Source organism: Cebus imitator, unplaced genomic scaffold, assembly GCF_001604975.1.
Source record: "Cebus imitator isolate Cc_AM_T3 unplaced genomic scaffold, Cebus_imitator-1.0 Scaffold373, whole genome shotgun sequence".
NCBI classification, from domain to species: Eukaryota; Metazoa; Chordata; class Mammalia; order Primates; family Cebidae; genus Cebus; species Cebus imitator.
Window position 1 is genome coordinate 1,888,433 of NW_016107688.1, and position 72,089 is coordinate 1,960,521.

Here is a 72,089-nt window from a genome sequence, read left to right on the forward strand (position 1 = left end):
ACAGCCACAGGAGGGTGGAAGTCTGGGTTTCCTGTTTAGCCTTTACTAACATGGGTGGTGCTGAGGCCTCAGTTTTTGCTTATTTGGTTTTGTTTATTTGTTGTTTGCTTTTTTGTGATGTTTCACTGGAGTAGAATAGTGATTGCCTAAAGTTTTTCCATCTAGAGGCTGCCCCTTTCTTTGTCCTTTGACTAGACAGAGTAAGATCCTACTGAGGCTTCTTTTGTCTGGGTCTTAGGTTTCTGGGTTGCTGACTACTTCAGCGCCATGTCTGAAAAATCGCAGGGAACTCACTATTGTGTCATTCCCATGTCTTGAGATCCATAGCTAGCCTGTCCTCTTGTCCCTAAACAGAATCTGGTGTTTACTTAGCATATAATATCCGTGGTTTTTAGTTGTATTTAGCAGGATGAATAGGAAATGTACACCTATTTCAAATTTCTGGGAGTGGACTTGTTAATGACTTTTATCACCAGGATTTTAATTAGGGTCAGCATCCTAAAGCAGGAAGTACTGGTTTCAGCCCGTGGAGGCCATAGAGAAGACCATTCTAATGAGTTTCTAAACCCAGGAGACTGCTACTCCCTTCTGGTAACACCATGTCCATTGGGACATACTAGGATATGTCTCACATGCAAGTGCATGATCTTATTTTCATGCATATAGTTTGTGAAGTATAAACCAATTTTCCCCTACTTTTTAAAAACTGTTTACTCTCCCTCATTAAGAACACTAAATATAAGGTCTCTAATAGTCCAAGAAGGATTGCAGCACCTATAAGACTAGAAGATTTGAGAATACATATGGATCTTGACATGTTCACCCTTATCCATAGAAAAGTTAGTTAAAAACAGAAGTAAAACACTTCCTGGTTGGGGGAAGCAAAAAGGAACTTGAATAGGAGCTTAAGCAATGCTGGCAAATGTTTAATAATCAACTCTCAGGGGGTGGCAGGGAGGCAATTTGTAGTGTTTTTAATTCTGTGGTATAAATACACTCATCATGGCTGATTTCAAGCCACCAACATGCCAGCACTCAATGTGAAGTTGGGAAGAGATGCTAACAATTGGCTTTTACAAGTCAGGCTGTGCCAGCTCCTCTGCACCACTACAAGTGACTGTGACTGATGAAATTCTTTGAGAAGGAGGCTTCCTGCCCACCTCATTCCACTGTTCAGCTCCTAGGGGAATTGTCAGTAGAACTTCTACTAAATTTGGGTACCTGGGGGTAAGATAGACCAAGCCTGTTCTACTACTGGACAATCGACAATCAAACTTGTTTCTAGGCCTTCTGGGAATTCTATTCTATGACCATCATGACATGGGAGAAGTAAAAGTGGCTGTGGGTCAGTGTCAGAGAGGCCTAAGGAACTTTCACCAAGTCTCTTACAGGAACAGAGGAGAGAGGCTATGATTTCCTTATGTTCCTGAGAAAGGCAAAGCATTTGGCTGAATGCAAAAGCCAGATCAGAGTAACTTCCCTGTCATAGAGGAAACATGAGAGCAGAATTCAGCATGAGTTTTGTATATGAAAATCAAGTGTATTCATTGGTTTCTAAATGAATGTTCACGTAGAAGTCAAGCAGCACAAAGAACAAGATATAACAACTGAAAATCCCGCTGAAAACCAGCTCAGGGGTGATCATGACCAACAAAAAAATTCTGTGTCTTTACTTGCAGTGTGATTGTAACTTTCAGAAAATCACACATCAGTAAAATGCAGATAATGATGTTACCTGCTTTTACTAGCGTGCAGGAATGCTTAAGTATATAGTTCCTAAAACACAGTAAGATTTGAAAAATATGTTATATATATGTATTTAAAAGGACTTAACTATGTCTTGCAACTGTACTTTATTATATAATAACTTGCTTTTAGGTATGTCATTCTGCCTTCAGAAAGGAAGAGGAGGAAGTATTTTCAAGGGCAGTCATTGCTTTTTTTTACTCTAGACCCCTAGAGATTCAGACCAGGAACCCTGTTAGGATGAGGGCTTTTAAGGAGGCAGGAAGAGAGAAGCTGTAACTTGAAAACAAATGAATCCAAAAGAGTTATACTCCACCTGTTCATAAGCTACACTGGATAGAAGGTAATTTTTAAAAATATTTCATTCTTCCTTTCATTAAATTGTAGTGTCCTTAAGTAAATCCGTTAGCTTGTTTGGGACTAGAGACTATTGTGCTTTTATTGATATTAATGACAATTTATAAAATGCATACAATATATGTGAGACATATATGTCTAGACAGTGTGATGCTCTTGTACACAGAGACTTAAAGCATGTGGGTGGGCAGGGGTGCATGCTGGAGAAAGCTGGGCCAGGGAAGGTTGGTTGTAAGGGAGATATAAGGTCTATTTCAAGTTCTATGACGGTGGTGTTTGTATTTAGTGGGAATTGAGAATAAATTATGTTTTGTTAAAGAAGTGAAATAGATTTAACGTTTTAGTGCATTCGTTGGTGGATGGGTGTCAAGGAAACCTTGCTGGATGGTATTTTGCATACTTTGATAGTTCTCTGCAGTTCACTACTGTCCTCGAAACCAATCATTTCTTTAAACTGTAGAAAACATGATTCATTTAAAGAAAAACATACTGTTGCTTCAGGGCCTTCAATGATGTGTACAAAATACAAATGCAACAATTAAATTATATTAAATTAAATTAACTCTGGCAGCTGTAATTTTCCTTAAAAAGCACAGCAGAATATTCGCCATGAGAGAAGGCCATGTGAAGCCTATTATTGTTTTTACAAAGGTGTCAGTTATTTAATCTTTTGGTTCTCAAAATAATTAGGTTGCTCAAATACACTTTTTTATAATTTAAATATTTCAAATTAAATACATCTATTTGGTACAGCTATAAACTTTTTCTACTTGACATTGTCTGTCTATATTAATAACTTGTCTATTTCAACTGAGTCATTAGAAAACATCAACATGTTAGAAGCACATGACAATAATCTAGTAACTACCAAAATAAACTACTGCAAAACAAATTGTCACCATATAACAGTGATTACAGCTTGTTTAAAATATGTAATTCCATACTTTCATTTTAACCTAATATTCATATAATATTATGTGTTTCTTGCAGTGTGGAACTACTTCATTTTCTGCACCTAGCAATACTTGACATATTATATTTGTAGTTTGGGTTGAATTGAATGAACACATGGTGCTTGAGATGGTGATTTCTCAGTTTTAGTTCTTACCCTTCAGTTCAAGTATCATATTCAGGCATAACATTCTTAGGATTATTCTACTTTTTTGCATGTATATTTTTTGTCTGAATTTCTGAATTTGATTTTAGACCACCAGTAGAAGATGTAATTAACATCAAAAATTAAGGATTATCTAGAAGTATCAAAATTATATTTGGGGATGATTGGAAACAATTCTGGCTGCTATATTCAGCAAATATCTTCATTTTGTTCATCAGTTTCAATACGAATAATCATATTGAAAATTGGGGTTAGGCAACCTGGGTTATGGTCCTGATTCTGACACTAGCTTGCTTTATAAACTTGGGAAATTCACTTAATTTATTTTTGTTTTGTTTTACTTACACATAAAGTATAGATATTATGACTATCTGATGTAATTTAGTTGTGAGGTTCTAAAATGAAATATGTGTAAATACTTTAAATATTTTAAAGGGGGAAACATTATATAAATGTTAGCAGTTTTCATTTTCAAGTGTATATATATAAATTGAGAAATAAAACACGATTAACTTTTTAAATTTGAAACATTAAAGTCATTTTCTTATGTAAATGTTGTCTAAAACATGATTTCATGCACACAATATGCACACAATATTTAGTATCTATTATATAAAGTATCAATGCTCTGTTTTCTTAAAAAGCAAGTTTTACCAGATATCCTAACTGAGGCAGGCATTTGCTGTTCCCATACCCTTGCAGAAGTGAGAACTCATTAGTTTCATTAGTCTTCCAAACAAGCAGTCCTTCGATCACAAGGAATCTTGTAGGTTTTCACAGATCTCTGAGCAAGTTTTCTCACCCCTTTCCATTGCCTTAAAACCATTTGGAATAGAGTTTAGTCTTGTGTGGAGACAACTATTAGTAATTTTTTCTTTTCATGCGTGTGTGTGTGTGTGTATGTGCACATGTGTATGTTTTTGTATGGGTCAGAAAGAGAGAGCAAGAAAGAGAATCGTTGATTTTTAAGTCATCACTTTATATATTTTCTCTATTATGCATTTGAATTTTTGGTGTGTTGTTTAAAATGGAATTTTGATCATCCCAGTTATAGGGGCAAAGTATATTTTAAAGGTAGTCTAGGATTATACTTTTAATACTGGCTAGTGATTTGGGCCTGTCTCTAGGCTAAAACTCTGAAGGGCTTTCTGCAGATTTCTCCATTGTCCCATATGTCATTATGCTTTACTGCAATGCCTAAGGGAGAACAATAGCTTTCCATTTTTCTGACATATATTGTTATTTTATTTTATTTTTTTGGTGACTGAGCCATGAGCAGATCTTTGCTAATTGAGAGAAGAAAGACAATGTGCTCAGGGTAATTTTCATAGAGCTAAGAGAATTTTCTGAAGACAGAGCTCAAATTGTACAGGCTTTCAAAACAAACACTGGATGTGGTCTGGTTCATGGAATGTATTGATTTGATAAGGGATGTTTTTAGGAAAAAATCAAATCTAGAAGCTATTGTTATATTGAGAATCTCTTTTAAGCAGCGAAAAAGAGAATTGGAGTCAAAGCTTTGGTCTAGGGCCCAGGCCAGCCACTTTAGCTGTGCTCGCTTTTCACTCTGAGACCTCTCTGATTAATTTTTACAAATATAAAGGGAAATCTTTGCTATGTATAAGCGTGTAAAACTGTGATGATCAGATCACCTGAAAGTGGTTTTATTTAACAACATTAACCTGAGAGAGGGAATTTGGGAGAAGTTCTAGCCAGCCCTTAGTCTTGGCCTGAGGGGCTGAGGAGGGAGTTGAGTGTTTCTTTCATAGACCTGTTTGGGATCTCAGATCCTCACTTGACTGACAAGAAACACATGCACCTGGGGCACACATAACCCACAAATCCTGGAAGCAGGGAATCTCATTTGGGCTGGAATCATGTAGAGCAGTGGTTCTTGGACTTTGTCATCTGTAAGAATCTCCTAAAAACCTTGCTATAACATATATTCCTAAGCTCCGTTCCCAGAGATTCAGTGGTAAGTTTAACGTCCATGAAATCTCATTTCTAACACACTTATAGTGATGCCAGGGCTACTGGCCTGAAAATCACTCTTTAAGAGACTCCCTGTCCCAGAAATAGTGAGCACATGACTTCAATGTGCCCAGAGTCTCGGGAATCTTCTTTCTCACATGGAGAAAAGCTTTTTCCCTAAAGAAAGGAAAGGATGAACGAAATAAGAGAAGCAGCAAGTATTCTTTTCCAGGTCCTGCCGTAGGCACCTTAGTGTCCCTTAGTCTATGATCTGTAAAGAGCCCTGTGAGGAAGGAAGCGCTATCTTAGTTCATTCAAGTAGCTGTGACAAAAATACCATAAACCGATAAACAACACAGATTTGTTTCTCACTGTTCTGAAGCCTGGAAGTCCAAGATCAGGGTGCTGGGAGATTGGGTGGCTGGTGAGGGCCCACATTCTATTTCACAGAGCAGAGCCTTCTCATTGTGTCCTCACATGGCAGAAAGGATGGGAGCTCCCTTGGACTCTGTTATAAAGGCACTGGTCCCCTCCTTGAGTGCTCTGCCTCCATGACCTAATCATTGCCGGAAGGCCCCACCTCCTGACATCATCACAATGGTAACTGGGTTTCACCATGAGAATTTTGGGGGGACATAAACATTCAGACCATAGCAAATACTATCTTGGTATTGTCAGAATAGGAAACTGAGCCGTGGAGAGAGAAAGTAAACTCTATCCATGTAACACATCAATAAAACAGACATGGAGTTCAAACTGAAGATCTGAATCCATTTCACACTCCTTCTCTAGAATCCTTGTATTACATTAAAGGAAAAAGTCAGGCTGGGAGTGGTGGCTCATGCCTGTAATCCCAGGACTTTCGGAGGTTGAGGCAGGTGGATCAGCTGAGATCTGGAGTTCCAGACCAGCCTAGTCAACATGGTGAAACCCTGTCTCTACTAAAAATACAAAAAATTCGCTGGGCATGGTGCTAGATGCCTGTAATCCCAGCTACTAAAGCGGCTGAGGCAGGAGAATTGCTTGAACCCAGGAAACAGAGGTTGCAGTGAGCCGAGATCAAGCCATTGCACTACAGCTTGGGCAAAAAGAGTGAAACTCTATCTCAAAAAAAAAAAAAAATCAGTAAATAAAATGTGTTAATAATATTTATCTCATTCATTAGCAGAATTCGGATTTGAGCAGATTCATAGAAGTTACATGAATAGCCTGTGGTGAATGGTGCGGCCGGTGCTCACAAGTCTTCTTTCATGGAGAATTGGTTCTCCTTTTCCTGTCATCATTCCCTCCTTCTGTCCCAGTGGTCAGCACCTCCCTCGCTTGGTCTGTCTAACAGTCTTCTCTCTAATGATGTCTCTTAGCTACTTTGACTCGAAGGTAACAGCCACTCTTTACAGTGAGGTCCACAGACCAGCAGCTTCATCATCATCATCGTCATGTGAGGAATGCAGAACTTCAGCCCCCACCTCAGACCTACTATGGAATCAGAATCTTCACCTTATTAAGATCCCCAGGTGGCCGGGCACCATGGGTCACCCCTGTAATCCCAGCACTTTGCAAGGTTGAGGCTGAGGTCAGAAGTCGGAGACCAGCCTGGCCAACATGGTGAAACCTCGTTTCTTCTTTTTTTTTTTTTTGAGACGGAGTTTCGCTCTTGTTACCCAGGCTGGAGTGCAATGGCGCGATCTCGGCTCACCGCAACCTCCACCTCCTGGGTTCAGGCAATTCTCCTGCCTCAGCCTCCTGAGTAGCTGGGATTATAGGCACACACCACCATGCCCAGCTAATTTTTTGTATTTTTAGTAGAGACGGGGTTTCACCATGTTGACCAGGATGGTCTCGATCTGTTGACCTCATGATCCACCCGCCTCGGCCTCCCAAAGTGCTGGGATTACAGGCTTGAGCCACCGCGCCCGGCCCGTTTCTTCTAAAAATACAAAAATTAGCTGGATATGGAGGTGCATTCTTGTAATCCCAGCTACTTGGGAGGCTGATACAGGAGAGCTGCTTGGACCTGGGAAGCAGAGGTTGCAGAGAGCCAAGATCATTTTATTGCACTCCAGACCAGCCTAGGTGACAGAGTGAGACCCCTGTCTCAAAAAAAAAAAAAAAAGAAAAAAAAAAATCCCTAGGCAATTCATATGCACATGGAAGTTTGAGGAAAACTGGAGAAAAAATGACGAGAAAAAAAAAAAAAAGAGTTGAGAATCTCTTATACCACTCCACAAGATTGTTTCTGTTTTTCTGGCCTTGCTGTCTTCTGTATTTCAGCTTGTAGGTTCCTTGATGACAGGGACTCTATTCATATCATTCAATGGCATTTCTAACACAGCCTGACATCTAGAAAATGAGAAATGACTAGAATGTTGAATACATGATTCCCAAATCATTATATCAGGTTCAGATTTTTCAGAGCCCCAGAATTATGACTTTTATTTGGGCATTTCCCAATTTTTAAAAATAAGAACCTCTAATTAATCATGTGCAAATCGATTTCTCACTTATATCTGCTGCACCTCTAGTTTTCCTTCTTCGTGAGGATGGTACCCTATTTTCCCAGTCACGCAATAACTACATCCACATATTCTACATACATGCATACAGAATCCATCCCATCCTTTGTACCAGCATCGCTGCCCCCTGTATTGTTTATTTCTTGACTGATTTATTTTAATGGTTTTCTTTCTTGCCATCTTGTCTATTGTGTTACATCTCATGTATCTATTCTTTATACTGCCTCCAAAGTGATTACCCCAAATCTAAACCTGATCAAGCCACCTTTTCTTCTTCTTGTTTTTTTTCCCCCCTAAATAGCTTCTGGTGCCCTTCAGGATAAAATTTAATCTCTGTAGAGGATTTTCCAAGGTGCTTTGTTATCTGCTTTTTGTCTGCTCTCTACTTTCCCAAGTTAGCTCTCTCCTGGCCAGGTGCTCCATCACTATAATCCTGCCTCACTCTATGACTTGCTATATAGTAAGTGCAATTTGCTGTCTCTTGCATTCAGAATTGGTTAATCTTTTGCAATCCTTTCAATACTTGCTTAACTTGAAAACCTTCACTCTTCCTTCAGGACTTGGGGCAATGTCTTTGCTATTAAAAATCCTTGGATGGTTCTGGTCTAAATTAGGTACCTCTTCCACCTGTTGTCACTGATCTTGTGCAAATCTCCATCATAGTACTTACCAGGCTGCATCACAACTTTGTTTATGTATCAGGTCCAGAGACTTTATCTTACCTCTACATAACAAGAGACTGGTTTAGAACAAATCCACCAACTTTTATCTTTATATCTCTATAACATATTGTGGCCTAGAAATCATTATAGATCTCGATTACAAATATTCTGAATTGATGAATGTATAATTTGGAGGCAGGAATTTTCAAGCAGTGGCTTAGAGGAAAATTGAAGATTATAAATGTCTCTGGAGAGCAAGGATTATGTCTTGTTTACCAGTGAGCTCTCAGAGCTTATCACAGTATTTGAAATACAATATGTACTCTGTAAATATTTGTTGAAGAAGCAAAGGGATAGATGGAAAAATGGATGAATAGATGTGGTCAACAAAATATTGCTATAAAACTTTGATTATCTGCTTGATGAAGGCATTCTCACCACTGCTTCACTTCTCCTGCTTTTATCTACTTCTCCCTGCAACTGGATATGGTGACAGTTAGACCTGTAGGCCCAGGACTGTGCTCGTCCTGAGCTAGGTACGACAGGGACAGGAGTTATATCAGTACCCTCAGTCTTATCCTTCTGGGATTCAGTTTTGTTGATTACCAAGGTCTGGTGCATCAGCAATAAGTTCTGTGACTATGTGTCAGCAACTTATTAATAACAGCCTTGGGTGAGCAAGGCACTTTTGGCAGAGTTATTTCATCATCCCTCCTATCAGTTTCAATTTTCTCTGCTATATGCCAGTACTTCCCATTCCCCAGACATGACTTCCTCCATGGACAGCTTGTAGGCATCATTTTGTGCCCTTCAAATATCACACTCTGCTACCTGCCCTGTTCCTGAATTATTAGAATTACTACGCAACCATTTCTGATGCTGAATCTATATCTCTCTGTTTTCACCTCCCTCCAACCCTACATTTCATCAGGTGAGATACAGGAATGATGGTGGTTTTTAAATTTTTAATTCATTGATGCAAATCTGGTTGTCTTTGGGGTAATCCTAGTAAACGATTTTATCCATCAGATAAACTATTACGCTAAGTACCCGTGTAAACATATTTTCCTAGATACATTTTTACATAGACATTGCTGATATTCTCCTACATAATTATCAATACTTTCATATTGTTCAAATTTTGGAGGCTGTCTTATACATCACCCTCAGAATGAAATAAATATCCATGAGTTTACACTGATGTAAATAATTAAATAAATAAATGAATAAAAGGAAAGCTCTTTTTCTTTTATAAAAAAGGTAATTGCATTATATTAAGGTGAAACCATTTTCTTCAGAGAAAATGATTTCTTTGTTTTTTAAAAAAAGAAGAAAGGAAGAGAGATTTTTTTAACAGAAAAATTGCAATTAATAAATGTAGAAGAAATGAGGGAAGTTGAAAATCACCAATACGCAACCATTGCAATAATAATTGTAGGCAAGCTACACTGATGGATGCTAAAATTAATACGCAGAAGTTTGAGGAGAAAAACAGCATTTGAATAACTTCAAAGTATCTCCATAAAGATCTTTATTATGTACAATAGGAAAAATAGTCACTCTACTGTGGAGAAACCTGGCAGACACTATCTTGACAAATGATTAAGGTTAACATTATTCCTTGATGTGCCCTTCACTGGGAAGGTCACATTATTTCTGTGGTATTACTGCCCAAAAGTGCATAATGTCTTAAGGTAATTGTGAGATAACACCAGAAGGTAAAAGAAAACCACTGGATGTCAGTCTACAAAATACCCAAGTGATACTCTTCAAAAGTGTATCTGATCATGAGAAACAACAAGACTGTCACAGACCAGCAAAGAAAGACAAGGAGTTGTCACGAATTGGAGAAGATTCATAAAGCACAACTTAGTGCAGAAAAAAAGAACATAAAGGGACAAACTTGAAAAAAATGTAATACTTTAGAGTTTCATTAATAACATTATACCCATTTAATTTCTAAGTTTTAATAAACATACCATGATTATGCAAGATGCTAACATTAGGAGAAGCAAGGTGAAAGAGAGGTGAAAATTCACTGCATTTTTTCTACAATTTTCTGTAAGTCTATATTTATTACAAAATCATGTTCTTAGGTTAAAAGGCTATAAATGGTTTAGAGCGTAGTCTGCTTGGCCGGGCGCAGTGGCTTATGCCTGTAATCCCAGCACTTTGGGAGGCCAAGGCAAGTGGAACATTTGAGGTTAGGGGTTCAAGATCACACTGGTCAACATAGTGAAACCCTGTCTCCACTAAAAAAAAAAAAAAAAAAAAAATTAGCTGAGCATGGTGGCACGTGCCTGCAATCCCAGCTACTCAGGAGGCAGCGGCAGGAGAATTGCTTGAACCTGGTAGGTGGAGGTTGCAAGTGAGCCCAGATTGTGCCATTGTTCTCCAGCCTCAGTGACAGAGTAAAACTCCATCTCAAAAAAGAAAAATAAAAAAAAAGAAACAAAGAAAAGAAAAGGGTTGCCATACTGTAAATGCTTAATAAAGTCTCACAGCTCATCTGCCCAGACTGCCTGGACAGGCCACACTGAGTGCCTGCATGAACTCCTAGGCTGCACACAACTGTACTTTGGTCACATCTGACTTTCGTGAAACAAACCCCACTTCACCAACATGTAGGCCTCTCTAGATAAGCCCCAGAAAAACTGGGCTCTACTCCTCTGTCCCTAATCATGTCAGGGAATAAAACTAGAAATCCTTATTTCTTGCCTTGTCTGTCCAATGTCTACCTTAAGAGACTGCTTGGCTTCCTCCGAATGTCAGAGAGAATTCTAGCAAGATTGCGTGGAGATAGTCAAGAAGGACTCACACATGGGGGACCATATTTAGCTAATCTTCCAGAGCTCTTGGATGGCATCACTGCCTCGATAGATAAGAAAAAATGTTTTCAAGGAGCATTTGACAAGGTTTCACATCGAAGATTTATATCTAAAGCAGACTAAGGGAATGGGAGGTAAAATAGCATATTGTAGCAGAAAACTAATTTAAGAGTAGTAGACAAAAAGCCGTCATATATGGCAAGCTCAGCTTCCAAGGAGGTAGGAAATTAAATGCTTTCCAGAGCTCCCGGAATAAGACCTACATATTTTGGGACATGTGCAGAGAAGAAAAGATCATTGAATTTGCTGGTGATACTAAAATTGAAGTCTTAGCAAATAATAAGGTGCAATATTATTAGATTGAAAAGGCTTTGAATTGTGGGTGATTAAGGCAGAGGATGCCAAATGCAGTTCAGGTAAAAAGATACAAACTAATAAGTGCAGGATCAAGGAGCCAATTATGCAGAACATACATCCAGAAAAGGATTTGAAGGGTATTGTGGGAAAATCTGCAAAACCATCAGCATAGAGTACAACTGCATTAGGAAAAGCAACCTGGATTTACTAGGTTATCTCATCAAAGGGGAAGAAGATGAGAAGAGAGAGTGATACTATACCTTGTAAGGCATTAACTTGATTCCTATTTTGAATACACTGTCCACTGCTGGACTAAAAACAGAAAAAAAAAAGACTTAGTTTGGGGATGGGGAATACAGTAAAGAGAAATATTTAATTGGGAAACTATTTCCATTTTAGCCTCAATGGGAAATAGAGGATTTCACAGCAGAGGTTTTAAAAATTGGTTGTTCTCAGGAAAATTTTTGAAATGTGAAAAATGGTGAACAAATTATTCTTTAGATGCAGGCATTGTTCTAACGATAGGCTCAAATATTCTTTGAAGGACTCAACTAAAAGTTTACTCTACTACCGATGTGTTAGTAAGTGCATATAAAGGCAAAATTCAGCCCCAGGGTTAATACAGGGGAACTGGAGCAGAACTATTTAATGCTACATGCAAGGAAAAATAAACACCAGGAAAAGCTGGGGAAGTAGAAGTGCAAATGAATTGAATAGACACTTAAACTTATTTTTGGTGAAGAAGGTATTTAAAAATCACTGTTAAAAAAAAATCACAGGGAAGAGCAAGTGAGAACCAATTTTAAATGACCAGTTTTGACAAGCAAAATTCTCCTAATTGCAAAACCTTCACATATAAGCTGGAATGTACTTATGTAAACAAGCCTTGAAGTTTTCCACTTATTTATATTTGTGTGCATTGGTGATCTGATTCTGCCACAGGGAATGTGGATCCATTTTAATATAAGCGCAGTGTATGCCAATTTCACAAGGCTCAAGCTAACATTCTGATTAACATGGTCCGCCGGATTCAGTAGGTATGAGGAAAGCAAGGACTTCTGGCTGCAGCCATTGGCACACAGAGTAAAGTTAAAGCAGAGGTGATTTCACTGATCATGTAGGATTTAAAAGTAATTTTTATCTAAAATATGTGGATGAGAAAAGTAAAATATTGAGACTTGTTTACTCTTTGATACTGTTATGTGGTTATCTCAGTTCTCCACTTTGCTTTGCATAGTAAAGTATCACAAACATTTCTTGCTGGAAGGGACCTTAAGAATCACCCAGTACAATCCTCTTAAATTACAGATAAGGCAAATGAGAAACAGAGGGATTAAGAAATTTACCAAAACTTTAAACGGTGGTTAGAACGAAGCCCCAAACTAGATTCTTTATTTCTAATTTAGCATTTTAACATTCAAAATTGTGGTATCCTAAATGTATAAAACGAGTTGCCAGGATTATGCTGTTATTGCTGCAATTATATTTTATTTGCATCTTTTTAAATATTTTCATTTTTAAATTTATATTTTCATTTTTCAGAGAGGAAAATCTAGAATTTCTTGCAGGTTGGCAGTGTAGGAGCCAATTGGGCAGCAATACAAAGGTCAAGAAGTCCACATCATCTCCAGGACAGGAAGAGTGATCCCTGACAATTAGCTGGGAGAAGATGTACCAGTACTGGAGAAGGCACCGTCCCTCATGCACAGAGACATGCCACAGGTCACACAACACTGGCGGGAGTCCAAACCACTTTGTGCCTAGTAGCAACTTTACTGCGACCTACTATAACTTGGGCAAGTTAAGTCTTCCTGGATTTTGTTTCTCTTTAAATGAGAGGATAAGATTAGGCGGGCTACAAATTTCCTAAAGATTTAAGATTCTAGCATATAGTTACAGTAGGGATGCCCACACAGTAAGCAGAGAATGAGGGGGCAGAGAGTGACATTGGTGTGTGGTCAAATTTACATTTGAATGTTCTTTAGAGGGGGGCATCCATTGAAAATCATCATACAAATTCTCAATAAATTCAGCACTGCTAGTTTTTTTCATTCTGAAACAGACTGTATTTGGGGAGGGAGGAGGGTGAGCATCACATAAAAGAGATATTTTGCATTTAGGAGCAATGATATATATATATAAAATAAGTGCTACAGCATTAAAACATAATCACACTTAGTGTTGAAAGATGCTTACCTTATGAGAAAAAAATCCATGCTCCTGACATCAGCTGAAGGAGCATCTCTCACAAGACCCGGGAAGTGGAAGTATGGATCCAATGTTATTACAGCAAGTGAAACCACCTTGCATAGATTAAAACATGTGTGCAACTCCTCATTAGAACAGATTTTTAAAAAAATTATTTCTCAAGGGTTTCCTCCTTTGACCTAATGGGTTTACCCTACTGCTCACCTATTAACTGTCAATCTCCTGCCAAAAAGTCTCTAATCTTGTTAAAAATCTTTAAAGTATTAATATCAAAATATCATATGTGGATTTACATAATTACTCTTCCAACAGAAAGACTCTGTACTTATAGAAATCTTCATACATATTATTTGTTATACATGCCAGGAGAACTTAGTTTGTACTAATTCTGTTTGTACTGTTCCATTATTCAGATAACACTGGGTTATACAGTTAAAGCAGGATAAGAGGAGTGGAATTTTGCAAATGGCATTTTATTTTTGGTACTGGAGTATGAGCAGCCACAGCCTAGTCTTAACTTCAAACTTCACACTGTATCGTAAGGTAGTCTTTGGAGTTGAGATTGCCTGCAGGGTCTGTTTTCTGAGTGTGCTTTGAGAGTATAGTGATATAATATTAAATTATTTTGTACCAGAAATGTATAGACATTTTAGGGTATGTCTACCACCAGGCAAGTGACAGTGGGAACCACAATTTATTCTACAATAGTTTAGAAGGTTGATAAAGCATTTTCATAAAACGTTTGATTCTTTGTGCTTTCCAAACACAGTAAGCAAAAATTAAATAATGTAGTAGGGACCCAAAGAAACAGCTTTAATTGCACACACCCCCCGCCCCATTTCAGGAGTTCTTAGAAGACAAACCTTTCAGAACTAGTTTCTACTAATGACAGTGTAATTGCTGATATGTAGTCTCCTTTACTTTCTTGCTATTTTTTCTTGTAATTTATTTGTAAAAGGTGATGTTTCGATATTTCCTGAGGGATTGTTCCTCATTTATGTGTGGCTCGATTTGTATTGTAAAGCTTATGCTAGAAAAATACATTTGGTGGATTTAATCAAATAGTATTTAAAACAAGAAAAATCAGAAGTATTTTGGATATATGGTTATAAAGAAATCTTTCTGGTATTTAAATATGGCATTTAATATTTCTGGTAATTTTCTATACCAAAAGAATGGATTCATGGATACTTTGTGAAAAAGTAGATATTTATAAAACACTTAAATTTCTAAATTTTAGTTTTAATTAAATATAATGAATACACACCCTAATATTTGAATAATTGTACATGGATGTTTCCTTACTGTATTTTCATGTTGAACGTTAATGTGTAAGAATGAATTTCATGATCTTCAATAATATTTAACTGTAATACAAACCAGAACCCTTTGCCACCATTAAACCTTAGAAAAATGCAAACATCTATGAAATTCTTATATTAAAGATAATACAGTGTACATATTTTTTATTGCTTTACATACTGATATGATGATTTCCAAGACTATCAGTTGCGGAAATCCATTCAAAACTAACTTATCAAATCAATGCTAAAATTAGCCAGAATGTGAGCTTTAAATGAACAGTATAAATTGAACCCACAATTTGTTTTAAAATATGCATTTGGGATATAAAATAGGCACCCAATTATTAATAATGTTCAAACTGGTAAAAAAAGAAAAGCAATAATAAAACTTCCTGCCAGAAACTTTTTACTTACCTAGGCACCCTCACCCCGTTCACTCAATATTATTTTTACTAGAAACAACCCTACCAAATATAACCCACAAGAAAAATAATAGTTTTGCTTCACTTGCTTTGCCTACAGTGCCAGGGGGATAGATTTAATGATCTTATAGGTCTTTTCAATCTCTCTAATATTTGTGAAATGGCAACCGTCAATGTTGAACAAGAAATTGCTGAAATAGCACAACTTTTTGAAATGGATAATATCTCATAGGACAAGAGCCCAGAAATGGAAAGAACAACCATAAACCTCACTGAACTTCATCTCAACAGGATGCCAACTTTACTCTTCAGCTAATAAAAACAACCAACTTTAAAAATGCTATCTGTCAGTGACTCAAAATCAGCCATTTTGAAAATCTCAGCACAGACTACCGCATATGCGAAAGAGTAAGTGCTCCAAGTGTGTTTATTTTCCATTTTGACTTTGGCTATTGCCTGACCAGTTGGTTTCTAGTCATGTCAGCTTAAGAAGTAGGATCAACTAAGCAGATTAGATTTTATTAAGTTTAGTGTTGAATATTAATTAGACTATGCCTATTTGTTTTTTAATAAAATTATATTCATTTTGATAACATGAAATAGATCTCTATAGAGACAAGAAATATAAGGTTCTTTCACATTTTTCTGGTTAACTGTGCAATTAAAAGCACTCACTTTTTTATTTTCCAACATAGAGTCTGGATTTCTAAATATTATTAAAATTTGACAATTGCTTTTAAAAATGTTGAGGCTGGAGCATAAAGGAAGAGATCCTTGAGAGAAAGAATGCACAGAGAAATGAGTCCAAGTCACTTTTACATTCCCCCTCGGCATTTGACAGTATTTTGTTCCCAATTATTCAGGTTTTTTAAAATTCCTTTTATTGATATATAATAATTTACATGTTTCAGGGATACATTTGTGTGTTACATGCAAAGGATGTGTAATGATCAAGTCAGGGTCATCAGGGTATTCATCACCTTGAATGTTTATTATTTTTATATGTTGACATTATTTCAAGTCCTCTCTCCTAGTTACTCTGAAATATACACACTATTTTTGCTAAATATAGTCACCCAGGCCTGCTGTTAAACATTAGAAGTTACTTCTATCTAACTGTATGTTTATATCTATAACCAACTGCTCCTGTTCCCCCCAACATCTCCACCCACCCCTTCCAATCTCTAGTATCTATCATTGGATTCTCTATATCCATAAAAGTTTTAGCTCCCAGATATGCATTCGACAAATCTTATGTTGTGTAAGGTGAAAGGCAACAAAATCAATCAAAAGTCAGTGAAGGAGCTGAATTCATTCCAATCTTCCAGTGCTGAGAATATGTTAACTAGAATTCAGGACTTATCAAAGAAGAATCCTAGAAATCAGGTCAGGCATGGAAACAGGGTAGAACCAGAGGTGGAAGAGACCTATAAAACTGCAATTCAGTTGGTTCATTTCTTGATTAGATTAAGATGATCATCTTAACTCAGGCAGCCTACCAGAGGATAAGGTGAATGTATCGTCTAGAATCACTTCAATTTTTTTTTTTACGACATCTGTCATTCAGAAAAAAATTACAGATATGTCAGAGTCAAGAGGAAAAAAAAACTATCCAAAATTTCCAGGAGTTATTTTACATACACTTTACAATAACAGATTATCATGTTAAAAACAATATATGACAAAATGAAATATTTCAGTGGAGAACTGAAATCCATAAACGGAATCAAATGAAAATTAGAGAATCACAAAATATCATAAAAAATTTAAAAACTAGTAGATGGGTTTGACCCCAGACTAAACACAGAAGAATGGTTTTGTAAATTTGAAATTATGATGGTAGAAAATATTCAGGCTTAAACAAAGATGAAAAATGATGGAAAATTTATAAAAAGCATGAGACATATTGGAACTGTGAAATAATCTAACATATGTGCCGCTAAAGTCTCAGGAGGGCAGGAAAGAGAAAATGTGAAGAAACGATATTTAAAAGATAATGAAAAAAATTAGTTCTAAAAGTGATAAACGACATTAACTCAAAAATTCAAGAGGAAACATGAACATGAACACCAAGTAGGATAAATGCAAACAAACCACCTCTGGATACATAATCATACAATTTCTAAAAAAAAAAAGGAAAAAGAAAAAAAAGAAAAGCAAAACATTAAACAAAACCAGAGGAGAATAAAATGTATTATCTTCAAAGAAGCAACAAGAAATACAGCTAATTTCTCATAAAAGTGGTAGAAGCCAGTTGGCAATAGAATGACAATTTTAAAGAGTTCAAAAATAGGTGACAACCTAAAATAACATACTCTTGAAGATGATCTTTCAACAGTTCCAGTTAAAAACAGACATTTGCAGACAAACACTGACAAGTTCATTGCCAGAAGACCTGAATTTAAATAAATAAATAAGGTTTCAGGGAGATGAAAAGTTACTCTAGACAAAGACATAAAACTGCAGGAATTAATGAAGAAACAAGATAAAGGTATAGGAAAAAATTAATAAATATTGACTGAACAAAAACACAATAGCGTTTTTATGAAACTTAAAATACATACAGAATTCAAAATCATGACGACAATAGCACAAAATGTGGTGATAGAGGGGAAGTAAATATGTATATGAGTCATTTGTCAAAACTGATGATATGCTAGGCATAAAACCAATCCCTAAATCTTTCAAAGAATAAAAAGTCAATCAGAGTATTTCTGATCATAGCAGAATTAATCTTGAAAGTGATAGAAAAATGTTAGTCTAAAAATCCCCAAATGTTGAAGGTTAGAAAAATTAGAAATAGTAATTGACTAAAGTATCAAGAAGCATTCTCAGTAGATAACAGAAAATATTTTTAATGTATAATAATAAAAATAGACATCAGAATTGTTAAGATGTAGCTTAACTGGGAGAGGGATATTTGTAGTTTTAAATGCATTATATTTGAAGAGTAGAAAGACTAAAAATTTGATAATCTAGATACTGTCTCAAAAAGTTGGATAAGTACAGCAAAAGAAACCCAAAGAAAAAAAAAAAAGGAAGAAAAGAAAGACAGTCCATAAATGAATACAATAGAAAACAAATAAATGGAGACAATGAATGATAAACCAAATCAATTACTTTAAGAAGCTGTGAAATTTATTAATATCTGGCAAGGCTTATCAAGAAAAAGATAAGGTACAGATTCTAAATCACAGGAATGAAAAAGAGATGTACTGACAACTTCTTCAGATCATAAGAAAATATTACAAATAACTGTGACAATAAATTTGGAAATTTAAATAAAAGAAAAATTTCCTAGGAAAACAAAGTTTACCAAAATTGACACAAGAGGTAATGAAACAAACTAAAAATACTTTATCCAATTAAATCCCCTACTAAAAACTTGTAAAAAAAAATAAAATTCCAGGCCTACATGCTTTAACAGTAAATTCTTTCAGTTAAGGAAGAAATAAACCATTCTTACACAAATCCTTTCAGAACATAAAAATAAAGGGACCATTTCCCAAATTAAATTATGAGGTCATTGTAATCATAACACCACAATCTGAAAGGGATATTAAAAGAAATGAAAATTACCTTCCAATTTTACTGATGAACATAGACATAAAAGTCTTAAATAGCATATTAGCAAATTGAATCTAACAACACATAAACAGAATATTATATCATACCCTAGTTGAACTGAACTCAGGAATGCAAGGTTGATTCAAGTTTGAAAATCAGTGTAATTCACCACATTAACAGAATACTACAAAAAATGAGAATTTTATTAAAAGTAGCCAATAATTTGATAAACTGTAATATTCAATAATTTTAACAAATCAACTAGAAACAAACAAAAAAAAAGTCCTAATCTGATACATGATATCCACAAAATCAAACAAGCAAAAAACTTCTAGAACAAACCATGTGTATGGCAGAAATATTGAATGATCCATCCCCAGTGCTGAGAATCAGACAAGGATATTCACCACACCTTTGCTACTTAAAATAAGGTTTGTATATTGATAAAACAGCATCACCTGGAAGGTTGTTAGAAATGTAGACTTTTAGCTGGGAGCAGTGGCTCATGCCTGTAATATCAGCACTTTGGGAGGCTGAAGTGGGTAGATCACTCGAGGCCAGTTCAGAGAGTTCAAGGCCAGTCTGGCCAACAAGGCAAAACCCCATCTCTACAAAAAATACCAAAAAATTAGCTGGGAGTGGTGGCACATGCCTGTAATCCCAGCTACTCAGGAGGTTGAGTCAGGAAAATTGCTTAAGCCCAGAAGGTGGAGGTTGTAGTGAGCTGAGATCTCACCACTGCACTCCAGCTTGGGTGACAGAGCGAGACTCTATCTCTAAATACATACATAATACATATTTAAAAAGAAATAAATGTAGAATTTCAGGTCCCACTACAGACCTACTTAATCAGAATTTGGATTTCTGATTAAGAATATGAGAAAGACTTCTTCACGCCACTTCTATTTATTATCGTACAAAAAGCCTTATTAATTGTAATAAGACAAGATCAAAAAATAACCTGTGCCGGGGCTGGAAAGGAAGAAAACGATATGATTCAGGGCAAACTGATAATGTATTTAAAAAACTGAGGACACTACAGATAAACTATTAGAATTAGTAAGTGAATTTATCAAAGCTGCTAGATGCAAGTTTGATATATATACATCAGAAGTATTTCTATATACTAGTAATAAGCAATAAAAATGTTAAATTTAAAAATGATTCTTAGGAAAAAAACTAAGAAAAATGTTCTCAACACTGACAGCTACAACACATTATTGAAGGAAATTATTAATGCTTAAACAAATGCAAAGATATACCATACCTGCAAAGTTGTTAAAGAAGCTTCCACATCCCCTTCCACTTTGCCCTCTTCTATATGGTTGATGCCAGATGTGGCCCTGGGATCATCCTCTTTCAGTTTCCAGAAAATAGAAGGAAGTTTAGCAAAAACTGTTCTCTTCTAAACAGATAAAGCTAGTAAATTAATTGCAGGTCCAAACCTAGCTGCAAGAAAGGTGTAAAGTATTGTCTTTATCTGGATTGCCATAAATAAGCTTTAACTCTATTACCATGAACAAACAGGAAAAGGGACAAAAGATCTTGGTAGGTAACTAGCAGGCTCTGTTACAGGTATGCAAGTAATATGGTGAGCAGAATCTACCAAACTACTATAGATCAAGATGAGAAATGAACAGAGCTCACGTTGTGGAGATAACAGCCTTGCACAAGGCCTATCATTAGCAGAGCCTATGTCTTCTTTTCTCATTCTTCTTCAATGTGAAAAACTTTACGAAATATAGTGTTAAGTTTTTCTAATAGGCTTCCTGCTTCTTTCCCCAACAACAGTATCTATCATGAAATAAATGATATATGAATAAATTTTGAGATACAGTAGAATTTACTTAATAAAGTGCTAAAGCAAATATTTTTTGGGACATAAAATCTTTTATAAGACTAACCATTTTCTAAGGTAGCTTTTCAAAATGTCAATTTTTTTCTGTATTAGTTTTGCTTGTAAACTGTAAGTTATTTTGAAAATGGGTGCCTTTAACTACACCAACCATTAGGGTCAATAGGGTGCTATTAAGAAGTTGGCAATGAGAGATGGTCATTGATCAGAGATTAATGAATAAGTCAATCTACCAGTTAGGATTAAGTTTTACTGATAGTAACAGTGACCTCAAATAATTGTATCTTTAACAAGATAGAAATTTACTTACTTTCACACAAAGGAAGGCTTCCCCATATTTCAAGTATTAAATATATTCTTAAAATCAAATCATGTTCGGAAGAAGTCCTCTCAAACTCTAGCTGTCATATTGTCATTAGAGACAGAAAAGAAAGAGAAGGGATAAATGGCCAAAGTGTCCCTTGTGTCCCAGCTGCCTCAACACTCCCAATGAAAGTTTCCTTAAAGTAGTGATTTCTCCTTGCACAATGATGGGGTTCAGGACAAGCCACCCTGTAATGAGACATTTGAGAAAGCAGCAGAAGCAAGAAGGTCGCTCTCTCCTTCCCTGTAGCCTTTTCCCCTGAAGCATGTAATAAAACCTAGGAAAGATTTTCTGATGTTTCTCCAAGCAGGTCATAAGACCCTCAGGCCAGAGGTGACTTCCTGATAGGCAGAGTAAAGGAACATCCTCATCGCAAAAGACACAGGGTCCCAGGGAAGAATCTGAGTAAACGGGCCTTGCTGAGTTCTCCCCAGTTTATTACTGTCCAATCATACTTTCTAAAATCTACAATGTTTGCATAGCTGTCTACTTCTTTATCAAACCTAGTAAAAAAAATACACAAATTTACCAGTTCTTCAAGTCTTCATTGCCTTCTGAATCTTCCATGTGATGTCAAACTTACATTAAGTACATTTGTGTGCCTTTCTCTTACTGGTCTGTCTTTTAGTATAGGGGCCTTAGCCATGAATATAGAATGGATAGATATCGCCTCGTGGCATTTTGGCTGAGATCAGGTCTAGGTTATTGGGCCCCGAACCATGACACGTAATTCAAGGGACATAGCTTTTGGCACAGTGGGAAGCTCCTTTTCTTAAACAGCCTCCTGAATGTGTGAGGATGAAAGGAACATGCATTAGTTGGGTTCTCTTAGAAGCAGATTCCAAGATTATGTGTGCAAGATTGTTACTGGGAACAGCCTGTGTAAGGGGGAAAGGGTGGAGGGAACGGAAGGAGGTGCAGAGATCTGCAGGTGTGTTACCCTCAGGAAGAAGAAATCTCTTCCGGAAGGAGGACTGGAAAGACAGAGTGTCTGACTCAGACGGTTTGAGGAAAATTTTGGGTAGGCCAATGGGAGGTTCTTGAGACATAGTTACCTGTCAGAGGAGTCCCCTGTGAAAAAGACCCCCAATTTTACAGAAGCAGGCCTGCTTTAGCATCTGCACCGTCCTCTCCCTGACTCCCATTAAGAGCAGCCTTGAGAAGTGTGGGTTTAGCGATGGATCCAGAACACAGCCACTGGTGCTATCTGTTCCCACTCTCCCTGCAGCAGGAGATCTGAGTGGCATGTGTTGATGGCCACAGCTTCTACTTTGATTTAAAAGCCTGTTTAATCTACTTCCTTCTCCAGTTGAGATGAGATATTAGTAGGAAGAGCACTGGGAAGGGTGCAAGATAAAGAACAGTAATAAAAACAAACATTTTCAAATTCATAGAAGGAAAAAACAAAACTAAAATATCATCAGGTCTTTTCAGATCCAGAAAAGGAATCCTTTTGCCAAATAACTCTCTGTGCAGATAAGCTCAACCAAAGGGGAGCGCAATCAAGAAATGACTTGGCTGGGACAGGGAAATCAAACTCAGAGCACTCCCCCTGTATTGTTCAAATGCTGAGAGAGAGGAGAAAGGGAACTGAGAAAGAAGAAATGGTCATATCATCTTTCCTTTGGGAGTAGTTCCAAGCTGTGCTATCACTCAAGCACAGGAGAAGCAAGTGACACTAAAGAGAGTGCATACAGGCACATGCACCACAACTTCTCACTTCCTAATTAGCTTATTTATATTTTTAAAATGATAATTATGTTAGTCATCTATTGCTGTATAACAAATTTCTCCAAGAGCAGCTTAAACAACAAATATTTATTTTCTTTTTTTTTTTTTTGAGATGGAGTTTTGCTCTTGTTACCCAGGCTGGAGTGCAATGGCGCGATCTCGGCTCACCGCAACCTCTGCCTCCTGGGTTCAGGCAATTCTCCCGCCTCAGCCTCCTGAGTAGCTGGGATTACAGGCACGTGCCACCATGCCCAGCTAATTTTTTGTATTTTTAGTAGAGAAGGGGTTTCACCATGTTGACCAGGATGGTCTCGATCTCTTGACCTCGCGATCCACCCGCCTCGGCCTCCCAAAGTGCTGGGATTACAGGCTTGAGCCACTGCGCCCGGCCCAAACATTTATTTTCTAAAGGTTTCTCAAGGTCAGGAATCCGGGAGGGATTGGCCAGTTTCCACTCAGGGTTCCTTACTAGGTTGCAGTCAGGTTGTTGACCAGGGCTACAATTATTTGAAAGAATTGGAGAAGCTGCTTCCATGCTCTTTCTGGCAGCTTCAGTTGACTCCATGTGAGCCTCTCTATTGTCTTACACAATATAACATCTGGCTTTTTCCATAGTGAATTATTCAAAAAGAAAGAGTGCCCAAGAAAGAAGCTATAGGCTGGTCACAGCCTAACATTGGAAATGACCTCCCTTCTGTCATATCTTAATTGATAAAAGTGAATCACAGTCCACAGTTAAGGAGAGGTGAACTAAGGACCATCTCTTAAGGAAAGTAGTAGCAAAGAGTTTGTAGAAATATTTTAGAACCATATTGGTCATACATTTACATGTTACAAAATTTAAAAGATGTCGACCTTCCTGGAAGGAGCCCCAGTTCTACCAAGGAAGCCTGGTTTTCTTTCTTGGTGTTATCAGTATTTTTATGTGTTCTAGAAAGAGTCTATGAGATCACAAACACTGAGAAAGGCTTAATTCCTTCGAAAGCTTTGCCCACAGTGACTAGAGCCCAGTGTTCTTAGCTTTGGTCAAGTCAGATCAGCACTCCTTCCTGTGTAGGGTGTGAAGATGCTAAGGAGGAATGACCTTTCTTTCCCATTCCTTCTCTTATAAAGTCTTGCCAACCTTAACCCACTTATAATTGTAGCATATGCCTTTTAAAACACTGGTTTAACAAAAGCTATTTAATGGTAGCTGTTTTCCCCACTTTGGAATGTTTTTTGTAGCTTTCTCTCACCATTAGCCAGTGCCTCAGGCAGTTACTAGAAAGAACTAAATTGAGTTGCTTTTGTTATTAGCTGTGGTTTGTAAGTCAGCTTACTGCTTCTAAAACAATTATAGAAGGAAGCTATTATTTTAAATAGAAATTTGAGTATATTTAGAAGAAAATGAACCATGTATTTTCTTCTGGCTGCTCCTCCAATCTCATTTCGAAGACTAAAAAGATTGCAAAGAGAGAGAAAGGGATGGATGGAAAGGAAGAGAAAATGAGAGCTGAAGAAGGAGCCATGTGGAGACAAAAGCTTAAAAGGAGCATGGCAATGCTCGAAGATTGAGGAAATGCATTGTAAATTTTATAGAACATACAGTTAAATTATTTTATTATCTTGAGATTTCCCGAAATGATAGGATTTGTGCTGACATACTATGCCAATTCATATTAGCCTAAAGAGATCAATTCTGAATAGCTTCATCCTTTTCGAGATACGTAATGTGTTCGGTGACTATTCCTGGGGAAATGATGCAGGATAATAAAATCATTGTTTGCGTATGTGTGCTTGTCCCCGATATGTCACAAATGGTTTTGATTTCCAGTTTTTTAAAAAGAAATCTGAACTGAAACTAAAATATAAAGCATGTTTTCTTTGACCTAATTCTTATCTAGCAAATAAAAGATTGATTTTTTCCCCTATGGCTCTAGTATTTGAACATCATGGATATGTCCCTTGAGTCAGTAGTTCAGGGAGATTTCATGTAAGTAATGCTTAGAAAGAAATCATAGTTTTGTTATTTTGCTAAAGCTATATTCCAATTTAAGCTAACTTGCATCCTTTTTGAAAATAGGTTGAGTACAATTAAACTGGTAAGTAGTTTGGAATTTTACAGATTTTAGCAGGCAAGCTTAAAAAATTGCCCTCAGTGGCATGTTGATGATCGAGCTTCAATTACTATGGTAGCCTTTCAGCCACATGTTCCTCCGGTTCTTTATGGAACAACTACACAAGTTAAAATATAACCCTATACAATTAAGCATAATTAAAGAGCAGCTACACCGTCAAAATGCAGAGTTAGCCAATCATTCTGAGAATATTATAAGTGTGAGATGTCCATCTATTGCTAACATACATTCCAAATTAAATTTTTCTAAAACAGTTTTAGTTATAAATACTCCAAGTTCAAAAACTCCCAATGGCTCACCACGTACTTAGCCTGGCATTCCTGGTGCTCCAGTTTCTGATCTTGACCTATTTCTCCAGCCTCAGTTCTTACAGTTCTGCTCCCCTGCTGCCCCCGACCTCCCACCGTCCAGTTAAAGTGCATCTCTGGGGTCCCTGGATACCAGTTCCCACAAAGAGCAAACGTGTTCCACTGACCTGTTCGGTCTCACTGTGCTTTCAGGTTGCCTAACCCTGGATACAGGATAAAAACGACTTGTGAGGCTTTATTCCTTTGTTTTCTGGTCTTCTATTATGTAGGATTTAAACCTAAACACAGAGATAAGGACACCAAGGATACTCGTAAGTGGGTATTTGTCTTGATTCTGATGCTAGCCGGTAGAGGGATCTATGCATGATCTCTGTGGATCTAAGCCTGATAACTGTGGTGACAGCATACTGAGTGGTACCAAATGCAGCTAAAGACCTTTCTTTTCCCAATAGTTGGATGATAAATGCCCATAGCTACCTAGAGTCCACCTACAGATGATAAGATCACTTCAAGAAGGCTCTTGAAAGCCATCTCTAAATTAGAAATTGAAGGTCAATTTTTCAGGTTCATTTTTCCTATATCACATTGAAATTACTTCTTATTATTTCAGGAGGCATTTCAGCTGAAAAGATGCTATAATACATTTAAGATGACAGGTGTAGCCTATATAAACTGTTATTATAACTTATTTCTCAGGGTGGAATTGGAAAATAACATGACCTACTCACAGACTACTACTCCCACATTTCATAAATTCTCCTAAGACTCTGCAAGCTGGAAAGGACTTTGCCCTCAGTCCATTAACCCAGTGATTCCCAGAGGCACAAGTCCAAGAAGGTGTTCCCGAGTGCACCCCGGGCTTCAAGGCCCTTTTAAATTGGGCCTAGACTCCTTATCTTCTGGCCAGAGTTCTCTCCAGTGTCCTGAACTTTTGCTATTAATGGCAGCCATAGTCAGTGTTATATTTATATGTGTAGGAAACAAAAGTTAGAGCACAAGGGACATAAATTGGTGTTGAATGAAGACTTTCAAATCAGTTTTGTTTTGACACCTCTGGATGTTAACGCAGAGTGTTCCCCTTTTCTTCTCCGCAGTAACAATTGTGCCCTATTGAGTTATGGACACTAGAGCTGAACACACTTGCAAGGTCTGCCTGACCTTAAGGCATTCAAATTGAAGGACACCTTTCTGGAAACTGGCAGCTTTGTTCAGTGAGTCAAATGAAAATGCAGATTTGAACATAATCCTCCTGTTAATGGGAATATCAGGAAGGTAGATATTCTTACTCATGAGCATCAGAAAATACCAGTGTGAGTAAATGTGATAGAAAATGAGAGTATGAGTATGCAGACACACACACACACACAAACACACACACAAACACACACACTTACACACCATATGGCTCTGTATTAGAAATTATTCGTAAATTAAAGATTGGTAAAAGCAGAAAGAAGAGAAAGTATTGAGGGGTAGATGTTTAACTTTTTAAAACAGTAGTTCTAATGTGAATGTTGATTAAAACTTGTTTATGTCTTGGCAATGTTGTTTACCAAAACTTCAGTCAAATCTATCTTAAAAACAAATGCATTCTAGAAAATGGGGGGTGACAATCTCTTCCAGAAACTAAAGAACGTCGTGACATTTCATTGCCAGGTTGAAAATGTATGGAACAGAGATGGTGCCAAGGGACAGAATGATGACCTGCAAAGTGGACTAATTCAGCAGAAACCATTCTTTAGAGCCAGAGGTGACCTGAAAAAGTAAGCACCAACCCCCCACCCCCACCTGGAAATTCTCATCAACCCTTGGAGTACAAGAACTTCTAGGAAGTGTGAATTTGATGTCTCTGTCTTAAGAGGCAGAAAAGCCTCAGCTGGCATGTAGCTTCGGCATCCTTTCCAGTAGTGGTTCTCAATAAGGACAGTACAGTTCGCTAGGGAGTATTCTTTAAATTTGTGGGGGAATATTATTCACAGCAATGGAGCATGCTGTGGATGTGTAGTAGGAGGAAGCCAGTATAGTCCTATGCAAAGAATTGCCCTCGGCCTTATAATTTTCAGAAGTCTCATGGACATTCAAATAGGACCAACCAATACATAAATTTATATAATTATTACATTAATATTATATATTATGCTTATATAAATATATAGATACACATCTAACTCAAGAATCCAAACCATTTTACATATATATTGGAACCATTTTAAAAACATTTAATTTCTAGAATGTGACTATCCTATAAATAGAAGGAAAAATCTCTTTTTTTGCCTGGTGCTTTACCAAGACTTGTTTACCATTTCAGAACATCATGTCCCTTGTAAGAGTTCCACTTGTGAAATTTGTCACTAATATAATAATCCATATCAGTCTTTACAAGGTGATTCTACCTCTAGCTACAAGCATCTTACTACTTTATCATGTCTTCTAGTGTGGCCCTGAAATGCATTCACATACTGAAATATCATCACTTCCCTTTTATGTCACCTTCATAACATAGAGTATTCATTTTTAAATTATACATGTGAATTATATTTCTTTTATACAGGGAGCATCATGAACAACGATAGGGCAGAGGCTGCTATCTGCTCATCAAAATTTACTTTCTTCCTTGCCCTCCAAGCACACAGATTGAGTCTATTTCCTAGCCTCCCTTATAGGTGGATGTACCTTTGGGACAGTGTTCTAGATGGTGGGATGCAAAAATGATGAGCAATGCTTTCAGACCTGGCCCATAAAAGCTGTTCCCACATATACCCTTCTGGCTGACAGGGTTGGAGACCACCAGGACAACCTAGGAAGGCAGGTATTGATGATTGCAGAGCTTCCATCAACCTGTGTTTGTGCAAGACCAGAAGAGAAATGCCCTGTGAGCCTGTTTACTCATGCAGTACTGTTAATTGAACAAGTAACCCACTTTTATTGTTTTTGAACCATTCCAGAAATATGGGGCCTATTTATTACAGTAATTAGACTGTCCTAATTCAGAAAACATTGAATCTGATAGGATTCAGACTCACTTCTCTAGCATATGTAATGTGAACTGAATATGCAAAGTTTTATACCCCAACTTTTTCTTTAACATGCTCTGTGTTGGTCTTTGCCTCTTTGCCTTCCGTTTCTAGCCCTTCTTCCAGTCTGCTCCTGTATTTCATATTGGCTATACCTTGTGGGTCTCAGTTTCCAGGTTTCTACACCAGCTGGCTTCTTTATGTTCAGGCACTGGGGTGGGCGCTGCGGCTGGGAGAGTGTGGAAAATGGAGAGAAGAGCGAGTGGGAAAAAGTGGGGGTATTTCTCCTTTTCCACACTGACCCCGCTGCAGATGGTATACTGAGAGCAGCCTTTGCCTTCCATCTAGACAGGTGTAGGTCCCTGGCTCCTGGACTCCAGGAACTGTGTCTCCCCATTTAGTTCTCCAGCTTTGGAGTTAACCACTTCCTACTGCTGTTACTCTCTGAGTTGTCTTCCTGATGTCCCCTCTGTAGGCTTGGCTTCTCATCTTCTGCTGTCGCCTGCATAGCCAATTCCCTACACTGAATTCTAGTTTATGTGGTTAGAGGAGTTTTTATCTTCCTGATTTGACTCTGACTAACACACTATCCCCTAGACCTTTTTTTCATGAAAACATAGTTCACTAATAATTGTAGAATTTAATCTCTCATTAATCACATTTCTTATGCTTATTAATTATTCTGTTATCTCAGCTTTATATAAAGTTATCGGATGAATGAATTTTCTTATAAACATCCTGTATTTCAACTTTTTTATATATTTTCATTGTGTACTTGTCAATGGCAGGAAAAAAAACCTTATTTTTTACTATACATTACTGTAGCCCAATGTTTATTGCACAATAGCTATTGATTATTGCTATTTGTAAATATCATCCACTATATTTACATCATTAAAATTATCCCTAAATAAAAAGATACAGTATTAATAACATCAGGCTGCTCTCAATTGATAAGATCAACTGAGAAACACATTTTATCACTAAAGTTTAACTGAAATACAGTTATTTAGCACTTAGGATTTATTTTCCTACACTTTTCTGTGCTGATTTTAGAAGTCTTGGAGGGATCCAGTGACAGGTTGTATAGAAAAATGTACAGGAAAAGATTCCTTAAGCCTGGAAAGATTAGAATAGACATAGATTTTAGAGCTGGAACTGAAACTATTATTAGGGCCATAAATGGTCTTGTATAAGATCCAGTGAAGAGTTCATCCACTCATTGTTGAGATTTTTACTGCTCCCTTTTCTAGAAAAGAAATTCTTTCCCTTGGCTTTGCTCTTGTTCTCTTTACATTAATTCCTACTGCCCTTTTATTTTGCATTTCTTCTCTATCAGTCACTTTAAATATTGATGTTTCAAAAATTCTGCCACAGGATCTAGCAATCTCACTTCTCAGTATATATCTATGGATGTGAAATCACCAAGTTGAAGCTGTGCTCTCATATTTATTGCAACATTATTTACAATAGCCAAGTTATATAATCAACTTGGGTGTCAACTAATGGGTGAATGGATAAAGAAAATGTGGCATGTCTATGCAACAGAATATTTAGCCTTCAAAATGAAGGGAATTCTGTCATTTGAGTCAGTATGGTTAAGTCTGGAGAAAATTGTGCTAAGTGAAATAAACCAGTCACAGAAAGACAAATACTGAATGATCTCACTTATATGAATAAAATTTTTAAAAATCAAAGTCATAGAAGCAGAGAGTAGAATGATGGTTACCAGAAGCTGGGAGGAAGGAAAATGAGGAGATAATGGCTAAAAAGTACAAAGTTGCAGTTAGACATATGGAATAAAGAAGTATTTAAGGTGCAGGATATGGTACTTGATTCAATCATAGTACACGATACATATATATCTATAACTACATGGAATAACATCACTTTGCACCCCATAAATATATACAATTACAATTTGTCAATAAAAATTTAACTTAAAAATTATGTCCTAGATGTCCTTCTCTTCTTGTACTCTTCATGCTGTAATGATGATTAGAATTGAGATACATGCTGCTACCACCCACTTTCTACCCATTATGAAAGTTGCTGAGCGTTCATTGTTTTTCACTGAACCTGGAAGTAAATTCAAATCCAGGACAGCTTTCAGGCAGGCACTAACAATTTACTTGAATTGATACAGAAGATGAACATTTAGTTTGTTATTGACAATAGCTACCTACGGCATAAATGTCAATATTTTCATCTTGTCTTCAGATTCATCTACCAATTGGAAATTATCACCAGGCTTTGCAATATGTCTAAAGCAATCTTTAACCCTATGCTCTAAATCAAGTAACTATGTAAACCAGAAAACTTGAAGTCATTTTTATCTTTCATTTCTCTCTTCACCAATACCTACGTTTATCCCCCTTTTAATTTTACTTTAGAACTATTTCTAAAATTTGTTTGGTTTCTTCATTCTACTTCAAAACCACTGAGTCTGTTTAGACGGCAATATCTTCTCTCATAGACTATCGCAAGAGTCCTCGGACAGAAGCTAATAAAGGTAAGAAATTTGTCTATTTTCAGGATAAAATAACACTATCACTCCAAACAAGGTACCTTGCAGGGATTTGTTATTGTAATAATTCTGCTAAAGGTCAGCTTTCAATAATAACAAATTATCAACTATTTGCCAGGAGTTGACAATTATTAAACTCTAGACAAAATATTTTAAAACAATTATTTGAAGGCACTAGAAATGTGAAAAATAAAGTATATTATGTATGGTTCCCTACATACAACTCTTCCACATGCAGACTAATCTAGAGTGGCAGCAAGACCAGTGGTTGCCTGAAGAGGATGGGCAGGTAAGTGAGGCAGGAATGATTACAAAGAGATACTCAGACATTTTGGGTGTGATGGTTAGTTTCACTATCTTGAATATAGTGATGATTTCATGGACATTTACATATGTCAAAATTTGTCACATGGTACACTTTAAGTATGTGCTATAGTATGTCAATAATACCTTACTAAAGCTGCTTACAAAAAAAAAGTTATTGTCCTTATATACCCAGATATTTTGCAAGTCAATAAGGAAAATATCTGAATAACAAAGGATTTCACAAGATTATTAAAAATTATCACATGTGTAGTGGCTTAAAACAATGCACATGTATTTCTTACAGTTATGGAGGTCTAAGTCCAAAATCAGTCTCAGTGAGCTAAAGTGGAAGTACTGACAGGGCTGGTTTCGTTTGGAGGCTCTGAGGGAATTTCTTACCTTTATTAGCTTCTTGTAGCCACCTGTCTTCTTGGTTTGTACCTCCCTTCTCCATCTTCAAAGGCCAACCCTCCCCTCTCATCTTCCATCATCACATCACCTCCTCCTCAAACTCTCACACCTTCTGTGTGCCTCTTTTTAGGACCATTGTGATTATGTTAGTCCCCACAATATTTCAGACCCTTTAATTTGTTCACATCCATTGTTCACATCCATTTTGCTATAAGTAACATTTCCAAGTTCCAGAGATTAGCTCATGAACATATTTATGGAGCCATTATTCAGGCTGTCATACAAGGGAAGGAAAATCTTGCCAATCGTGGACATGGAGAAACTTGCCAGTAGTGGACACTGGTACTGAAATAAATACACATTAAAATTGGATAACATTTGTCTTTTAACAGATCAATGAAACTTTAAAAATTATAAAACCTGGTGCTGGCAACATTATAGGAAAACAAGTAATCCTACCCACAGAATGAAAGACATCCAAGACAAGTAATCCTCAATATTAATGGCTATATCTTGCTAGAAAAATTATGGGTAATCTTAATTTTCTTCTGTATTCTTGAAGTATTTTCAAAATTTATTATTTGAAAAACTGAAAGAGAGACAAAAGGTTTTTCTGAAATACCATCCCTTCCAACCCACAAATTGGCTATATTTGTCAGGGCTTTCCAGACAAACAAAACCAGTATATTGGAGAGATATAGATATGGATACTATATTAGTCCATTTTCATACTACTATAAAGAATTGTCCAAGATTAGGTAATTTGTAAAGCAAAGAGTTTAATTTGTTTACAGTTCAGTATGATTGGGGAGGCCTTAAGAAACTTGCAATCAAGACAGAAGGTGAAGGGGAAGCAAGGCACTTTCTTCACAAGGCAGCAAGCAAACGAAGTGCCAAGTGAGGGGGGAGGGCCCCTTTTAAAACCATCAGCTCTCCTGAGAACTCATTCACTATCATGAGAACACCATTAGGGACACTGCCCCCATGATTCAATTGCCTCCACCTGGTCTTTTCTCTGATACGTGGGGAATATGGGGATTATGGTGATTACAATTCAATAAGAAATCTGGGTAGGGCACAAAGCCTAATCAAATTAGATATAGATATATAAGAAGGGATTTATAGTGGGAAGTGGATCATGCAATTATGGAGGCAGAGAATTTCTACAATATACAACATGCTGATGAACCAGGGAAGCTGGTGGTATATTTCAGCCTGAGTTAAAGTCCAGAGAAGCAGTGGAGTTGATAGTGTAATTTTCAGTCTGAAGCTAAGGGCCTGAGAAACTGTGGGCTGTTGATATGAGTTCTAGAGTTCAAAGGGTGGAGTATCTGGAGTTCTGATGCCTGAACACAGGGAAGATGAATGTCCCAGTGCCAAAAATGATGGAGAGAGAGTGATTTCACCCTTCCTCTGCTTTTTTGTTCTATTACATCTCTCAATGGATTAGATGATGCCTGCCCACATTGGTGAGGTCAAATCTTCCTTACTCAGTCCGGTGATTCAAATGCCAATCTCTTTTGAAAACACCCTTATAGGCACATTCAGAAATAACGGTTTATCAGCTATCTGGGTATCTCTTAACCCACCCAAGTTGACATCTATAATTAGCCATCATACTAGGCCCATTGAGCATCAGTATTCTATTCTTTGAGACTTAACCAGAATGTATACACAGCTATCCACTGAATCTTAAAGTTGATGGTCCAGTTCAAATAATTAGTAAGCTTTGCCATTGTTGTGGATGTCACACATTTTATGAGAGTTATACAACTGTGTATATAGATAAGAATACGGCTCTTCAGAAACATAAATATCCTTCTTATACATATTAATTATTTATAAATTATTCTCATAATCCTTAAGTGTAAAGAAAAAAAAACTATGATTTCAATTTTTTTTAAAAGAACTAACGTCAGAAAGCAAAAATGAAATCAGACTGTATATTAAAAGTTATGAAAATGAGTTATATTAATAAATGAGCCAAATATTTTATGAAGTGTTTAGAATTATTAAATGCCTCCCTTGAGCACAAGCAAGAATTATTTGACTTTGAAAAATGTTCATAGATCTACCTGAGTCATAAGGCCTTGGAATGCTGGATAATCTTCTCAAGGCCTCTATACTGGCCTGAAAGGATTTTAGCCCGTGTTGGGAGTTTTCTACTACAGAGAACTTTCAAAAATTTGTTACATTTTGTTTTTCTTCATTTAAATTTCATACAGAATGAAGGCTATTTCAGGAAACTTTTCTAAGCAACGCTTTGAAGCATTACATTTCCCAACTTATTAAAGGATAATAAAAGAGATATTTATTCATTCATTCAATAAATATTGAGTACCTCTGTGGCAAAGATTATACTTATGCCTGAAAAAATGCCACTGCCAGAATAGTTTCAAGCATCACATCTTTGAAACTTTGTTTACTGGATTACCAGTTACCATTCTCTAAAGTTTATTGTGATGAAGGCCAGGCTTCACAGTGGTAAATCTTGGAGGTTGTAGACATAACTTTTCCTGCTGTGTGTAGCATTGGCACGTCCCTTATAACATCTATGACATTTGGCTTGAAGCCATTCAGTGGCTGTTTTTCTAGCCAATTACAAATTCATCATTGTCACTGATGGTCATCTGGTCATGTGCATCTTCCATAATTATTCCCATTTTATAACATTGCACAGCCCATCTCCAAGGATTCAGTCTTACATGACAGAATGGTTTTCTTACACAAGCTAAAAGTCATGAGCCAGTTAAGTACTGTTGTTTGATTTTCGACAAAGCTGACAGTTTTATCCATGACTGTTTCAGCCAATCTGACCTCATTCTTCTTAACCTCTCAAAACTTCCTCAAAGTCAGAAAATTAAACTCCAGAAAGAAAATATGCAACGAGGATAGTTTATGTTGCAGGTTGTTAGGCTGGTTGGAAATAATTTCAACTCAAATGGAAAGCAATGGTCATTTCAAGGGGAATTCATATTAAGACATCCATAAACCAAAATCTCAAAGGCTAGTTTTGCTTTGTAACATGATTTGATGGGGTTATTCATCATTGGTTAGAGCAGTCAGAGATAAAACTGATTGTGGGTCCACAACGTCTGTAGGTGGAAACCATATTCTCGGTAGAAAGTAGCTTCATAGTGGAGGCGTTGGGCACCAACCCTCCTCATTCATTCTCCTCAATTTATCTATGGGGATTTAGGTCTCAGGACTCATTGATTGGAAACTGTGTTGCCTAAAAACACCTGGAAGATAAGAAGAAGAAAGTCTAGATAGGTTTCGCCCTCTAGAGTTTTCCATGAAGGAAGAAATTTACTAGTCATTTGTGAAGTAAATGAATATTGTGAGCTTTCTTCCTGGAGCTAGCAGTTTAACTCCTTTTCCACATGCAATACTCAGAATGTTGGCCTGATTTTCTCCCCTGGAGTTCTAAGCATGGCATTATTACCATCGTTTCTTTCCATTAAAATAAATAATAAAGCCTTTCAGAAGGTGACCCATGTCAGGTAAACAACAAGCTCTGAAGCCAGAATATCCTGAAAGGATGCAATTTAATACATTTGCAGTAAAGTCTGATAAATGCTTGCTCTTAAACTTGTTATTATACTGAAGGTATATAAGATTTATATAAATTACATGAGTTACTGTAATTCCGACAAGTTAAACCATTTATTTTAGTTTTCTAGGAAGAGAAGGGAAAGCTGGAAATGTGTTTTGCTTTGCAGAAGCCTGTCTGTACTGAGTCCTTTGAATTCCATATGGAGTTCTCTGAATTCCCAGACACGCTGTCCCTGGCAGAACCCAACTGCTGAGACTGACAGTAGCCACCTGAGTGTGTTGCATGTTGTAAGTGATTCAACCTCAAGCACATGGCTGGCTGGGCTTATGGTAAAATGTGATCTCTTCTCTATGCTTTGAAAGATGTTTTGGCCATATGGCAGGACAAAAAGAAACTCAAAGAGGATTATCTAAACCCTCAGTGATAAGGTGCAAGAAAAAGAGGAACCCAAATTTTCTGAGGCAGTGGAGGAGGTTGAACAACATCAACTCTATTTTGCCACCTCTTTCAAACACATATCCCAAAGCAGTCCAGAACTTGTGTTAGTCTCTGATAGTCACAACCCTCCAGTTATCTTTCAGGCTTCATCTTCCCTCTAACAATGATAAGATATCAAGGATGAGGCCCATACATATGTCTTTGTTTCTTTCTATGTATTTTAGCTGATCTTAGCAATTGACCATACCAGCAGTATCTGTTACAGTTTAAGGAGAAAGTTCTTGCATTTCCACATTTTCTCCCCAAACCTGAGATTCCAATATTTAAGGATTTATTTGAATTAACAAACAGGAATTCCAACAGTAATTAAATGGACGTATTGTTTATCTGATTTCATTGAATCACATTGATTTCCTTATTATTTGTAGGAGAAAAGAAATATGAAGAACTTTTTTCACCTGTAAAAAAAGATTACATATACCTACCTAGCATGATGAAAGAGAGGATTACATGAGATAATACATGGGACATGCCAGACCCTGCTGGTACATTGTATACACTCAAAATATAATAGCTGTTTTTGGTAACTCTTATTAGTTACTAAAAGGGAGCTAGAACCAGGAGGTGTAGTTGACTCTTAATTACCATATCTGGCTTGCTTGTGGCCCATGTCTAGGTGTTTAACTTAAAATTATGAATGGCTACTTATTTATAGACAGTTTCCTTCTAAGGTACTTGTTTGGGCAGAAATAAAAAGAGGTCATTCAACAAAGATGAGATGGGAGCCTAGCATTTAGAAATCAGGTAGATCTTCATAGACAAAGCAAGCAAAGGAAAACCCTTGTTAATTCATCAACAGGGGAAAGATCAGACAGTGTTTGATGATTTGATAGTTATTCCACACTTAAGAGTCAAGCAAGCCTTGAGCTCCATGCTGAGCTCAGAGGCGAGAAAGGCTCAAATACAGATGACCATGGGGTTTGAGGCTTCAGGAAAACCAAAAGGAAATATGAAAGGGATCTCTTATCTTATGGCAGGGGTTGTCTGTCTTTTGCCAGATTTTGTCAGCTCTTTGCATACCTGATCCTCCCACAGGTCAGTTTGAAGAGATGGTGGCCAGAGGGCCACTCTGATTTTGGCAGAGCAGAAATAGAGGGAACAGAATTATGAGGAGGCTCTTGCACTGATACCGATGTGTTAGCATACATCATTTCTCAAACATATCAGATTATTTGGGAAATTGAACTGTATTTCTCACCACTTAATAATTCAAGGCATAATTACTTGAGGCACTGGGAGGACTGAATTTTTCATGTGTGTGTCAACGTCATTGCAGCAGCTCATGTTATCATGGGAACTAGACAAAATAAACCTTATTTAGCATCTTTAATTTTCCTTGTGAATCATTTGGGATAGGAGAAGAAAATCAGGTCACCCGAAGGAAATACTTTAATCCTAAAAAAGAGCCACTTAACAGGCATATATTATCACCATTCAATAGAAATTAATAAAGTGTTAGTGTTTACAACATTGCTCTCAGTATATGCAAATGGAAGTGGGGTTCATTTTAATTGTAATTTGCATTGCATTACATTTTCATCCACATCTGAAAAGTACCATCAATAGAAAAGTATATATACATATACTTTATATATATATATAAAATTATATATGTATTTGTGTATATATGTATATATAATTATATATGTGTATATTTAATCATATATGTGTGTGTGTGTGTGTGTATATATATATATATATATATATGGAGAGAGAGGAAGAGAGAGAGAGGAAAAGAGAGAGAGGAAAAGAGAGAGACAGAGACAGAGAGAGAGAGAGAGAAAATATCCCTGGAATTCCCATTCCCAGTTTGAGTGCATATTAACTTAATTACCAAATATGGCTTGCTTGTGGCTCCTGTCTAGGTGATTATAGAACATCAGCACTCCTAATAAATTCATGCTAGTTATTTCTGGAAGTAGCCAGGATATGTCACATGAATTCCCTCCTTTCATTTTGATGTTCTCAGTGAAGCCCACTGACTGGAAGTCATTTGGGAAGTGCAACCATGCTGGCTCTGTGGTCCCTGGTCTCCCCAGCCTGCTGCTGTCCTGGGAGAGCTCCTTGCAGATTCTCCACATGATGTTATTGAATTCCAGGGAGAAATGGAGAGAGTCCTAATTCCCACTTCTAGGACTTCACTAATTACTAGGGCTCTAAAACTGCTTTGCTTGTGTCCTAAATCTCATGAGATTCCTTATTCAAACAGTTCTTTTACCATCTGTTTGCAGCTAGCTCTTTTCTCTCTATATAGGGACTTAGTTTTACCAACTGGTTGGAAACCATTTTCCCCAATAAAATTGTGTCTACTTTTTCAAATCTTCCTAAATCTGCCCCAGGTATTTTGTAACAACAGTTTCCTTTTTCATTATTCCTCACATATTGTAACTCAAACAATCTTGGTTTAGGCTTAGCTTAGCTACCCCACTACATTCATACCCATTCCTTGTGAATTCATATATTAAATTAGCTTTCAGTTGCTGTAAATACAAACTGCAGAGTCCCACAGGGAATTCACTGAACAAGTTATCAGGTAGACATGGGTTTTCACTTCAACTAATTAGAAAGTTGCTGTATGATCAAAGACTATTTAATACCTCTGGGCTTCTATTTTTTTATGTATAAAATGAAAGATTTGGTCTCAATCTATGGTTTTTAAACTAATTGGTAATTAGAAATCGTTTTCAGAATCTAATGATGATATGGAATCCCATTCTGAAAAATCCAAATATATATGTTATGAATGGTATTAGTCCATTTTCATGCTTCTATGAAGACTGCCTGAGACTGAGTAATTCATAAAGGAAAGAGTTTTAATTGACTCACAGTTCAACATGGCTGGGGAGGCCTCAAGAAATTTACAATAATGGCAGAAGGTGAAGGGTAATCAAGGCACCTTCTCACAGGGTGGCAGGAAGGAGAAGTGCTTACTGAAGGGGAAAGAGCCCTTTATAAAACCATCATATCTTGTAAGAACACATTCACTATCATGAGAACATCATGGGAGAAACCTCCCTCATGAGTCTACCTGGTCTTTTTCTTGACACATGGGGATTATGGGAATTACAGGAATTATAATTCAAGGTGAGAGTTGGGTGCGGACACAAAGTTTAACTTTATCATTCCACCCCAGCCCCTCCCAAATCTCATGTTCCTTTCAAATTTCAAAACCAATCATGCCTTTCCAATAGTCTTCCAAAGTCTTAATTCATTCCAGCATTAACCCAAAAGTCTAAGTCCAAAGTCTCATCTGAGACAAGGCAAGGTCCTTCTGCCTATAAGCCATTACAAGCTAAAGCCAATTACTTACTTACTTGATACAATTGAGGTACAACCATTGTGTAAATGCACCCATTCCAAATGGAAGAAATTAGCCAAAACAAAGGGACTATAGGCCCCATGCAAGTCTGAAATCCAGTGGGGCAGTCAAATCTTAAACCTCTGAAATTATCTTCTTTGACTTCATGTCTCATATTCAGTTCATACTGATGCAAGAGGTAGGCTCCCATGGTATTAGGAACCTACCCATGTGGCCTTGGAGGGAACAGCACCCCACTTCTGGCTACTGTCATGGGCTGGTGTTGAGTGTCTGTGGCTTTTCCAGGTATAGGGTGCAAGGTGTCAGTGGATCTACCATTCTGGTGTCTGGAGTTTCATGGTTTTCTTCTCACAACTCCAGTAGGTTGTGCCCCAGTGTGGACTCTCTGTGGGGTATTTAACCCTATATTTCTCCTTCTGCACTGCCCTACCAGAGGTTCTCTATGAGGGCTCCACCCCATAACAAATTTCTGCCTGGACATCTAGGCATTTCTGTACATCCTCTGAGATCTAACCAAAGGTTCCCAAACCTGAATTGACTTCTGTGCTCCCACAGGCTCAACATTATGTGTAAGTCACCAAGGCTTGGGGCTTGCATCCTCTGAAGCAATGGCCTGAGCTGCATGTTGGTCCCTTTAGCCAGAGCTGGGATGTACGGTATCAAGTCATGAGCCTGCACAAAACAGCAAGGCCCTTGGCCTGGCCCAGGAAACCATTTTTTTTTTCTCCTAGGCCTCCAGGGTTGTGATAGGAGTCGCTGCCGTGAAAACCTCTGACATACCCTGGGGACATTTTCTTCATTGTCTTGGACATTAACATTTGGTTCCTCATTACTTATGCAAATTTCTGCACCAGGCTTGAATTTCTCCTCAGAAAAATGGGTTTTTCTTTTCTATCACATCATCACACTGGGAATTTCCCTAACTTTAATGCTCTGCTTCCCTTTTAAAAGTAAGTTCCAATTCCAAACCACCTCTTTGTGAATGCATAAAATAGCATGCTTTTAAGAGCACCCAAGTCACTTCTTCAATGCTTTGCTGCTTTGAAATTTCTTCCACCAGATACTCTAAATCATCTCTCTCAAGTTCAAAGTTCCACAGATCTCTAGGACAGGGGCGAAATGCCATCAGTCTCTTTGCTAAAGTATAGCAAGAGTCACCTTTATTCCAGTTTCCAACAAATTCCTCATGTCCATCTGAGACCAGCGCAGTCTGGATTTTATTTTCCATATCACTATCAGCATTTCAGCCATTCAACAAGTCTCCAGAAAGTACCAAACTTTCCTGAATCTTCCTATCTTCTTCTGGGCCTTCCAAACTGATCCAACATCTGCCTGTTACCTAGTTCCAAAGTCACTTACATATTTTCAAGTATCTTTACAGCAGCACCCCACTCTCTGTGGTAACAATTTACTATATTAGTCTGCTTTCACACTGCTTTAAAGAACTGCCTGAGACTGGGTAATTTATAAAGAAAAAAGTTTAATTGACTCAAAGTTCAGCACGGCTTTGGAGGCCTCAGAAAAAATCATAGAGGAAAGCAAAGGAGAAGCAAGGTAACTTCCTCACAGGGTTGCAGGAAGGAGAAGTGTTAAGTGAAAAGGGAAGAGCTGTAACTGCCCCATGGGTTCACTTTGCCCACTGCGTAGACAGACCTGATTTATCAAGACAAAGGAATTGCAATGGAGAAAGAGTAATTCATGCACAGTCAACTGGGCAGGAGACCAGAGTTTAATTATTACTCAAATCAGCCTCCCTGAGCATTCAGGTATCAGAGTTTTTAAAGATAATTTGTAGGATGGGGGCTTGGAAGGTGTGGAGAGCTGATTGGTCAGGTGGGAGATGGAATCATATGGGGTCAAAGTGAATTTTCCTTGATATCTTCTATTCCTGGGTAGGATAGCAAAATTGGTTAAGGCAGATTACAGGTCTGGGTGGTGCCAGCTGATCCATAGAGTGCAAGATCTGCAAAATATCTCAAGCACTAATCTTTGGTTTTACAGTAGCAATGTTATCCCCAAGAGTAATTTGGGGAGGTTCAGACTCTTGGAGCGAGAGGCTGCATAACCCCTAAACTGTAATTTCTAATCTTATAGCTAATTTATTAGTCCTCCAAAGACAGACTGGTCCCAAGGCAAGAAGTGTGTCTTTTGGGAAAAGGGCTGTTATCAGTTTTGTTTCAGAGTCAAACCACAAACTGGATTCCTTCCTAAAGTTAGTTTGGCCTATGCCCAGGAATGAACAAGGACAGCTTAAAAGTTGGAAGCAAGATGGAGTCAGTTAGGTCTGATTTCCTTAACTGTCATAATTTCCTGAGTTATAATTTTGCAGAGCCATTTTCAGAGACCCTTATAAAACCATCAGATGTAGTGAGAACTCATCCACTATCATGAGACCCTCATGGGAGAAAGCACCCTCATGATTCAATTACCTCCACATGGTCTCTCCATTGACACATGGGGATTATAATTCAGATGAGATTTGAGTGGGGCACAAAGACTAATCATATTATGGAGTAAATAGTGTTCCACCAAAAATGTATATGTTGAAGCCCTCAGTCCCATGTTACTGTATTAGGAAATAGGACTTTTAAAGAGGTAATTAAAGATGAATGAGTTCCTAAGGGTGGGTTCCCAATCCAATAGGGCTGAAGTCCTTAGAAGAAAAGGAAGAGACACTGGGGATATGCACAGAGAAAAGTCCATGTGTGAACACAGTGAGAAGATGGTCATCTGCAAGCCAAGATAAGCAGCTTCAGAAGATACCAACCCTACAGAAACTTTGATCTTAGATTTCCATCTTCCAGAACTGCAAGAAAATAAATATTTGTTAAGTCCTCCAGTATATGAAATTTTGTTATGGAAGCTCTAGCTGAGTAATACAAAACACATAGACAAAAATATTTGCAAGCAATTTTTGGTTGCTTATGGACTTCATGAGATCCATCCTTAAAGATCAGGACCTTCAAGAGTATACGTCTTCTAAAAAATGGATAGATTTTTTTTTTCTAAAAAGTACTGATTATCTGAATAGTAGCTAGAAATATTTGACTTCCTATTTCATATATGTTCTTTGAAAATATAGTGAGTAAGTTAAGATCATTAAAAAGGTGTATTTGTTTTAAGTGAGAAGGCTCAAAATATATCTTTCTCAGAACAAATTAAAAATTTTCTTCCTCTTTAGGTTATTCAAATTTGAAATTGTGTATGATATGAAAAGATGTTTAAAGAGTATATTTAATGATTGGGAATAATTAAATTACAATTGTTGTATTTTGTGTTTTGGAGGAATTATAAATCCTGGAGTATTTCACACAGAAAAATGTGCAGTTAGTAAATAAAGTGGTTCCATGTGTGTGAGAAAGACAACACAACCAACCAGCACATTTTCCTATAAGCCAAGTATCAACTTATCACAACAGTAACAATGACATCTGTACGAGGGCTATTGGTGTCCTGAACAATCATCACAAAGAACTCTTCAGTGTAGTCTGCTTTAAGAGACATATTACGATTATAAGATTAATGATAGCCATTAGGCCTACTCCCATCTCACTCAGGTGACATTATGTGTCACTTAGCTGTGTGATGCAACCTGGCCTGGGGATTTCCAACTCTGGTGCAGGGATTTCCAGGAGACAAAGCCACCTCAGCAAAGTTGCAACAACTTTCATAAACCTTAAACAAAGTATACCCTTACAAAAGCATTTAATTCCCTTTATAAAAAAAATGCCTCAGACTGAATATAGCCGTAAGAAAGGGGAAAGGATCTCCCAAATTCTGAAAATGATCTCTGGATGGAGACCTCCCAATCGGCTGGTTATCTGTCTCACCAACTGTATCTGGCCCATGCCACTGGCCTGCTCTACTATCCATCTTGTAAGAACACTGCTAGAACACTGCTTGAGATACAGACAGAGTCCAAGACTCATCTTTGAACTAAATCAGACAAGGGGAAATGTCACCCCTAGGGAAGTTGGTTAATAAATACCACCCAAATCCCTGAAGATGACACTTGGCCTTCCAATGGTCAGGATGATTCTTTAATTGACATTGTCTGGCTGCATTCTCAGTACCAGTTTGCATCCCCATCTACTTATCCCAACAACCACCCCTTCTCTTTTTCATTTTTTATTTTTTGGTAATTGATGTCATTCCAGAAAAGGTGTCTCTATTCCTGCTTTAAGTGGAGCAGGTGGTCTATGCTAAACCAGACAGAATATTCTGGAGGAAGTGATTGCTTTGGTGGTGGGCATGAGGTTTCAGGCACATGCATTTGAGAGAACTTCAGCACTTTGTTGAGTGCCTTAAAACCAAATCATGTCTTTGCTGAAAGTGAATAAAGAAGCATGCACCCTAATGAGATGAAGAGAACCAGATAGAAAGAAGCCCATACAACAAACACAGTGGAGAGAGGGAAGAAACTTAGACCTTGAAAAGTTTTTGATCAATCCATCCTTGAAGTCAGCCTGATTTCTGGATTTTTAGGTCCATGAGCCAAAAAACAAAACAATATAAAAACAAATCCCTACATTGTTTCCTTCAATTTGATTCAGAATTCTTGTTTACCATCAGAACATCCAAATTGATGGGTTTTCTTAAATATTCCTATATTTATGTACTTACATAAAGTTGTTCTTTTCTCCCAGGGCTTTATTCTGTAAAGAATCAACTGCCCATTTAATAGTTTAGTGTGTGTCTACAATATTCTCCCATCCTCGATTAAACTTAGATGTTATTTTTTTCAACCTAATGCTCACTCAGTCAACAATGATCTACCATAGTGTCAACACTGTCAACAGCAGGCCTGATTCTTAGACACGTTGGAGAAATTAGAGTTACACATATAATGTGGTTCTTGCTTTCTAAAAGCACCAGCTCTAAAATAAGAAGACAGGAAAAATATGGATACAGGTAGCTCTTATCTTGTTTTCTTCCTTTTTCCTAGTTTCTTTTTCTGATAGAATATATACTGGAGGATAGATTATCATAGAATCCCTTCTGATAGAAAATAATTAAGAAGAGTATTGCCTAAGAATGCACATGATGTCTGTGTTTGGATCTAGGCTCTGTTTCTTATTTGCTAAGCTCCAGTTTCCTAATCTGTAAAATGGCATATACCGTGCCGAACTGTTTTGAATACAAAATGAGAAAACCGTGGCTCACAGTAAGCATTGAACAATAGTACCCATTATAAGCTTGGATAGCCCTCATTTTGTAAGAAAGAATTTGAGGCTTTTGGTAACAGTCAATGTCAAACCTAGGTCTTAGATCAGTGCTTTTTTTTACCTTCATCATTGGCTATACGTTTTAAAATCTTCTGCCATGTATTTTCTCTTACATCACAGCTATGAGTAATAATTTCTCAATATTTCATAAGAACATAGACACAGCAACCATAATCTCTCATATTGTTGTGAAAGGAATAAAATAATTCATCAAGTGTGCCCATGCCAGCTCTGAGAACTACAGATTAGGTGGGCCTATAGTAGAATGTGGGTATAACACTTAGTCACAGTGCAAAGTTAGGTAATTTTTATAATATTAAATGGGGGAGTCGACGCCATGACTGAAGGTTAAGGCCAAACAGATCAGAACATGAAACGGTCCAGGTCAAGGATCAGGTTAGGAGTAGGGCCTGGAAGTCCATGCAGGGCAGGAAAGTGGAACAAGGAGTCTAAGCATCCATGCAATGTTATAAAAGCTTATGCTTCAATCAAATAATGTGGAAATAATTAAGAGATAGAAACTAAACCTGGAGACTGAAAATTTTTCTTAACAGTGTAAGCTAATGATTACATATATAACACTTTATGACACCATACATTTTGATTACAAATTACTAATCACTAATTATAGCAAACTTGTATTTGCTCTGTATATGTAAATCTGTAAAAATGTTCATTTTTTTGGAAGCGATAATGAGGAACCTCAGGAGTTTTCTTAAATCAGACATTGCTGTAATATAACAGATTCTTTGCTATAACCAAAACCTATTTGGTTGTAACTGTTGTTTCTAAACCTATCTTAAAAGGAAAAAATGTTGCTCAAAATGACTTTTTCATTCATTCCAGGGTTTCCTTCTCACTGCAAACCTCTAAAAACATCAGTAATCCAATGCAAAGTAAATAACTTTCTAAACCAAAATTATTCTTACATAGTATATATCACAAGCCAGGGGCACTCCCCCAACCCTCATTAATTTTAGGTTCTAAGAAAAATGAGAGTGTGCCGATCAAAAAGATATAAGCACATTTGCTTCTGCTGAATTCTTTTAAGATGTCTCCAAATTATGGCTTGCTCACATGCATCACAAGAGAATGTGTGGCTGAAAGCCCATATGCAGCACCATCCCAAACCAAGAACATTTCTCAAAGGGAGAATTTGAGAATGTTTTTAATTACCATGTACCTCATCCCAGCCTTCACACTTGCACTCTGGGTAAGCTGCCAGTTTATACTTGTGGTTTAGCCACTTCTGCCTGTCCTTGATGCAGGTAGACTTTTAATGGTCTTCAGGTAAAGATAATTGGCTATTTGCATGCTTCTAAATGTATCAGTTAAAAAGGTACTTGAAGAAATAAACCCACTGTATCTTCCAGTGAATATATTATGGATGCAGATTAACTGTCATGTAGACCTGCACATTAATGAAACCTGGAATGCCTTGACCTGTGAAAACGCCTAGTGAATATACTATTACCTCAAAGCCTCTTATTTAAAAAAAAATTAATAAGTTAGGTAGACCTAATTCAGCTGACTAGCAGTCTGAAAAGTTGGAAAAGAGGTAAAAGTGAGTCTGACACCTATATTTCCTTCTAATCAAGAATGAGAACTTCCAATAAGCTTTGGGCAGTGATTTAGAATAGCGGAACGTAAAAGAATTGAATTAGCTTTCCCTACATATTGATTAAATGCTTTTAAACCCATCAGTCATACTTTAATTTCTGTATGTGGGGTGTTTAACGTGAGCTCCCAATCCACCTGATTGGATTACCTCACCACCCATGCAAGAATCCGCAGCCAGTGGTTAAAGCTGTAATTAGAATCAGGCAGTAATTTGTGATGGGAGGGTTTCAGGTGGTGGTAGGGGCAAACCCTCTTGCCCCTTCTGTTTAAATTTTTCAGAATTGATGATGAATAATAATTATATTTCAGCCAATTACCTCTGAGACAGTAGAAAGTGTATATGTGAAGGGATAATCAAAGATTTTAGATATTGAAACTCTATTTCTTCCTTTTCCACATAGTCAGTAAGATACAGAAGGTGAGCTTATTATTCACAGTCTCTAATTTCAGTGGAATTGGAGAGTGGTCGAGGTAAGTCTTACTTTAAACATCCAATATATTCCCCATCATATTTATTTTCTGTGGGCCAACAATTTTAGAGAAAGAATAAAAAGAGCAGTATCTTTACAAAAACATAAACATAATGCAAAATGTCTATTTTTAAAAAGATTTAAAATTTATTTTCTTTTTTTATACAACATTGCTGAAATAGGTATTTTTTATGGAGATTTCATAATTATAATATCTTTGGTTGGTTTTATTATAATATTTACCCCCAGGCAAGGGTACTGCCACAATCTTAGTTGAAAACACTTTATGTATAGCTTCAGTTCAAGAGAAGGACATCTTAAACAAACTTTAATTATTTTGAATTAGGTATTCTTTTATGAAATATAAATTTAGTGTTTAAAAACAAAGAAGTGAATTAAATCCAAATGTGTGATAGAAAATTTTAGTGTTAGCATGAAATAAAATTAGAAAATAATACAACTGAATGCAGTAAGGGGACTTCGTAATTTCATATGAGGTGGCATCATTTGAATTAGTTGTACAAAATTCACACACGAACACAATGAAATAGGGGGAAGTTACACATGTTTCCCTTCACAACATTGCACAATATCACTGGATCCATGGCAGTGTATGTGCACATGTGTGAGCACACATAAGCAGACTAAAACCAGAGCCAAACAAAAAACATGCATGATGATAATGGTGACAGCCTTGGTCATAAATCTCCAACCAGATACTTGATTCAAAAATTATTTTATACCCTGCCTCTTTCCCAGCATGAATCTCATGTCCCTCTGAGCAGGCTTCTGTGCTGAGTCTTCCTTCTTTTCTGTCTTCTGCAACATCTCATATTGCATCCCATACTCACTCTGATTCCCAGTCATTGCTAAAAATGATTGCCCTTGGACTTCCTTTTCCCTCCTCTTTGCTCATTCGTATGGGGTGTATATTTCTAAAAGTCTAGTTCCTTTATTTCTTCATTTTCTGTCCATATTAATACCTTGATTCTTTAACACCTTGTGTAGTGATAAATACCTATCTTGGTATAGTAGAGAGAGCCCTGGTTTACACTTTTGTATTTGTCAATTACTAACATAAACCTCTTAATATCTCTGTGCGTTAGGTCCCTGATACGTAAAATGAGGAGGAACTTGAGGGGACCTTCAAGCTCTGAACCTTGTTCAATCTTTTCTATACAAATAGCTTAACATTTTCTTAATGTTGTCTAGCTCAGCAGCAATTTCACATATGGGTGCTCTGTCTCTCTAATTATATGATAAGATTTCCAGGAGTGTTCACTGGGACTTTTTGTTTTTTCCTGTTGTACCCTATAGCTCCTAGCACCGTTATAAGTATATTATAGATATTCAATAAATGTTCATTGATTCTTTTACTGAAGCCCTTTTGAGTGGATTTTCACTTCATATATTTACTACCAACAAATATTGTTAGTGTAGAAGTGGATACATCAAGCAGTTATTCAGAAAGTTAACAGATAAAAGGAAGATAAAACAACAACAAAAATGACTACAATTTCTGTGTGTTCCTTGATAATTTTGTTAATTTGCTTCATGACCCTTGATAATTAATACCAATAACTTAAAGCACAATTGGGGGAAAAAAAACTGTGAGAATAAACTTGAAGATTTCTTCGAAGAAATGATTCTGAATTTCTTCACAGTCAGTGGAGGGGGCAGGGAGGTAGAGAAATAGGACACTTAGAGAATCTGATGAGTGCTATGGGCTTTCTCCAAGAGAGTTCAGAGATTTCTCACAACTTGTTAAATAAACACTGTGTTTTCCTAAAGCCCATACATGGGTCCCATGTTTCATTTTTAATGGCTCTATTTATAGGAGGTGGGTCGAAGAGTACAGTTACAGCCATTCCTGGCCCAGGCTGTGAAATGAGAAACCCTTCTTTAGCATGCCTGATTGGACTAAAGATAGGCATGTAATAGAAATCTAAGACTAAGCTTAAACAGAGAAATAAAGGCCACTTGAATGCCTTCCTTGGGATTTTGAAATTGAAACAAAATTTTAATTCAAGTCAGTTAGTGATGTATTCTAGAGATAGATGGCCAGCTGGCTTGGAAAATGGAGTAGATAATTTGCAACATGAGTAAACCAATGAAGACACAGAGGAAGGTGTTTGGTAGCAGGATAAAAAAATAGAGAAATACAGAGAAAAAATCGTGAATAATATATACATAGAAGCAAAACGAATGGCTCACATAGGCACTAAGTAAAAGACAGTATGGCCTGGGTTTCTGACACCTTTCCCGTGTGCACGAGACCCACTTGTGCTGCATTTGCCATTCGTGATAGTTGTACAGACTCTGAATCTTTGAGAGCCTCTTCCCATCTCTCACCCCTGTCACCCCAACACACATACACACAAACATACATTGTCGCCATTTTCTGGAACTAATTTGAAATTGGTCTCTTTCACTAGAATAAATTATAACCATGTGTTTTCCACCATACTACTTATGTAAAGAAAAAAATGATTCTCAAGGTGGAAATGCTTATGATATAGTTAATTTTTACAAGATACTTAGAAGACGAAGGGCCTACGTGACTATCAAAGCTTTTTGTAGTCCTAAATTTTTAATATTTAGATTAATATTGTCTCTGATGTAACACTTGTAATTTTTATAGAAATAAAGAAGAAAATGAAGTAATAGCTAAAAGTGTATGTTTGTCAAAGAATAACATAAAATAAACTTTATGTGCTTTAAAAATAAAACTGCTGATACAATTTTTTAAAAACCTTCCAAGCAAGCCATTGCAGATATAAAGAAACAACATAATGTTTTAGCAAACCCATTTTATCAAATAAAACCTATGTACTAGCAACGATTATGTTTTCTGTTTAAAAAGATACAATCTTCAATGGTAAATATTTGCAGGCTTAGCATTTTTATTATTGTCCATATTTCCTGCTTAAAATATATTTCCTTTGTTAACATGTTTTCAGCTTTTTGGTAGTGTTTTGAAGTTTTACCCCTGCAAGTCTCATGTAGTCTTGAGTTTAACTAATTCAATGGTACATATTACTGTGGCACATGGTGAATACAAACCTGTTAACTTCTAAATGTTTTTTCTTTTATTAGATAGGCTATTCCAGTGTTTTACCAAGGATTACACTAGGAAGCATATCCATTGTTCTTGAGGTATAATATGTTAAACAGTGATTTTTAAAAAATGGATTCATTTTTATTTGAGGAACTCTATTAAATGGATCCCAGGTAAATTCAATGTGGTTTTGTGAATACCTCTGAATACTTGTTATCAGATAGTTGGGCTTCTCTTTCATTCTAGTTGGTGACATCATCTTCCCTTGCTTTGTTTGTTTGTTTTTGAGGGGAATAGGATTAAATTTTCTTTCTCAGGTAATCCACAGATGTTTTGGGTTGTTGTGGGAAACATCATCAAACATACAATGGAGGAGAGGGGATGCCATTCAAATTTGTCCAGCCTGCCTTATTTTGTTGTTGTTCTGTTTTATTTAGGCTTTTAAATGCAGACTGAAGCCATGGTTTTTAGTTCATGTCTCTACTGATCAGCAGAAAAAAGGTATGAAGAAAGGGCTTACTGGCCCAACCAGAAACAGAAACTAAGAACCCATGACTGTATTCTCTTCCCTGGACATCCCTGATTGGAGCAAGAGCTGCACATGGGTAGTTAGTACTCACTAGACCTGCCAGCAGAAAAGAAAACATTTGGGTTTGCCATGAAGGGGGCACAATCTACCAACCTGTGGGTTTTTTGACTATTTTAAGAGGATTATTTTATTCCCCTCTTGCAAGTATGCTTTTTGCAAATTTCTGATCCTGAGAAAATAAATGCATCTAAAACTGAAAATGTGCCCAATTCCTATTACTGGTAAATATTTTGAGGTGTCTGAATAAAATAAATCTTGTTTTATCAGATTATTTTAACAATCTGACTTTTATTATAAGAATGTTATTAAATGTATGTAAACCGACATTGAGTTATCTAATTTTCAAATAATAAATTGTTGATTAAAATGGGCGATTTTTTTTAATAGTTAGAGAAAAGAATGAGAAGGCATATAGATTGAGTTTTTTGATGTAATTCCACCATGAACTTTGCTGTGTGTCTGCAGCAAGTCATTGGTGTTCATTATATCTCTGCATTCCTATGAGAAACAGGAATTTTCATACCCTATCTGCTTCAGAGGAGGGTTAGAATAATCATAAGAGAATAGAAAAAAAATCTTACAAATGGAAGGAATCTTAACGATCATCCTAAGATCATTTATTTTGCCAGTAAGGTAGCTGAAGCCCAGAGGCGTTAGGTAAATAATTGTTTCCTCCTCTCTCCATTTACAGCTTGCTCTTAGTGCTTCAGAATTGTCAACCAGAAGTTCAGGAATTCTCAGTTCTTAGTCTTACTTGGAGAAAGAATTCTGACACATAACTGATTTAGGCAAAAAAGAAAATTTATGAAGGAAAGTAGAGAGCAGAGGGTTTATGTAGAGAGACAGTACACTCTGAAGAGAAACCTGGCAAACAGCAGAAGGGAGTGGGCCAAATGTATCCCGAGAGTTCTGTGTTAGGTTTTTATGATGTTGGGCTTTCTTGCAGTTCCTGCCTCTGTCTTAAGCCTCTGCCTTTTTTCTTTGTCTAGTTTTCCCAGTTCTCCCTTAGACCTCCTCTTCTTCCCCATTTAGTTCCCACTCCAGGCTTGTAGCACCTTCCCTTACTATTAGTTGGTGTGCATGTGTGGCCTTGGTGTTGGACAGGAATTATGCCTGGTGTCCCTTAGGAATTTCTTCTTTTCCTCTTCTCCTTATCAGCATGTATCTAGCTACATTCTGACATGATAACTGCAGGGTGAATGATTACTGGGCATCCTAATGGGCATTCCTTCCTGCATGGGTATTTTCCCTCCTCTGTGTTCATATCCAGCATGCATATTTTGGGTGGTCACTGGGGTATGATATTTTCCCGATCTTCTTTTTCTAAGGGCCTCCCCTCTCCTGCTCACGTCTGGCTGTCTGCCTATTCTAACAGAATACTTTCGTCATATATGTTTTTATTTACTTTTGTTTGTTTGTTTGTATGTTTGTTTTGAGATGGAGTTTTGCTCTTGTTACCCAGGCTGGAGTGCAATGGCGCGATCCCGGCTCACCGCAACCTCCGCCTCCTGGGTTCAAGCAATTCTCCTGCCTCAGCCTCCCGAGTAGCTGGGACTCCAGGCGCGCGCCACCATGCCCAGCTAATTTTTTGTATTTTTAGTAGAGACGGGGTTTCACCATGTTGACCAGGATGGTCTTGGTCTCTTGACCTCGCGATCCACCCGCCTCGGCCTCCCAAAGTGCTGGGATTACAGGCGTGAGCCATCGCGCGCGGGCTTTTGTTTACTTTTTATCTCCCTGACTAACCTATATGATCCTTGAGTACAGAGACAGCATCATATTTGCCTTTGCTTTTTCATACTCATTGTTTTCCTAATTAACTCTTAATTGACATTCCTTGAAGATTTTTTTAATTCTCAGATTCCTGCTATACCTTTTCACTATATTCAATACTATCCTTGGTAGTACTTATCACAATTGTAATAGTAATGCATATTATTTCTGTATATACACATATAGTTCCTGTGTATATATCTATAGAAACCATATATACAGAAATTGTAGATATATATTTATACAGAAACTATATGTGTGTGTGTATATATATATATTTGTATGAAGATTTTTAAAATGTTTTTCTCTACAATTTAGCTTATGCTACAGTTTCCTCATCTGTTAAACGTGGCTAATAATAGTATCTAACTTATAAAATTATTGTGCAGAATACATGATTTATTAACTGTGAATGGAACTTGTAAGAGGAATTCAACCCATGTGCTATGATTATTATTTAATTTCCATGTAATGTGCCTGTCTCAAGCAGTGATGATAGAGACTAAAATACCTCTGTATATCAGGCTGTGCAAAAAGTAATTTTAGATTTAATAGGTTGTAAAGTTTTCTCTGTGTTGCCCCATAGGTGGGTTATCCACAGGATGTCTCTTCATCTGTTCAAGACTAGGGGCAAATATATACTATTCAGGTTTTAGTAACTTTCAAGGGGTACCAAAGAAAAAATACACAGTAGATGAGAGCTATTTAGTGAGAAAGTAAATCATGTGCTTCTTTATAGCTTTTAAAAAATGTCATCACAGTCTGGTGGCATCCTGCTGAACACATGCCTCTAGAAGGCATTCCATTATTCCTCTCTCAAATATATTTGAGTTTCTGCCAGGCCCAGCAAACACATAGAGAATAAGACAGATGAAGAGCCTTTCCTATGAGAAGAAGGAAAGACTTCAATATACCTTTGATTTAAGTTAAGCCAGAAAGTCAAACAGGACTCAAGCTACTGCAGGACATCTAAATATATCTAAGAAACCAACCTATCCTATCTGCTAGTAAAAGCAACATACTAAAGATTTTAAAGCTTTGATAATCTCAAAACAGAAAGCCTGAAATTCTTGCAACTTAAAAAGGTAAGCATTTTCAAGGTAAAAAAAATCAGTATTATTTTGGTTCATCAGTAGCACTTATGAAATGAGTAGCCTGATTCAAAATAAGCACTTAGTAGATTTCGGAACATTGCCAGAGCTCATAAAGGTGGCAGGTTAAATACAGTGCAAATTCCAATGCCAATTAAAATTATTGAATTATTTGTTTTATGAATGTCTAAATTTGAGAATTGAAACTGCATTCTCTACTATTATTTTTTAAATAAGAAAATAAAAAATATTTTTCAGTGTTAGCTATATTTATAAATAAATACAATTGACAGATAATGTGTGAATTTATGGAAGGTAGCTTTGAACTAGTAAGGTGAGATTTAACATTATAAGGTTAAATATAGGAAGAAAAAAATGTGGTAATGCTGCAAAAGAATTTTGTGACTTTTTCTGGAAAGTAATTTCTGAGTTTCAATTTACTCCCTGAATCATTTTACAATGACTGTAACTCTGCTGTATAAAGGTGATACTTGACAACTGAGATCAATCCAGTGAGTATTGGTGAATCAAATATTTCCACTTTTAAGAGATGGCATCTGCTGAAGCTGAAGACATTCATAGAATAAAACCTTTTAACTGGAGACTTCATTTTTCCTGGAGTGCTCAAAAATATATATTTATTTCTTACTTAATCAGTGGATTTATTCCTGAATAAATTGCCTTCTTCTGATGTTTGATCATTTTTGTATCTTCATAGTGTAATGTGTACTGATTTTAATAAAGATATTATGACATAAATAAAAATAAAAAATGGCAAGGAGTTTTATCTGTCTGTACAGATACTGATAGTAATAGGAGGCAGCCAAATGCCTAGGCAGATAGGGACGGGTACCTGGTGAAACACCACCTTCAAGCCAAAAACATCCTGAAGGCTCAAAGCCTGGACTGCTGGTTCCAGATGAAACCTATAACCCAGGGTAAGAACTTCTCTTCCTATTTCCCCTCCTTTTCCTGATTGATTCTTTCTGAATAATGCCTTTTAACCAAACAAATGTTTCCTTTTCCAATACTACATATGGCCTACCTCTCCCCCATTATGAGCCCATAAAAGCTCCAGACTCAGCCATATTAGAGGGACTTTTCTGCTTTTGGATAGGGGGACCACCTCCACATCCCCTCTCTGCTGAAAGCTGTTTCATCACTCAATAAAACTTCCTGATTTGCTCATTCTTTAATTGTCAGCACATTCTCATTCTTCCTGGGCATGGGACAAAAACTCAGAAATTGGTATGCAAGCCAGACTTGGCCTGTGTAGGCTGAATGTGTGGCGCATCTCCTGCAGCAGCTGCAGCAGGCAGCATGCCCAAGTGAGATCCAAGTGGGGCATTGCTGGCTGGAGGTTCCCAGTTTGCAAAGTGACCAAGAAGAATATCTTGTGTCAATATCTAATAATATCTGAGAACAAATAATATCTAGAGGAGTATTCTCAGTGGAAAACAAGAATTTTCTGAGCTAATCATTCAACTGAGTAATTATAAACATTTGTTTATGTAACCAGCATTTATTGTAATTATTTTCCATGCAGACCATTGTGTTAGGTATTGCAGGAAACCAAAACCAAAAGATATAGATTCTTTTTCTCCTCAAGGCCTTTCAAGTCAAGTTGTAGAGATTTATGTACCCAAATAATTTTAGTACAGAAGAATATGTAGTATGTTATGATGGAAGTACAATAAAAATGTGCATTTAGACAAAGATGAGTTTAGTTTAGGAAGGGACAAGATCCTGCTAAACAATGAAAATAGTTAATTCCAAAAGATGTACCTTGAAAACTGGGTAAAATCTTGGCATACAGCTGCCTGGAGAAAGGCTCCCTGGTAGAATGAGTTTAGGGAGCAATGGTGCAGAGCTGAAAAAACACAGGCACATTAAAGAACTGCAGACAATTAAAGTTAATGAAAAGCCTGTTTCTTTGGCACTGAACACTGCTCTTTACATAGAGTAGCTGCTTATCAACTAAATCAAAGTGAGTTGAAATTCATCATCCGTGAGCCAAGAAATAATTATCAGTGTAAGATTTACACTGAGACAAGCACAGTTCTATACATAAAAAGTGTTTAGCACTTCCAGAAATCAACCATTCCAGCTTCCTGCCCTTGGGCCAGAAGGTACCTAAGGTTTGCTCTGTTTAAATAACATATGGAGGAAGAACTTTCCACAACTTTCTTGTGGAGAAAAAAATGAACATATTTTGCTGAAACAAAAGTGGTGGAAAGTCTTTCCACATATGCCATTAAAATATTCTTGTAATTCAGCATGGAACAATTAAAGACACAATCTAGAGTTAATTTTGTCATAATTTTAAATATTTTACTAGCATTATTAGTCTGTTGAGAAAACTGTAAAGTATTGCATTCTTGTGAGACATCTATATGCCAATAATAACATTCTTTGATCAAATAAGAATTTATAAATGTAAAGTAGCAGACTTTGTGAGCCTTGCAATTTGTTTCTTAAAATGTTAGCTCACCGCTGGGATAAGATCTTCAGTATGGAGTCACAGATAAAAAGATTTTAGGCCCAAGGGTTGGGGATCTTAGTTCTAGAATTGACTTTGCCACCCTCTGGCTATGTACTTTTAGACAAGGCCCTGACAAGACTGTCCCTCAGTTACTACAAAATGGCAGTGTCTCAGGGCCTCTCCAACTCTTGAAATTATATGTTTTATAACAACAAAATGAACAGTAAATTTATTTTCAGTTTAAAACTCCTCCAGATTGTCAAGATTAAAACAAAGGAGCAGAGTCATAAATCAGAATGAAGGCTTGAAAGTGAAAGGAATGTGTCAAAACAATATTGTTCTCCTAAACCCTTTTCTAAAGGTGTAAATTGCAATCTGACACAACTGCCATTCTGAGTTGTTTTGTTAAACAATGAGTTTAATCAGACAAATAGTTCCAGAGGACAGGAAAATGGATGTGCTATCAACTTTTAAATGCGGAAGCCCAGTAGAATCATCTGTTAGCCTTAGGCCAGGCAACTGTGACCCAACAGCAACAGAAAATAAGGGAGAGAAATATTTAGGAAGTTGTTTATTAGTATGATGTCATGAAGGTTTTTCATAAACTAAAATAGATGTTACTGTTACTTCTTCTACCCTTTTATGTTCAATAGTTGGAGGCTTGCAAATTAAACTGACAAAAGGCAGACTAGAAAGAGAAGAGATGAATTTTTATTCACAAAGGAACATACAGGAGTTCACAGAAAAAAAAAAGGTGGCTCAAATTGCTGATTAGAAATTGGGGTTTATATACCATTTTAACAGGGAAAAGGTTGGGAATGAAGGACTCGTATCAAAAACAAATAACTTTTAGAAAATGTGAATGAGCCAGTAATGGGAGTAGATGGGAGATATGATCGTTTTGTGACAATGTCTGTTTAGGTATGGTGTGGAGACCTCTCCTCTTCAGTAAAGAGAGTCGAGTTGCTCTCAGGGAGAGGGTTTATGATGATGAGTGTTCTTTTGGGGCACTGCTTATTAGCAGAAAAGAGATTTCAGAAACTCAAACGTCTTCTACTAAAAATATTTTTTATGCCACAGTAGCATATTCTGGGCCTCTTCATTATCCTCAAATATTTAGGATTGTTTAACGTATAGCAAAAATCAACCATTTGGACATTGTAGATAAATGTTTGGTGGAAGTCACTCAAATTACAATTTCCATTTACTAAGTGTAACATGAACTTAGAAGAAGAAAACTATTTTTTAGTGTTCTTGGCTGTGTGGTGATACAGAGACTCATCAGTTTGTCCCTATTGTTCAATTTCTGAAGCACAGGACTTGTAGCTCATTAGTTTTTCTGTTTCAGTCATTTGATAGCATGGAATAAAATAGCATAACAGCTAAAAACTTGACATTTAAAATGATTGCCCACCATAGAAGTTGACTTATTTAAAATATATTACTTCTAATTTCAAAAGTGATCTTTAGTTCCTATTTTAAACTTACTTTGTACCTAAAATTAATGCTTCATTCTATTGTAGTCTCAAATTGTGTATATTGAAAATAACTTACAATTATTATATATGTGAACATATTAATTTGAACATGTAAAATTGCCATTTGTTAGATAAAAAGCAGAGACATTGCCAATTATATACATAATTTTTCGTAATTGAAACACACAAGCACACAAATTACTGACAATAACTTGGACAGAAGCTTTGTATTTTACTTTTATTTTGATTCTATTTATTTTCCCCATAGCTGAGCCTAGTGCTATCGACAGTTTAGTACAGTATGTGTTTGATGAATACTTGCTGATGAATTGTTGTCAGATTGATTAAATAGACTGTGGGACAGACTTTTAAGTGGTTCAGCCAAATATAGCACTATCAGAAACATTTAGCTGTCATGGACAAAGAGCAAATTGACAAAGAAGAGCCTGGGTATATACGTGTATTTGGTGGACATGTGAATGGAGAAGTAGAATTGGGATTCTGGGCTGTCTAAAATCAAGAAAGACAACCAAGTGCAAATTTTCTACCCAAAGACATCTTGAAAGAAGAATGGTGAAATATTTGTTGTCTTCAAGATGATCGTTGTTCTAGTACACACCTCTAATTAGTTCTTTCTGAGCTGGAAAACTAATTAAATAATACTTACATACTGCATGGAACTGATACTGCTGTGTGCTCTGTGATGAATGGGCTCACACTCAGGATTGTCACCATATCCAAACCCCTAAGGAAGAAAGATTCAAGGCTCTATGTGCTAGATGCAATCCCAAAATGATAAAAATGGGTAAATTAATATACACACGTACATGTGACTTGAGATGAAGATATCACTTTCAGGTAGCAAGAAGAATTTACCAGCAGTAACTTCTGTTAGGTAGAAGCAATCAGGAATGGGCAAGTAGACTTTCAAATTTAGGCATTTATTTAGGTTTTTTGTTTTTTTTTTCAAGTGGGGCTGCCTGGCTCAGTCTAATATAAAATCACGTCCTTTCAAGTGTGGAAAGATAGAGTGTTCCAGACTCAGTGTGGCCAGGGAAGATGGAGTTTCTGATAGCTTAGGGAAGAAAAAAAATCTCTTTCCTCCTCTTGCCCTTGTCAAAAGCTAAATTTGAAATTTTCAGGGAATAAATTTCTCTGTCATTTGCCAGTATTTTACTTTTGCTTCTTGCTGAACATTGATCCCATAATGCATTTGGAGAAAACTCTTTAGAGTATAATCAGTGTGTATCAGCGTGCCTTGCTGAAACAACTAGAAGGCAGAACTGAGTTTACCATGGAAGACAGGCTATGAGAAGTGGATGAACAATGTAGGCTATAGAGTTAGGTAGACTTTGGGTTGAACCTTGTTTTTTTCTATTTTCTAGCTGTGTGACTTTCAGCAATTTACCTAACTTCTCTGACACTCAGTTTTTTCATCTGTTAAATGGGAATAATAATCTCTTACAATAATCCATTGTAAGGAATAAGGAAGGTAAAGTTTAAAAAACACTCAACAGTGTCTGACACATATTAAGTGACCAATAAATGGTAATTTGAAAAAAAAAAAAGTCTTTTTGATGGTTGCTTGTTCCCAATCTTCAAGGAAACCAACAGCCCACAACTATCAGAGACTGAGGTAAACATATTTAATTCAAAGAAGACCTCAGAGAAGGTTAAGTGAAAAGAATACTCTTGGGTGAGAGAAGTATTGAGAGAAAGCTAAGCCCAGATGAAGGCCCAATATTCACTTCTCTCTTTTGTTCCATTGCAGAGTGTATCCACAAGATCTGGAACCAATTCATGCATTGAAGTTGACAAGCAGTGTTGCCTTTCTTTTTAACTCAGCCTTCTCCCTAAACTTATTCTTCCTAGGATCTCTCTAGTCCTACAACGCTCACCAAAATGGAACCATTGCTACTCTAAGATGGAAGTATATGTCCCCCTCTACAAAGTTTCAGAAGCTGTCACATATTTGCCGAAATTTATGGCCTTTTCCTCTTTCAGCGTTAGTCTTGAGTCTACACTGGATTGACTGAATATAACTACATTTGTTAGTTCTAAGACATTATTGTCATGAACACCATCCAATCAGCTGAGCTCTCTTTGTATTCTAATTTGATTGAAGGCTACTTTCAGATAATGTGAGTTCAGCAGTTTAAGCTGAAAAGAAGTCGAAGAAGTCTGAGTGGTTTGAAGGGTCTATGTAGGGGATAACTTCCAGGATGCAGGATTCCAGAGGTTCAAGATGGAGAATGCTTTGAGGGGAAAAGACCATGATGCTTCAAGCTCCAGCTTCTTTATTAATCACTTGGTTGACACTCTGACAAAGAATGTTCCTCCCCAGGGAAAGACTTCAAGTCTTAGGGTCATCACCTGGGGCAATGTTGAAATTTGGAAATATTGTATTGTTGACTGCATCACCTCTCCTTTTCTCCTGTTCTTGGTATTTCTAACCTGTTGAAGTTGACATATCAAGGAATAGATGACAGCATCAGCTGTGGCTTCAGGTATTGGACTTTCTTTTCTAGGAGTTGCGGGTTGCTAGGATGTTTCACTAGTGCTTCCGGCAAATGAAAAATTCAAAGAGCTTTCTTCATCATTATTTATGTAGCGCTTTCTTCATCATCTATATTTCCTTTAATTTCAATGGTGATGGCCTAGTCTTAAAACCAACGAATGTGACAACATGAGTCTTTACATGCAGAGCTGAAGTCAGGTATTTAAAGAGGGTTATGGAGGTGCAGACAAGAATATAGAATCTCTCTGTGAAAACTGCATGAAAATATTCTGAGTACTTTTCACTTCTTCCCACGAAACTTGATCAAAAACAGAGAAAATAAAACTTTTGCGATTCAATTCCAAGTATTTCTTTAAAAGAGCCTCTGAAGACGGTCTGCAAGCCAGATCTATTAACTCACTTTCAAGCTAATGCTCCCAAAGTGTGATGTGATCTCACTGTGGTTAAAAAAAAAATTGGTTTAAAGGTATAGAAAAGAAGAATAACTATTGAATAGGATATTTAGAATGAAAAACTGGACACAAACTGTGCTGTCCACTTTGAAATCGTATAAAAAGCCGTAATGTGGATGGCACTATATAGCAAAAAACTGACTGATATGCCTTCTCATTGAAGATAATGAAAATCCAACTGTGAGTGCTTGTCAGGACCTCTTTGAAAATTCTGCATTGCCTCTGCACACCCTCAAGCACACTCATGTCTCATGGCCTTATCTGACACTGACTTAGTCTTATAGGAAATGCTGGAGACTCACTATTTATATGACACGACCACCTATCCATAGCACCAGTGTATAGCTCAGCAAGGTATAACTGGGACATTTTCTTATTGTTGCTGTTGAAACTATAGAGGATTAAAGATTTCCCAAAGTTCAATCTAGGTAATCCCTTCTATAGGATTATCTCACTGTATGGATTTCCGGATATTTTTGTTTCAGAAAAGATAAAACAGATTTCAAATCCCTAAATCTGGAGGTGACATTTGTTTATTGTGTAGATAACATTGATAGCTTGTGTGTGTGTGTGTGTGTGTGTGTGCTTTCTACATGTTCACAGATTATCCCATGAGAACTCTCTAAAAGAAATTTTTAAAAAATAGTTTTTTGCAAACTATAATTACTTTAATTACAGGATAATTATATATAAATAATGTATTTAAATGTAGGTTTCAGTTTTCTTTGTTTTCTAAATATTATCATCTTTCAGTGTTTTCAGAAGCATAAACAGGAAACATTTAAGTTTAGATGAAGAGCAGGTGAACTGCCTATGATACAAGTGGAGACAATCAAAAGATGATTAGGCTATTGAAAACTGCCTAACTAGGTGCTAATTTTTAAGTGAGCAGGTGTACTTAGTCATTATAACTTTAAAATGAAAATATATTTGAATTAAGCCAACACTCCCCCAGCATTAAAATATCATTAGAGGTCTGACTGGTACTGACTAAATCCAGCAAAGGCAAAAAAGGTGGAAATTCAACAATGAGACAGGAAACCCCTCCAGAATGAAGCGGCATTAAAGAGGAAACTGTAGGCTTCTAAAGAAATGCTGAACCAGTTTCGTAACACTTTATTGACTTTCTTAAGATATGCCCCAAACATTATTAATGTGTTAAGATTAATATTTTAGCTATTGTTAAAAGATGATAAACTTTGCATAGAAATTGCACAAAGTAAGAAAGATCTTATAACAACCATGTGTGAAAATCAATTGGTGTATTTTTTTCTTTCTTGATTCAGTTGTTTTTCTTGTTGCCACTGAAATGCATCAATGCACTCTTAACTGCTCACGTGGAACGCACAAAGACCTGATTCTGAGTCAAAAGGAGATGGTAAACTTGTGACTAAAGCGTGAACATTAAATTTCAAGGTGGTGTGACATGTATAATACTCACTTAATTCACGTATGGCTGCACCTGAAATTGCAATTCTAGCTTTCATGAAAAATTAGTGCACCCAAATAAAATAAACTTATATGGCATTTGGTATAGAGCTATTTTAGATCCATTAAACACTAAGAAAGAATGTAAACTGTTTCTAAGAATGCAGGTGATGTTCAGAAGTTTTAGCAGTTTAATAAATTTGTCTTCAGTGCACAAAATTATACTTCAATGATCTGAAAGAGTTTAAGAACTTATGAAAAGAGAAAATACACTGTCATAAATTTAAATATATACTAAGAATCTGGATGAACTTGTATAAGCTACATATATTTGAGCAGGTATATGGTATGATGTAATCAACTTCCAGCTATGTCTAGTGAGCCTTGAAATGTTGCTAATGCTCTTACCCTTTGACTTCCTCACCCCATGTGCTCTGAGTAATCTATTATGGATTTTCCATTTATTTATTTTCTTTCAGCCTCAAAATACTGGTAGGCTTTGCTCTGTCATGCACTATAATGGGCCTGTTCTATTGGAAACTTCAATAATTGCTCCAGAATTTTATTCTAAAATGATATAGCCAGTTTTGTGGAACTTCTTGGTGTCCTATCCTACTTTTTTGTCTGTCACAAAGGAAGTAAAGCAGAATTGCATTTGATTCCATCTGTTTTGTGTAGGCATGCTGCATTTGCAGAAAGGTGTCATTGGCAAAAATTTCAAGCTTCGGGAATCGTGTCCATCAGAAGTCACAGATAGTTTTTCTATAAATGAAAAAGCAAGTTCACTGAAAAACCAATGCTGGCACTATAAGCTACCATTTTAGATAAACTCAGAATGAAGAGTTTATCCTAACTCTTCATTCAGTGCAGGCAGAAAAAAGATTAAGGTAATGCACTAGTTTATACGAGGCTATAATTTTTTGTTATGATCTAATTCTGATGTTATGAATATGACAAAGGAAATAATCACAGAAGAATTTGGGGTGGGGAGAGGTCAATATTTGTGTCAGTGATTCTCCAAGGAGAATTAACTGATCCCTTTATGTTTATTCGAATATGACAACATGCTATATGCTGTGTGTACATTTAGAAACATCTAAGTGATAAATATGAATTGCCATAACAACATTTTCTGACCAAGACTAATCTATAACACAGAAGCCCGATTAATATGTGCTGTTTGAGAGAATGAACAAATAGACAGCAAACTCAAATATTCCTCTATGTATAGGAATTCTTATTTTCCCACCACAAATACCATTTAACTTCTCTTCATCTCTCCCATTGTTTTCTCCTAAAGCCTTAATGTCTAAAGTTTAATATCTTTATCTCTTTCTTCTACTCAGACTGGTTTAATGTAGAGTCTATGGGATTCTTAATTCCACAATGGAATTTCCGGGATATTCATCAAATTCAGTATTTCTTTAAGATACTGATGAATCTCACTTTAGCCCCTTACGTACTCAAACTCAGCCTGATGGTGTCTTTTACCATACAAAGGGAAGTTGATACAAAGGAGAACCTTTTAACCGGTGTTTATTTCTTAACACTCATATATTGAACATTTATGGAATAAGGAAGTAAACCAGGCACTTATATTGTTCCTAAATGAAAATCAATATAACTTAACCTTCAAGGGGCTAAATTCTCTGGCAAGATCATGCATTCAGTAAGTGCTAAATCCAGGCCTACAATGACACCTAGAATCTGGTTCTTTCTACTGTATGATGCAATATTCTCATTGTGTTTTCTTTTGATATTCAGAAGCCTTCAACATAATTACTGAGTATATAAAACACAATAAAATAAGGAAAAACCAAACCAAAACACTGAGAAGACCTAGAAATAGATGAGACAAAGATATGCATCCCCTAGTACTGATTTTTGAAGTTCTATTAGTAGCTCAGATTAGATGAGCAGATATAAACTTAGACCAAATTCATTTTCCCTCTGTAGACTTATCTTTCTTGAGTTATGCTTCCTTCTGACCTTTAACTTCATTTAGATGAGCTAAAAAGAATATTCCTGTTAAAATCATGTTTTATCTGATTACTTCTTGGTGAAAATGTTCTTGGAACTAGGAATACATTTATCTTTCTTGAAGCACAAATGAAATTTTTAAAAATCTTTTCATTGCGATCATAACAAAATCACTAAATTTTCTCCTTTTAGAGCTGAACTTTCTTGTTTATTTTACATTTTATTTTATTTGTGTCCCTTAATATAAGGTATCCCAAATTTTTTCATAAACAGAAATAGTGCAGTATAGGTGAATAAATTTATTTGGGTGAACCTAATGTCAGCTGTTACCCTGTCACTGTGGGTCGACTCTATGTAGGCCCTTGTTGAACCAGTATTAAAGACTACATAGGTCCTTGTCAAGTTCATATAAGGCATTTAATAACAATTAATGGTTTCATATTTTTCATTGGTGATTTGCGGTCCCTCCAGGAAAGTATTACATTGTACTCAGAAAAGTCATTCTCTCTCCCCCTTTCCTCCTCTCACACGTTCAAAATCATTTCCATTTTGTTAGAAAACAGACACCTGTTCACACAGGCACGGAAGTCTTGTCTTCTGCCCCAGAGTACATTTCTCAAAACTTCTCCCAAAGAAGACTGGGGACAGGGGTGGGATATCTCACAGAAGAATTCCCCTACCCATCATAAGAGAAGAGTGTTGTTATTGCTAAACAAATAAACACACGGACATGGATATTTTAGAAGAATTCTTGGGGGACTATTATCTATTAACAAAATTGTACTATTTCTCATGGCTTATTTTGCAGTAACTACTTCTGAGACATGATAAGAACTTCTGTTTATATTCTTTCTTCAAATAATGAATGTAGAGCATTCTTATTTATCAAGCAGAAAGTAGTTCCTTTCTTGGAATGTCTTTCTATTCACACTCAAAGTGGAGAAAGTAGCTGTTTGAGTTGATGGCATGATAAATGCAACTCTTTGGTTTCCCATTTGGAAACAAGTTGGGGAAAGAACTCTACAAAGTAGTTGATAAGGTAAGGAAACTGTGTGCCTGGGTCCTCCCAGGGTCCAGTGACCCTCCAGCAGCCAGCAGCTTTGGCAGGTCTCATGCTATCAAAGCTAAGCATCAGTCACCAAGAGACACCAACATGGGTCAACGCTGAGTTTAGGAGATGTCACATGTGTGAACAGGTGTCTGTCTCTTAACAAAACGGAAATGATTTTGAACCTGTGAGAAGGAGGAAAGGGGGAGAGAGAATGACTTTTCTGGGTACAATGTAATACCCTCCTGGAAGGACCCCAAATCACCAGTGAAAATATGAAACTGTTAATTGTTATTTAATGCCATATATAAACTTGACAAGGATCTACCTAGTTTGAATACTGGTTCACCGAGGGTCTACATGGAGTCAACCCAGGGTGGAGGGGATAACAGCTGACATCAGGTTCACCCAAATAAATTCTTTTGCCTATGCCGCACACACTTATATTTTTCCTGTTTGGGTCCACAATGGCCTAATGTGAGGATAATAAGCATCAACATGAAACATGACACAAACTGAAAAATCAGCAATAGCAAAAGGCAGCATTTTCAAAAAACTGCTTGTTCCTCATCACTCCGCACAGAATTCTAAGTTGGAAAGTTGAGAATCAGTTCAGTTCTATTACATGGAGCAGTTACTTTGTAATCCCAGTGAGGGAGAAAAGAGAGAGTTCTTTTCTTCCCAATGAAGCCCTGCCACAGCACAGCTGACTTTATTTGAATTTCATTTTCCATGTTGCAAGTTGTACAACTATCAAGTTTGGGTTGCTCTATGTTATGACTGCATTCATCCCCCAGGGGAAGAAAATGGGCATTTGGTACATTTTTGTTGTAGAAAAAAAACAGAAGAAGAAGAAGAAGAAGAAAAGCTCTAGCAGGTTTATCTTAGTTGGTTTCTCAACTACAACAGCAATTGCCTACACTTTGAGGTGTTCATGTTCATAATTTGTAGTCATTATCCTTTCAAGTATACAACCACCACCTAAATATTTTTTTCATAGCCAAGCTTCTCAAAAAGGTTTCCTACCCACTTTCTCCCTTTCTCACTCCCAATCATGACTCCACATGGTCCCAGGCACCAGTTTGAGCCACACATCACTTGCTAAGATAAATAAGAAGTCCATGTAGCCAGTAATAAAGCATACACCTTACTTGTACCTTTTCACATAAATGAAATTTTCTTTTTGTGCAATTTCTTATTTCATGCCTTCTTCTATACAATCAGACTTTTCTGGTTTTCTTTTTCTTACTTTCTGGCCATTCCTTTTTATTCTTCTTTGCCATTTTTTTTCCCTCCTCTACCTGAGTTCTAAATCTATGGTTCTAAATCTTACTAGTCTTGTGACAATTGAGTACTTGAAACATGGCTAGTTTGAATTAATGTGTTGTAAGTTTAAATTATACACCAGATTTTGAACACTTATTATGAAAAATAATGTAAGCTATCTTATTAATATACAGTTGATTTTCATTATTCAGAGTATAAACAGTCTATGAAGTCTCACAAACTCTGAATTAGCAAATACCAAATTATTGTTCTCAAGGGAAACAGAGGGTTAGGTTCCTGTAAGTGTCTGGCCATCAATGATTTAATAAATAACTTTGAGTCATGTGTATTTCTATTTAGCAAAATGTTGATTCCTTAATATTGACGTCACAGCCCACTGCACTGAAACTCAGGCTTAAATGAAGCTTATCTTATACACATTTTCTTTGGAAGATACATCATAGCGTCTTACTTTTAGGAACAATAGTCAGCACTTCAAGCACTATCCTTGGGGGACATTTGAAACAAAGTAAAATTGTCAAGAAAAAACACAAAAAATACAAAAATACATGGCACTAAACAGACCATGAAAAGGATACTTGTTTACCATATAAGAAATGGAACAGGAAGGCAGAGCACCTCCTTGTTTGATGATAGCTGGAAATACGCACATCAGGTGGCTTAAATTTTTGCTATTGTGTGCATGTCTGAGAATGACCACAAAACACTGTAAGTATTGATTTTGGGGTTGCAAATAAATGTAAGCTAGTAGGTGAATTCACAAATATGGGGTCTATAAGCAATAAAGATGGACTGCATTTTACACTTATTACATGTTGAAATGATAATATATTGGTGATACAGAGTTAAATATCTTATTAAAAAGTTGAATATTGATTGCATGTGGAAATGATAGTATTTTGGGTGTGCTAGTATAAGCAAAATATGTTCCAAAATAAATTTCTTTTTTCCTGTTGAATTTATTTAATGTTGCCTCTAGAAAATGTATGAATATATTTGTGGCTCATATTGGCTCTTATTGTATTTCTATTGGATAGTGCTGTAATACATCAAGAAGTTTCACAGGACTGAGTGTTGACCACAGACAACCTCACTCATTCTCATGACTTTAGATAACATGGATAGATTAAAGACTCCCAAACTTTAGGGTGATTCTTCAATATCCCAAGTTCACAGGATATTTTCTTGGCTCTAGCTTTGGTGTATCTCGTTTACTACTCCCACTTCCTCTACCTCCCATGGCTGTAAACTACCATTACCATTGGCCCCAACTATCTGAAAGCTTCCTACATCCTCTCATACCCCAATACACAGCAGTCTAATTGACATTTTAAAACTTAAGTCAGATCGTAATCACACCCCTGCTCAAAAAACTCAATTCTATTCCTTCTGCCTCTCTGGAGAACACTGCCCAGTACAAGAGGTGGTAAGGTCATGAGGGCTCTGCCTTCATGAATAGGATTAGTGTCCTAATAAAGAGATCCCAGAGAGCTATCTAGCTTCTTCTACCATGTGAGGCTGCACTAAAAGGCACCATCTATGAACCAGGAAGCAGGCCCTCACCAAACACCAAATGTGCCAATGACGTGATCTTGGACTTTGCAGCCTCCAGACTGTGAGAAATACATTTCTGTTGCTTATAAATTTAAATAATAATAATAATAATAATAATAATAACCTTCACCAGCTTCCTATCTCCCTTAAAATGAAAGCCACTGTCTTTACTGTAGCTGACAAGACTCACTCACTCTGGGATGGATCTCATCTATCCTTTGCACTGATCATTCCATTCCATTCAGTCTAGAATGTTTGCTTTCCTTGAATTCGTCCAGAACGCACCAAATGCAGCACCTTTGCACAGGCTATTCCCGGCCCAGAACAGTCTTTCCTCAGCTTGCCCTTTGGCTGTTCATTTCCACTGTTTTATTCAGATCTCGGCTCAAATGGCAACTGCTCAGAGAGGCTTTTGCTGAGGATCTCTAACAAAAGACCACTGCATCACTTTATGTTCCCTTAATTTGATTCATTTTCTTCTCCTCAGTACTCATCACTGCCTGAGGTTTCTACAATTGTTCTCTTCTTCTCACTAAAAATGTAAACTCTTCTAGATCAGGGACTCAGACTTATTTGTTCATAGCTGTATCCCTGGTGATAGAATAATACCTGGCACATTGTAAGTAACTTATAAAATAGTTTTGAATAAAATATCGTTCTCTCTGCAATTCAGATTTCTATAGTATCAAAAGCTTACTTGGCCAACTTCAATACATCACACACATTTCTAATAGTAATTTTTAGGTAATCAACATTTTTAACTGACAATAGAATCAGTTAAAGTTGGATAGATCTCAGCTGAAACAATAAGTTTGGCAATTATTTTCTCTGTGGACCTTGGACAAGCTATTTACACCTCTAAGTCTTAGTTCTTCTTTTTTTTTAAAGTAGGGCCAGGAATACTTGACTTGCAGTCTTATTTTGAGGATTACAACAAATATATATACATTCCCTGCATGATGACTAGCACATATTTGGTACTTGGTTGCCAATGTTATTCAACAACCTTTTACTAAAAGCTTACTTTATAACAAGTTTCATATTAGACTCTGGAGATATATACTCCATGAGATGTAAAATTAAAAAACAAAACAAAATAGGCTAGTAAGGGGAGGAGATAGAAAGTGAGAGGGTGCAGACACAATTACATATAAGCTTCAAAATGTTAATGTACTAAGAGGACATATTATTACAATAGTGTCACAATGTAGGGTGAGCCCAGTGATAACAGGAGTTATGGTGGGCTCAGCAAATGTTTCATTAATGAAATAATGCTTGAAATAACTCTAAAGGGTGCACCACATTTAGCAGGCAAAAAATAGTGAAGAGAGGGCAGGGCAGATGAATCAGTAAGCAAAGTTCCATAGGAGTAAATAGGAAGTGACATATGGGAAATGACAAGCAGTTTGGCATGGCCAAGCATAATAACCAAGGGATTTTGTGGTACAGTAAAGTCCAGATTTAGATGAAGGGCATTTGATGCTGTATAAAGTAATGTGAATTTTCTTTTCTTAAGCAGGTATAGAGGGTGAATGGCAGCCTGAAAGTGCTATGTCCATCTCCTAATTTCCAGAACAGGTGATTATTTGAAAAAAGGATCATTGCAGATGTAATTAAATCAAGGATATTTATATAAAGAGATCTATTATAAACACACATGCACATGTATGTTTATTGTGGCACTGTTTACAATAGCAAAGACTTGGAACCAATCCAAATGCCCATCAATAATAGACTGGATAAAGCAAATGTAGCACATATATACCATGGAATATTACACAGCCATAAAAAGGATGAGTTCATGTCCTTTGCAGGGACATGGATGAAGGTGGAAACCATCATTCTTAGCAAACTGACACAAGAACAGAAAACCAAACACCACATGTTCTCACCATAAGTAGGTGTTGAACAGTGAGAACACATGGACATAGGAAGGGAAACATCAAACACCGGGTCCCTTCAGGGGATGGGGGACTAGCAGAGGGATAGCAGGGGGTGGGGGAATTGGGGAGGGATAACATTAGGAGAAATATCTAATGTAGATTATGGGGTGATGGATGCTGCAAACCGCCATGGTACATGTATATTTATGTAAAAAACCTGCATGATCTGTACATTTACCCCAGAACTTAAATATAATTAAAAAAAAAAAAGAGAGAGATCATCCTGGATTATCCAGGTAGACCTCAAAACCAATGACAAGTGTCCTTATGAAAGACAGACATAAGAGATTTGACAGAAGAGGAGAAGGCTATGTGAGCACGGACACAGAGACTGGAGTGATACAGCTAACACCTGGAGCCACCAACCACTGGAGGAGGCCAAACAGGTCCTCCCGTAAAGACTGCAGGGTCCTTGGTCCTGATGACACCCTGGCTTCAGCCTACTGACATCCAATATGCTGAGAGAATACGTTTATGTTCTTTTGAGCCACCAAGTTTGTGGTAATTTGTTGCACAGTCTCAGGAAACAAATACAGCTGAAATTGCAGACTGTTTTCTATCAAATGGATCTGTATGCACGAAAATTATAAGGAGATCTCTGAGGATACGTGAGAAATGGATCCAAGAATAACAGGGCTGGCAGATCACTCATTTAATGACTTCAGAGTGTAAATTATGGGATTTTAAACAGAGTAACCTTTGGTATGGAACTGAGGGTACCAGTGGGTAGGGGTTAGCAGACACTTGAGATGCCCGAGGTATAGAAGCTGTTGGATGTATTAAATGACTTGGAAAAATAAGGGGAAAAATGTTAACAATGATTACCTACATCTAGTTAACCTGCCTCACTAGAAGTTTATGCCATTTACTGGGAGAGGGGCTCAGGAGGAATCAGCACCCTGCACCTGAATTGCCCCTGGACATCCAGGTGGAAAGAGAGGGAGACAATTGTAGATAAAGGTTTTGTACTCAGTGAAGATCTAGCTTGCTTTGCAGACGTTCTTGGTGTTGTTTTGGACTTACCAGATGTAGATGCTTGTTTGGACTTACCAGAATATAGATGGTAGCTGAAGCTTAGGGAGAATATAAAATTGTTCTGAGAAAATGCATAAAACAAGATATAAAAAGAGTAAAGACAAAACTGTAGGGAGCATTAAGACTTGAGCAGACATAGGAATTGTGTAGCCAAGATGGAAAATAAATAAGCAAGGGAGATTGAGAGTCATGGAGAAATAATTGAGATGAATGTCAAGAGAAGAGATGAGCTATAATCTATTGTCCCAAATACTAATGTGTGTATATGTGTGTGTACTTTCTACCACTTAATATAATAAAAACCTTGAGTTTAGTACCATAATGTTCAGTAGGATATGGAAGAGGAACCCAAGATTCAGGGATACTGAGTCAACATGCAAAGCCATCCAGCTTGTTAGTAATGGAATAAGATGTTAGCCAAGATTCATAGAATTTCAAGCCTGCCCTTTTCAAATACAAAGGTCTTACTTAGGAAACTCAGCTTTATTCAATTAAGGATCTTTAATATCAAAACAAATTATCACCATACTTCCCTTGAACTTGTCCATATTGATGAATTTTGCCACTGCCATTTGCAGACCCTCTATGCTATAATACAATAGAATGAAGAAGTAATTTCAAGGCAGTTGAGATAACTGGGATATGAACAAAGACTGCACCAATCCTTGTAGAGCAGTGGTTTCTGTTTGTTTGTTTGTTTGTTTTGTTTTGTTTGATTACGGACACTATGAATTATGGACACTATGAAGAATGTGACATGTTTCTGGCAAAGCCTCTCTCTCCCTTTTCACACATGGCTCTCCTTAGACTCCAAGGCACAGTATAATTAACAACACCAAGTTGCTCACTATAAAAATGAAAAAACTCATTTGGAATAAATGAAGTTATTCAACATCTTTTAAATATGAAAGTAAAAGAAATAAATCTTAGACATACATTAGGCATGTTTATGCATTATTGACAAATAAAATTTATTTGGGAGTGACATGAATTCACTGATGAACATCATATTTTTCATGGAGCATTTTTTAGCTTAAGGTACACAGAAAGAGTCCATTTTCCCCCTTGTGCTAATGTTGAAAGCTGTGGCAGTGACACCACAATAATGCCCATCATTGTGATGTATTAATACAGATGTTATTGCACATAATAGAAAGCATTCTTTGAGTGTGATGAATTTTGTTGCCTACATGCTGACACCAAGCAGATATAAATGTGCTTTAATGTGTTTCCTTTGAAAGGGCTAGTGTAGACGCACCCTCCAGTATAGGCTTTGTATAAGGTTTGGTGAGCAGCTAGCTTTTAGTTGCTGCTTTCTATATTCACTTTAGCACTTCTAATAGCTCTAATTATAAACTACACAGTTTTCTATTCCTTGCTGTTCTTTGTCATTGCACTGCTCACAGACATTTAAACAGTAGAAGCTGTTTATAGTACATTAAACACTTTAAGCTGTTGTTCTAAAGTTTTATACTTTTCTGTGATTTCCAAGTCGTCTCCCTCTGCTGTCGTGTGAAACCATGCAACACAATTCAATAGAAAACATCAGATATGTACAATTTTGTGGACAATCAGCAGAACTAACAGCCATATATGAATCAGAGAATCGGGCTATTTTACATTATTTGCTATGGCATTGGTACAGAATGTTTAGATTTTTTTTTAATGATTCCCTATAATGCTTTGTAAAGTAGTGATTTTGCTTTTTAAATAAAATCAGTAGCCAAAAGGAGTATTAACTTGTATTATGATATGATATGGCATAGAAAATGTAACTGTTGGAAAGCTAAGTATTTCCCTATAGTATCACAGTAGGAGGAGATGGGTAATTACTCCAACAAATGACCCATTAGGATAGTATGGCAATGTGAAGAAAGAGAGTTACTGGCGTTAAAACTGACATGGAATGTGCAGGAGACCATAGTGGTGTCAGTAGGAGCTCCCGTCTTTGCTTTCTCTTGGATTGGTTACACTGTGACTGTCACTTCTTGATGCTCTAC

The 72,089-nt window shown here is 36.8% G+C and overlaps 1 long non-coding RNA gene across 1 annotated transcript; it reads right to left on the reverse strand.

Annotated features, from left to right (window-relative positions):
• Window positions 1-16,333: 16,333 nt before the first annotated feature.
• LOC119468064 lies at window positions 16,334-21,303 on the reverse strand. Its single transcript, XR_005196689.1, has 3 exons — window positions 21,218-21,303; window positions 20,320-20,501; window positions 16,334-16,980 (listed from the first exon to the last, which is right to left on the reverse strand). It is a non-coding gene; the product is annotated as an uncharacterized LOC119468064 (long non-coding RNA).
• Between the last annotated feature and the right edge of the window lie 50,786 nt (window positions 21,304-72,089).